The sequence below is a fragment of the Salmo salar genome, chromosome 14 (assembly GCF_965601325.2).
Source record: "Salmo salar chromosome 14, fSalSal1, whole genome shotgun sequence".
In the NCBI taxonomy this organism is placed as follows: domain Eukaryota; kingdom Metazoa; phylum Chordata; class Actinopteri; order Salmoniformes; family Salmonidae; genus Salmo; species Salmo salar.
Genome location: NC_138304.1, coordinates 25501945 through 25574033, shown reverse-complemented (window position 1 = coordinate 25574033; position 72089 = coordinate 25501945). Strand labels below are relative to the sequence as shown.

Genomic DNA, 72089 nt, shown 5'->3' with positions numbered 1-72089 from the left:
CAGACCACTGTTGGACCCTGTCAGCTCTAATCTCCCTCATGTCCAGCCCACCACCACCCAGTCTAGCCCAGCCCCACAGACCTCGGGAGACCACAGGAGACACCAGTACGTTGGGCCAGTAACCGAAAGGTTGCTGGATCGAATCCCCAAGCTGACAAGGTAAAGATCTGTCGTTCTGCCCCTGAGAAAGGCAGTTAACCCACTGTTCCCCGGGCTCCAAAGACGTGGATGTCGATTAAGGCAGCCCCCCCGTACCTCTCTGATTCAGAGGGGTTGGGTTAAATGCGGAAGACACATTTCAGTTGAATGCATTCAGTTGTACAACTGACTAGGTATCCCCCTTTCCTTCCCTTACCATACTGCAGTGGTTCCCAACCTGTCATCCAAAATGAATAACAGGTGGAGGTATTAATGGTATTATAAGCAATTTAACATTACTTTTCATAACGCTAAATGTTTAGATTAATAATAGGCCTTTAATTTGTTACATTCACTGCTAAAATTGACTAAATCTTACCACCAAGATATTTTATGTTAAAAGAAAATCTCAGACTCTGTGAATGGTGGTCCTCAAGAGCTTTTGTCTGTGTATGGGATCCGTTGCCATACTGTACTGTATCAATGTATTTCCTCTCCATGTCTGCCTGTATGCTATGTTGTCTGCCTATACTAGTGCACAGGTTTACTGATTGTAAACATTTGCCATCAAACTCAAACAGTATCTTCCAAAATTGTTGGTCACAGACAGCACAATGTATCCAATCAAATGTGGAAGTAGTCTCACACAAGTAGCCTAGCTATTTCTCCAGCTTGGCTCAGAGGCTGTTAGGCGCCATCACTAAAACACAACTGTTGAAACAATTAGCAAATAGGATTGAACCAGCAGCAACACCATTCACATGTTAGCTCTAGGTCCAGATCCACTCTCCATTAGCAGAGACCACCTTCAAAGTGTTGTGGGCCAGATTAGCTGGATTATGTTGCCACTGAAAGGATCCATGCTGCTTTGGAGGAAGTCCCACAAGGAAGAGACATGCTGAAAGAGACATGCTTTACCATGCTTTAACTGTAATGTAGCACAGATTACAGTACACAAAATCACAAATGTACAAACTCAAATGCACACATAGCCTCGCCACTCACCCACTCCCTCACTTATACATTCACACTGAAAATAGACTTTGCTGGACTGGTTCTGCTTAGGAACTGTCAGTCCCTCATCTTGCCCATTCCCTGCACTTTGTTATCCATTTAACATGGTTTTAAAAAGCATGCACTATAAAACCAGAGGGATAGATTTTGGCCCTGACTGGCATAGCGAAACAAGTCTTTATTGAAATCGAGCTTCAGTTCTATTGCCATTCTCTTCAATAGGCCATCCTTTACCAAGTGCTGCAGCACCTCCCCATCCCAGTCCAATGTGTTACTTAGCAGATGGAGAAGCTCCTTATACAGAGAAAATCCAGGCAGGGCAGAAGAGATTGAATACAGGCTTTTGTCATTCCCCTCCTGAATTTCTTTCAGATGTTTCCCAACAAACAGGAAAAAATAAAGAGGGAAATTTCACAACAAAAGCAAATGGACCAAGACTTTTTCCCAGCAAATAAAACAATGCGGGAGTGGGGGGCTTGGCTTTCTACCTTACCTATAGAAATACAGTGTGTCTGTGCGTCCGTTTTTGAGGGGGAGAGTGTGTGAATTGGACAGGATGGGAAAAGGACATTTTGAGGTATTCCTTCAAAAAAAAGTGAGAGGATGACAAATTAAGTTCAATTTGAGAGGGAAAACTGTAAAAATGCCATCAAAAGTAAAAGGCAAAAATAATCAGCTTCAGTTACAATCTATTCAGATCTTGATACTTCTGTCAGCATTGACATACATTTCCACTGGTGTTGGCAGTTAGGCACTTGCTATTTCCATATGTATAGCCTTGCCTGTACTAATTATGCTAATCATCCCCAGTGTTGGCTGCTGTGAAAAATAGTCACATTAGGCACTCCACTGGCTGCTAATGCAGCTTAATGTGTGGTTGAAACATACATTCATCCAATGGTGAAAGGCAAAATTTTTCCACATTGCTGGTCTCATTCAGCCTAGAAATGAATTTATTGAGCCCAAGCACCATTTATTTCCCCCCAAATACCAAGAAAATGTTTTTCTCCCTTCTTCTTTTTCCAGAGGGGGCAAATAGTGTAAGAAGAAAATAGGCAAACTCTACCCAAAATGGTGACTGGTGTAACTTTATTTAAAGTGGACCAAGGAGAACAATCTCTAATTGGCATGATATAAAAACTGTCAAAGTGCAAGAAACACAGAGAGTGTAAAGGAGATGTGTGAGCCAGTGCTTCCTATAACAGAGATAGTCCTTCAGCACTCCCCAAAAATGGACCCAGTATCTACAGTGACTTTCAAGCAACACCAAATACAGGATGCTAAACAGGTATACGGTTACGTATAGTGCTGAAATGTAATGCACTACTGTAAATGTAAAAAAGTCAAGTACCATAAAATCTCGTCTCTATTATATACCTTAGAATACTAAACACCACATAACATGGGAAAACATACACCGCTGTATGAGTCACTGATTTAATACTGTAAATATCCAAAAAGGATATTAGCACTGTGTATTAATATCAGTACACAGTGGAGGGTTAATGGCGACTTCAGTAATGGAGGGATCTGGTGAAGTTAAGTATTCAGCTCATGTGTTTGCTCCGTGAGGAGAGGACCGAGGCTGGAGGACTGCAGACTGGTGGGAGGTGGTGGGGGGATGAATGGAGGGAGGGAGAGGGTGGGGGGGTTGAAATAAACATTTTCAACTGACCCAGGTTGACTCTGGCCTTGTTTGTTCTTTCTACTGGTGAGGTCTGAGGCTCAGCAGTTGGAGTTTATTTATCTAGCTGGGGAACTGTGGCGTTCCATTCACCTCCAATAATGCCTCATAGAGCTTTCTTTCTCTTTTAGCAGGCCCTGAACTGGAAGACTGTATTTTCTGATGAATTATAGCATTTACCTTGCATTTTTGTTTAGATAACTGTTCCAAACATTGAAACGTCCACATGTTCCCCTCCGAAAGGCCTGGCTTGTGCTGCTAGGGCTCTGGAAGGTACCTACTGCTCGCCATGTGGAGTAGCTCATTCATGCTGTGTATATGTTCTTTTCCTCCATTCTACACAGTCTCTTTCTAAAACATATGGCGGGCTGGCACTTTGCAATATTTGCACAGCTTGTCTGTGTGTACATGTCTGTCAAGATCACCAAAACTGTGTCAAGAAGGATGGGTTTAGTTAATGTGGGATAGCCTACAAGTACATACTTGTAAACCTTTATTTCCCACTCTAAATGCACTATTCAAAACGTTGTGGTGCTCTTTGGTGGTATTAATTCTACCCACTACCAAATATCAAACCTTTTGGGAAATCTACATGACTGTTGCAATAGTAATAACGCTAGCTAAGCTTATATTACTTCCAGAAAAAACAACTCCCTACCCAGCAAATATACATTTTCTTCTACGTCCTGCTTGAACTGGTGAAAGAAACGTGTCCTGAGAAAGAGGCCACACTGTTGTTTTTAGGGAATGGGAAAACGTTAAAGTGTATACCCCTAAAACCTTCGCCCCTAATGCTCCCCCACCCCCATCCTCATCTGCCTGCACTTCACCTCTTTATTACCCCCCTTTCTTCCTCGAGACAATACACTCTAGGTCACATTCTCCCCCTGGTCCCACCCATGACTGCCAGGCCATTTTCCTGTGTTATTTCTTGCTCTGCATTGCTTCTGCAGTAGAAAACTTCATAAAAGAAATGTCCAAAAGAAAACAACATGACTGACAAAAAAAATGTAGTGTGTTTAGTGTGTTTTATCACTCTGCACTCTGTCTGTATTAGCCAACCAGTCTAATGAGTCTACCCACCTAGAGACGGAACAGTTGAACTAGTATCGGTCATAACTACATACAGTATGAACACCTTTCACAACAGGTACCTTGTTTTTAACTACTACACCTTCTCCCATATGTTTCTGACTGGCACCAACTACTGGTTTAACTACCACCAGAATCCCATCAACATTCAGAACAGACAAGCTAGTCCCAGCTAACGCTGTAGTGACACACTGTACAGGAGGGTTTGCATCAGGTTGAGAAAACAAATACTCTCCAAAACATTATTTTCCACAGTCCTATGGCCCAAGTGTTAGCACATTATCCTTGGCTAGGGTAGGGAAAACTAGGCTAGGTTGGGATGGGGTAGGCTAGGAAGAGTAGGGTATAGGGTAGGCTAGGGTAAGGTAGGGTAAGGTTAGGTTAGGGTAGGCGAGAGGAAACAATTAAAAAGAGCCTGGTGGTCTGACATCACACACAGCAGGTCATTTACCCTAGCTAGGTGGCAAACATGACATTTGGGTGGGGGTGGGAGACAGATATGGCCTGAGGATATATGATGGGAAGCATATGCTCCCAGGCACTCCCAGCTGGCCAAGTGTGAGCCCAGGAGGCCTCATATCAGCACCCTCATCCTTCATGTGGTCAGAATACACCTCTGCATGTGTTGACAAGAAGACCACATAGACTTACGTTCTCTATTGAGAAAATACTAAGCCTGCAACACCTGTTATTTTGAAAGTTTGAGTCCCAACCGTAAGCTGTTGATTTATAAAGTAGCTTTAAACATGCCTGTCTTCAAAATAAAAACATACTGCTCTGCCTGCTACTAATAGAAAATGATGCTGTCTGGACACTCATCTCATCTTTTCTTAGAGAGCAATACACTTCTCTGTCCTATTAGGAAATATATCTCTTCTATTTTGCGAAAGAGTTTATGTTTGCATGTGTATGTGTTCGAGTGTGAGTGAGAGAGAGGGAGAGAGAGCGATGCGTGCATGTGTTTCTCTCTCTGTGTGTGTGTTTGTGTGTGTGCGTGTGTGAGAACCAACCTCTCCTTGTTACCAAACCACTTACTCTCCATTGAGCTCTGAGCAGCTTTGTCAATGGGCTATTGGGGAAACAACGCAGGCAGAAACTTTAGAAACATGGGCACTGCCTCTTAAAGGAACAGCATTCCTTTTCAGCATTTGGGTATTTCACTCTCAGAATGACTCCATGATTAGGCACAACAAACCCTATCTAACAACCTCCTTTCAGAAGACCAACGGTTAGCTTCTTTAATGTGTATGAAATACACAGCAGTACATGAACAAAATACTATGATTATGACAAATTGCACTGCGATAATTTCATATCTTGTTTGTGAGTCAGACTCCACTCAACTACAATCTGACAAGTGAATGAGTCAAATCTGAAAATCTTTGGCTTCACCAATTTTACCAAAACTCAAACACAGTGTGTCAGACCACAAGCATTTAATTGACAACATCTAAGCCCTTCCCAGCCAAAGTTTTGGGAAGGAATAAAGGGAGTGTTTATACACTCTTAGAAAAAAGGGTGCTATCTAGAACCCAAAAGGGTTCTTCTGCTGTCTCCATAGGAGAACCCTTTGAAGAACCCCTTTTGGTTCCAGGTTGAACCCGTTAGGTTCTAGGTAGAAACCTTTTGGGTTCCATGTAGAACCCTATCCACAAAGAGTTCTACATGGAACCTAAAAGAGTTCTACCTGGAACCAAAAAGGGTTCTCCTGTGGGGACAGCCACAGAACCCTTTTTTTCTAAGAGTGTACTACAACTGTTGTGACTCTTTTTAGAGTGTGCAAAACAGGTGGGTAAACTTCAGCTGTATTCACTTATTTTTTGTAGGAAAGGGGGTGCCTTTATTGTTGAATGGAATCCAAGAATAGTTAAGGACCACACAGAGAGCTAGGGGGGAGGGTCAGCGCCTCAAAGATGGCTAACGATTCACACAGCCCATCTGCTCTTGGGATCAGGAGTGCGGCAAAAGCCTAGAGGGCTTAAAAGGAATTTGGCAGTGTGAAAACCAAATAAAGCTGCCCGAATATGCACAGATAACCCAGCCTGCACACAGAAAGGACCTCAAATAAAACATGGAACATGGAACCACCATGGCAAACAATACAAGGCTGATGAGAAGAACAAGAGAAGGCTTGCATGTGCAAGGAACAACAACACGAGCTCCTTGTATGCAATAAAGTTGGAATTTCTTGAACTACTCTCCATTCCCATTGCAAAGCAACTTTGCCATCAGCAAACAACACACAAAGGTGCGGAGGTTAGAATACATTCAAATAACTTTCAATACAAAAATGACTAAGTTATGGTCAAATTCAAGAAAAAACTACAAATTCTTTGTATCCACCACCCAATCATGAATAACAACTAAAGAGCAGCGCCTCCCAAAAAACTAGAGCAAAAATACTGATGCAAGAAGTCAGTCAGACAGCACCCATACAGTTTATTGTGCCCCCCTCCAGTAGCCTGGATGGCAAAACGTCTACAACAAGTTTATTTGGGCAGAAGAATAGCCCTCTCTCTCCCCTTCCCAGACAACACCTCAAACCATACCCCGAAACTGGACGCCTGACTCACCTTCCACCCAGAGTTGCTCAATGTCCGTCTCAATGGCAGCAACCCGCAAACCCACAGACAAGGCACCGAACACAAGCAGTCCAATGAAAAGGACTTTTCCACAATGTCGCTGGATGTGACAGCCCAAAGAAAAGAGAAGAGCCTGGAACCGCGCCCGAATCCACAACGGGGCTTTCTGACCCACAGCCTTCCCCTAAAGAGACAGGAGGAACATGGAGAGAGAAAACATTTTTATTACATTGTTATTACACATTAGTAACAACATATTGCTATACATGGACTGCATGGATATGGCATAGACAAGTACAACTATTCACTAATGGAAGACGACACTGTATCTAACTGCTCCCGAGTGGCGCAGCGGTCTAAGGCACTGCATCTCAGTGCTTGAGGCGTCACTACAGACACCCTGGTTCGAATCCCGGTTGTATCACAACCGGACATGATAGGGAGTCCCATAGGGCGGAGCACAATTGGCCTGGCATTGTCCGGGTTTGGCCAGTGGAGGCCGTCATTGTAAATAAGAATTTGTTCTCAACTGACTTGCCTTGTTAAATAGGTTACATAAAAAAATCTATAAAAGTAAGATAAACTATCAATACAGTGGTCTTTCAAGTATTACTAAGAATGACCTACTAGGGCAGAGAATGCTAAAATAGATAACCTGAGTATGATTGTGATAGCGTGGCATACTTAAGGGCATGTTCAACATTTCAGTATCTACTGTATTAGATAGACACGTGAGTGATGTCTTCATGTCAGTTGTCCTGTAAGCAAATCATATCTATGTGAATTGGATCACCTGAACTGACGTCAGATATAGATACCAGGTGAATATCAGAATATAACCAGTCAGAAGATACCCTAATTGATGGTAGGTAATTGAGGGCCCAACACCAAAGAGGGTAAAGCAATGACCAGTCTTCGGATTGGGCCCTCACAGTTGGCACAAGCCAGGTGAGTCTACCACTCATCACCAGGGGCATGGGGGTGTGCTATGGAGTCAAAACACAAGACTTCACAGTTATGGTTACATGGGTTCAGATTTAACAACAAAAAAACGGCATACTTGTCAAATGGGATATCAAGTAATCTACGCTGTTCTGGTGTAGCCTATTACACACATATATAATACACTAATAACAATTAGGATTGAATAAGTATCTATGGTCTACTAGGGGCTATATATTTGACAACACTTTTGTGCATTTTGACCAGGACTAACATTTTTCCTATATTTAATGTTTAAATGCTCAGCCAGCTGCCCTAACAACCTCCTGGTAAAAACGATGAAACCTAATGCTGTTGGGCACTAACGCAACTCCTAGTTTTAAGTGGAAGTTGAAAGATTACAAGATTGCACACATTTGAGTCAGGAGTTATGTAGCATACCATACTTTCTTTAATAAGCTACATAGCTTCTAAAAGGCTATGCAGGGATTTGACAATATGCAGTTCCTATATCAAGCCCTACTCCTATCATTTAAAATTCAAACACTGTCTGAAGACCGTCTACTATACCCATTCAAACTTTACAAAACAATGTCACCGGTCTAGTACAGACACACTGGACAGATGTTTTGGTTTCACTTAGGAGTTTTGACACATATCCAACCGTTCATGCGGTCCAGTGATGCTTTGTCAGATAAAACTTAATCAGTGAATTCCTGTAAGACCCACCGCATTTTCAAACAAACTAGCCTTAAACAAACAAGCCTAGAACGGGGACCCTGAGTCTAACTTCTTACTAATGGAGTTGAACAGATCCCACACACGTAGAAATAACTATTATGAGTTGTATTGCTTCTCAAATTAATGGAGATAGTTATTTTCATTCATAGTGGGATCGGGATCGAAGGTTAAAATCTGTGCGTGCCAGTGATTCGTAAATGTTACAATGTAAAATCGAAATATTATGTCAAAACGGCAGCATATCACATTGTAACACATTTGGACACAAAACTCCCTAAAATATTCCTCGTTTCGAGTGGTAGTAACACTCGTTTCTCCAGAAGTACCAAAACATAGCACTTATTCACAGAGAAGATGAATGAAACAGCAAAGTATATTCCATTGAAAGCATTTTGTCACCTTAGAAATCTGTTTTAATGCGAAAGCAGCGTGGCAGTAACTGGGTCTCCGGAGAAGATCTGAGTTTACTTGCGGCGGAGAACGCGTATAACTTGGGGGTAAATCTCCAAAAACACCGGCCCCTGGGACTCTGGGATCCGAGGCCATAGTCCAAACAAGAAAAACAAAGCACAGAGCGAAGCAAGAGAGAAACAGTGCGAGTTCAGCAAAAGCGACAATAATCCAAGATAGAATACTAGCGCATCCAGCGGGTAAAAATTAGGAGAATATATACTAGTCTTTCCTTGAGCCAAAGTCTTGCAACTCCATCCCAACATTATGTGCCCAAATCCGTATAGATCCTTGAGTCTTCATCCGTCCTGATAGCTTGTAAAACAACGTTTCGAAGTAAAGTCTCGAGCAGATATTTAAGTCTGCCTCTGATCCCGTAGCAGTGACATTTGGAGAAGCTAGCCCCTCTGCAAATCGTGAAAAGGGTGGTTTGGTGGAAAAGTGATCTGGTTCTCATTGGCCAAGGAAGAGGCAAATTACTTAGCAAACATCTCCTATTATTAGCTGCTAAGCAACAGCTCACCAAAGTGGAGAGAGAGGGAGACCACCCAGGCAGCCCTTCAAATCGAGGGGAGGGGGGAGAACGAAGGGGCGTCAGAGAGAGGAACTCTTTCAATAAACTCAGCACACTGTTGCCGGCTCTGCTCTGCACATTCCCAATTGCCTCAGCTCGGTTATAAGAAGCAATCACACATGCCATATATTGATACAACATACACAGTTTTATATTTAATCCAGTCTGACATAAACAAAATTATAAATTAATACAGAGTGGTTTCTCACACAAATAAAAGGGGGAAAAAGACTGAATAGTCTAAATTGTGTACTAAACTAGCTTTATTCACTGGCAAGAGCTTCATAAACAAACTCAGTATTATTAACTGTGCTACAATCAAGGTTACTTTTAAAGTAGCTAATCATTCACACTTTCAAAGTTCATTCATTTGCTTGACTTTGCTCATTGATTGGACTAATTTATACCAATCTCACTATTTCATTAAACAATGTAATCCCTTTGTTACTGTATTATCTGTGTAGTTGTCTTGTCTATTTATACTTAATTGCTAAGGACTTACTGACACATTTTTAATTCCACTGTGCTGTGCAGTTTGCCAAACAGCTGTGATGAGTGTGTGTGGTGTGGGTCTTTAACATTGACAGCTGTAGGCCTACTAGCCCTGGTGTAAGGCATTAAACCAGGTAGTTATTTGTTTCCTCTCTGTCACAGCCTATTGTCAAGTACTTTATTCTAACATTGTTTACCTGAGTCTCAAGGCAATATCGTTTATTATAGAGTGAACAATAGACATGTATACACCAGCTTGGTGCAGGCCTACACAAAAACAATAAACAGTATAGATTTGTGCATCAAATACATATTTGTACTCTACTGTATTGGTTTAATAAAATTCAGTAGGAAGTGAAGAAATCCATCCCCTTGTCTTCATAACCACTTTATTACAAAAAAAGTGAAATAACAACAAATGAATATGGTATCAAGCTTGGACAACAAACTGCTAAATGAAAGAAACTTGCTACTTGCATTCTGGATGTGTAACAGCAATAGTTGCCACTTTATGAAACCATTAAGGAGACTTTCCTACAGCTCTATAATACTTTCACTTGGAACATTGTTCAAAAACTGAGAAGGCAATGACTTCACATTTAAATAGATTAGCACACACCTACATGACTGAGATATACAACTTATGCAAACAATTCAGTTTGTGGATAACATGAAGCTAGAACACTTTCAACCCAGCCCTTCAAGATGACAATTGGCCTGCGAATTTTATTTACATTCACTTTTCAAATGTTTGATATTTGAGAAGCATATATGTGCAATAGCAACAATATAATTTACCTACGTGCCTAGTCTAGAATACTGTGTGAGCGTGGATAGAGATGAGTGGGAAAGGACACACTCAGCCCAATATTCACTTCATATCATGGTGGCAGGCAGGGGTGGTACTAATGATCAGCTAGTTTCTCAATTTGTTGAATTAGATGAGGGAAAAGGCAGCTGGAAATTGGAGCTAATGTGGAATGTGAGGAATTGCCCTGTGTGGCCCCTTGAAGCCTAACAAACTGAGGGAGGTCTGGTCCAAGGTCTAGAGGCCTTGGATAAATAAACCCCAGAGATGACCATGCGCTGTCCAGATATCTGCCATCACAAGGCCTCCCAACATAAACCGCTCTCTCTCTGGCCCTGGCCATGCCTGCATAGCCCTGGTTCTGAATGTGCAATTGCAAAGTACAGAACCACTCTCACACATCACATGACAGCTGAGCTGTGCTGCAGTCGACCATGTGTTTATTTATCGTAAACCTAGGCGTGCTTGCATTTCTTTTTCATATGGCCCAATGGAGACAGGCACACATTTTACTAGGTTAGAGTTCACATGAACTAACAGGGTTAAATCATTTGCAGTTGAAGTTAGCACATACAAAGTGGGAAACAATTTTGAGAAATAGTGTATGCAGAGAAGTTCAAGTTTTAAACCCTAAGAAGAGCTGATTTTCTGGACACAGATTAAGCCTAGTCCTGGAATAAAAAGCATGCTCAATGGAAATTCTCCCTGAAAATAGGTTTTTATTCCAGGATTAGGATTAAAGACATGCTCCGGAACTTTGGCGACTACATTTCTTTTAAACCTACCACTTTGGGCTGGATATGTTAATGTGTAGTTCATACATGCATAATCTATGAGCAGAATTACTATTTTACCTTAATTAGACATGATCCCTAGTTTGAAAATGCTAGTTTTTCTGGAAGCTGTGCTGTGCCATTTTCCCTACATTTCCCCCCAAGTGGACCAGCCCCCTAGCAATACGAGTCCTAGACAATGAGTTTCAGCCCCTCGCCATTTGAGTGACAGCTAGCAAGATGCACCAACAACAGTGAGAGAGAGAGAGAGAGAGAGAGCAATGACGGGGTGCACATATGTGACGTACTATGCAATTTCCGGGGACCACTTTTGGCTCATGAGCACTACTTATAGAACTGCTGGCTAAAAACTATACCGGAGAATCTCTTTAATCTGTGTATGGGAAACTGTCCCTCAACAAAGATTCTCCATTGAGTTATCTTTTTAGTCCAGGACTAGGCTTAATCTGTGTCTGTGAAACCACCCCATAAGAGTATAAATTGACATGTTGTGCCTTTTTGGTACATCATTTGAAAGTCAACAAAATAAGTAACTTTAAAGCTCTATAGATACATTATTTGACATTTTCTTAACAATAGTGTAACTAATTGTAACTTCTGTTGGCAGATGGGCTATGTGTAAATGTATTGCTGTTACTGTATGTGTGAATACAGGACTTTGGTAGCCAAAGTAATTACAATGTTGCCGTGGTATAAGGATAACTTATTTTCCTTTACACATCAGATATATTACACAAATTGTCCACTTTAAAACAATATTTGTCTAAACAGAACCAATAATCTATTACAATCACTATTAACTAAATGGATTTCTAGCTTGATTAAATCAAAAACAAAAAACATATGACAATCATGTATTTGAATCAACAAGTGATAAGAGTATAACAGTAATAACAGTAGTATATACAGTAGTATATTTATACACAGTAATAAGCACACAACACAAGTATACATGTGTTTAATCCATGGAGGGACCTATTTACACTTAAATCATCTTATTTTAAGTAATGCTCACTTCTACCATTTACTCTTAAGTCATGGTTTTACTGTTGGCCTACTGTTTGGAGCAACAAAAAGACAAACTAAACCAATATTCCGTGAGTGCAGGTTTAATGAATGTTTACAAAGGGCTTTCATAAATATTCGTAAGCCAAAAAGTGCATTGTAACAGAATGACGTGTAGAGATCAGCATTGTAAGGGTTCTGTCAGTCTATAAAAGAAGAGACCTGCCACACAGCCAGAGATAAGATTCATTATGATAATGTATTTCTTTCCCCCTTTGTCATTGTAGTGAATGGTTTCCTTAAAGAAAAAGAAAAAACACTTTTCTGTCCATCTTTGTTTGTGTTTCTCTAACAAAGGTATTGTCAGACTTTAGCATGTGGCAACTAAGGCAGAATCAGACGTTTGCTTGTTTATGGGGCTCTCATCAATGTATCACTTATGAATCTGAGAACCATTATGTGACTATATTGTGAGGTGGGTTGAACTGAGAGAAAGCAGGGAGAACAGACTATAGATCAAATGCTTTGACATGTGTTGTCAGTGCACTGTGACATATCTTTGTACCATGATCCATTGACACATAAATCAAATAAAGTTTTATTGGCCGCGTACATATTTTGCAGATGTTATCGCAGACAAAATGCTTGTGTTTCTAGCTCCAAGAGTGCAGTAATACCTAACAATACACACAAATTCCCAACATTTTAAGAAAATAATTAAGAAATATCAGGACAAGCAATGTCAAGAGTCCGGAATATAAATATATATGTATATGAGGGTGTCTATAGACATTATGGACAGTATAGGAATAGAAAAGGTGTGTACAGCAGTAGTTATATAGCGTGAGCCTTGGTATTGGTATTTGATTAGGATCCCCATTAGCTGTTACAAAAGCAGCTACTCTTTCTGGGGTCCACACAAAACATGAAACATAATACAGAATGACATTATACAGAACATCAATAGACAAGAACAGCTCAAGGACAGAACTACATACATTTAGTACAATAGAATACAGTATACACTGAGTGTATAAAATATTAAGAACAGCTGATATTTTCCATGACAGACTGACCAGGTGAATCCAGGTGAAAGCTATGATCCCTTATTGTCACTTGTTAAATCCACTTCAATCAGTGTGGCCGAAGGTGAGGAGACAGGTTAAAGAAGGATTTTTAAGCTTTGAGACATGGATTGTGTATGTGTGCCATTCAGAGGATGAATGGACAAGACAAAAGATTTGAGTGCCTTTGAACGGGGTATGGTAGTAGGTGCCAGGTGCACCGGTTTGTGACAAGAACTGCAACGCTACAGGGTTTTTCATGCTCAAAAGTTTCCTGTGTATATCAAGAATGGTCCACCACCCAAAGGACATCCAGCCAACTTGACATTACTGTTGGAAGCATTGGAGTCAACATGGGCAAGTATCCCATTGGAACGCTTTCGACACCTTGTAGAGTCCATGCCCATGCCCCGATGAATTGAGGCTGTTCTGAGGACAACTCAATATTAGGAAAGTGTTCTTAATGTTTTGTACACTCAGTGTATGAAGTGGGAAAACAGTATGTTAACATTAAAGTGACCAGTGTTCAGTGACTCTATGTACATAGGGCAGCAGTCTCTAAGGTACAGGGTTGAGTACCGGGTGGTAGCTGGCTAGTAACACTGACCAAAGTTCAGGGCTGGTACATTTAAGCAAAGAACATATATCATATATCACCAGACAGTAACAGTTAAGTAACTCAGAAAACATTTGAATCCATAAAAGAAAACAACATATCACACTGGGGAATGCATTTGATCTGGTAGCACTAAATAAAAATAGTAATTTACAAAAACAGAGAATGATCCAGACTAGCTGTCTGTCTGACTCAATTGAAGACATTAGCTGGTGACAAAAGCTGTGCACTGTGGTGTTGATAATGATCAAACCTACTGCTTTGTTTAGTAGCTAGTTGAAAGCCACGGTGGTGTACTACTGAGACATCTGAATAAGTGTGCCTCACATGTTCCTATAGTTTATTATCCCCTACATGAATCTCTTACTTCCTCCACACACAGCCTTTGTAAAAGTAGCATATGCAAGTGTTCTTTCTGTTGAGTTGCTTAAAGATACTGTGTGTGTGTGTGTGTGTGTGTGTGTGTGTGTGTGTGTGTGTGTGTCTGTGCCTTGGCAGTGGGCGTGGGGCTGGAGGGAGGCATGGGGGACGCAGCAGTGTCTTAAATGATAGTGCAGCAAAAAGGGAGGAAATTGGTTTGTGCCTCAAGAACACAGAAGACAAACGGAGGAAGTGTTCTCTTAATGTGTAGGGGTCAGCAACAAACACGCAGGTTTTTGCCACTTGGGTGGCCTAACCAGTCTCTCACCCTCCAACACGCTCAGCCCTCCAGCCCCAAAACCACCCACCTACCTTGCACCCACCCTCAAAGTCCCAAACTCCACCCCACCACACACTCCTCCCTTTGAGCAGAGCGGGTGACGGCCTCTTTTGCTCCAAGCCCTGAAACTTCTCTCCCCTAGCTGCCGTTTGGTTTTATTGTATTTTATTAGGATCCTCATTAGCCGATGCCAATGGCGACAACTACTCATATCAAAAAATACATCACAGACAACAGACTTTACAATTTACATACAGCACATTTAAAAACATTAACATGTAGTGTGCGTGTGTGAGTATGCAGCTTTCAGTTACACATGGCAATACATACACACAAAAAGTAGGTCACATGGGGGAGAGGCATTGTGCCGTAAGGTGTTGCCTCACATTGTTTTTTTAACCAGGTTTGCTGTTAATTTGCGCTTTATGAGATGGAAGGCAGTTCCATGCAATCAGTGGTCAGTGTGACCACCACCCAGTAAGCCAGGGCAGGGTACTGCTCCACCAGAGCTGGCGGTAGTTGCGTCCCCAATGCACTACTAAATAGGGAATAGGGTTCCATTTGGGATACAGTCTCTTGGACCAGCTCCTGGGCAGTATTTATATCACTGTCTATATCATGTATTCATGATTTATGCCACCATGGGCTTCGCAAGTACCACTGCACTTACACTACTTACAGTAACTGCCAAAGGCACATTGAACCACTGCCTGCTTGTTAACATTAGCATCTTCATTTGGATGAGAGAGCCTGCCAATGTTCACACTATGCAGCTGAGCTGACACAGAGGTACGGAGAGGTGTGGACAGAGGGAATCAACAAACAATTACAGCGGTAGATCTAGTAAACATATATCATGGACATTTGATTTCATCACTTCAAAAAAGTCCCCCAATTCTGTTGAACGAACACTCTGATCAATTTCACCCTTCATAGTCTGTCCATGGTGGTAGGGCCTGTTATATCATAGTAACAAATAGCCCTATGGAGACTAACTCAGCCTGGGCCTGCAGACTAACCCAGATCTACCCAGAGACAGCTGATATATGATATGTTGGATGACATCTGATCCCGAACCCTGGAAAACACAAGCATCTGTCACATTTGGCCCAGAGGGGTGGGGACGGACGCTGAACACAGCGCTGGATAGCCCCTAACCAAACCAGCACAGCCACAGGGACTCAGAGTAGGCTGCTGTATAAATATACAAACCTGGCTTTCCAAAACAACCCATGCCAGATCTCATAAACTTGACTTGATGCTCAGGTCAGAGGCTGCTCAAAGGGTTAAAGTTTAAAGCAGGAAGAAAAACAATCAAAAAATGTTTTGTGATAATTATAATATTGTTTGTATGGCACTTTTGATCTTTATTTTATGAATAACCATTTATTTATGTCTATAAATGGCCACAAAACAGGGGTCTTTAAGATTGTGTTTGGGAGTTTTGATTAGGACAGAAATAAAGTTTACAGTAACTTTTATTTCGGGACTTGAATCCATTTTCTGGATGACAAAATGAAAAAGCAACAGTGAGTTAAAAGTTAAGTAATTATTCTAGCGTCACCAATGACAAAATCAAAAGAGGAAAGATGAGAAAAGACAAGAGACATAACTACTCTCCCAATGACACTAAATGACTTCTATTGGTCACAGACACACTATAAAGCAGGCCACTAAATCACACGATGAAGACAGAGCATCTTCCTGGAGATCTGTCATTCGTCAATAAGGAACTTCAGACCTGTAATTTAAGAAATGAGCTGGCAAAGGAATGCAATAAATCATTGACAGCAAAGAGTAAGAAGGAAAATGAAAAACAAAGAGAGCAACTCTTATGTTTCTATCAGTTTGTGAAAGTGGGAGGGATTGTGTGTTACTTGATGAGATCTCACTGGGTGGTCCGGCCCACAATTTTTGTGTACAAATAAACTTAACCCCCATTGTGCTTCTCTGGTCCTCTGCTGCACCACACAGCACGAACACACAGACTCCTAGGCTGAATAGTTGTGTGGAGGAATGCATGTATAGATGAGAACACACTGACTGAACAAACACCTAACAAAACTTTATAGAATCACCCAGAAACAACAGACAAGATTCACACAAAGAACACCACTGAAACTGAGCCTAGGGATAAATAAAGTTGCTTTATTTAGACAATGGACCATCACTGCCTGGTGGTCAGTTAGTTTGCCTCACTGCTGTGGTTTCTGTTGGATCTGTCAGCAATGTGTAGGACTGGTCGTTCAGTCAGTCTCCCCCTGGTCTAGATCTCCATCAGCTGGTCAGTTCCAACAATCACCTCATTAGTCCTTTCCGCTACAGAGTGAGAAGAAAGCACTCACAATTAGACATTTGAGATAGAAGATTATGACCCCTTGTCCTTCTGTAGAACCTGGTATTCAGCAGGTGTAGCAATAGACTAGCTAATTGGTTTCAGGTTGTTCCATGTCATTTACTCAAGCCAGGACACCCACCATCTCAGATTGTTCTGAAATTGTTTCTGTAGTAAGAAATATAAGCCAGGTTAAGAGAGGGTTCGGCTGTGGGGGGGGTTTACTTGGCTCATCGTGCTCTAGCGACTCCTTGTGGCGGGCCGGGCGCCTGCAGGCTGACTTCGGTCATTAGTTGAACAGTGTTTCCACACATTGGTGCAGCTTGCTTCCGGATTAAGCGGGCGGGTGTTAAGGAGCGCGGTTTGGCGGGTTATGTTTGCGGAGAACACATTACTCGACCTTCGCCTCTCCCGAGCCCGTTGGGGAGTTGCAGCGAGGAGACAAGAAGTTGGGAGACAAGAAGTTGGGAGAAAATGGCAGTATCAAACAAATTATAATAATAGAAATATAAGAATAGCCTTCCTGCAACATTATTTTGTTGAAATATCATTTAACTGATGGCACCCAAATTGGCAATTTTAATTTATAGGATTTATATAATATTCAATAAATATTGTACCCAACATCTGATTTGGACCAAACGTTTTTATTTTAACAGCGAGTAAGTCATGAGGAATCCAAAGAAAGTCAAAAGCCACCCACTGACTCCCACACCCCACGCTAATCAAATCCCAACAGTTCTATAGGTCTGAAAAGTAGTATGGAGCCGAGGCTCAGAGTAATGTTTCTTCATCCTATTTAATTTGTTCTCAGTGAATTTGGTGAGATTTTTTCCCCCTGGTAATAAATACCAATACTGTCTTTGTTAATAGGTTCATTACCCATCCTATATCCTGGCATTACCGGGGTCTGACCATTAGATAATGCTGTTCCTGCTATACATTGAAAAAACATTGAATACATGGGGGGGGGGGGGGGGGTAAAGGGGATAGTTTACCCAAATTACATATTGGTTTCCTTACCGTGTATGCAGTCGGCCACTGTTTCAAATGATAACTTTTTAGCATTTGTAAAACAATTCCCAATGCAAGTCAATGGTATCTACAGTGCATTCGGAAAGTATTCAGACCCCTTTACTCCTTCCACATTTTGTTACGTTACAACCTTATTCTAAAATGTATTAAATTGTTTCCCCCCTTATCAATCTACACACAATACCCCATAATGACAAAGCAAAAACAGGTTTTTAGACATTTTTGCAAATGTATTACAAAAAAAAAAACGGAAATCTAATTTACATAAGTATTCAGACCCTTTATGCAGTACTTTGTTGAAGCATCTTTGGCAGGGATTACAGCGTCAAGTCTTCTTGGGTATGACGCTACAAGCTTGGCACACCTGTATTTGGTGAGTTTTTCCCAATCTTCTCTGCAGATCCTCTCAAGCACTGTCAGGTTGGATGGGGAGTGTCGCGGCACAGATATTTTCAGGTCTCTCCAGAGATGTTCGATCGGGTTCGGGCTGGGCCACTCAAGGACATTCAGCGACTTGTCCCAAAGCCACTTCTGCGTTGTCTTGGCTGTGTGCTTAGGGTCTTTGTCCTGATGGAAAGTGAACCCACGTCTCAGTCTGAGGTCCTGAGTGCTCTGGAGCAGGTTTTTATAAAATATTTCTCTGTACTTTGTTCTGTTTATTTCCCTTGATCCTGACTAGTCTCTCAGTCCCTGCCACTGAAAAACGTCCCAACAGCATAATGCTGCCACCACCATGCTTCACCGTAGGGATGGTGACAGATTTCTGCCAGATGTGACACTTGGCATTCAGGTAAAATATTTCAATCTTGGTTTCATCAGACCAGAGAATCCTATATCTCATGGTCTGAGAGTCTTTATGTGTCTTTTTGCAAACTCCAAGCAGGCTGTCATGTGCCTTTTACTGAGGAATGGCTTCCGACTGGCCACTCTACCATAAAGGCCTGATTGGTGGAGTGCTGCAGAGATGGTTGTCCTTCTGAAAGATTCTCCCATCTCCACAGAGGAACCATGGAGCTTTGTCAGAGTGACCATCTGGTTCTTGGTCACCTCCCTGACCAATTCCCTTCTCCCCTGATTGCTCAGTTTGACCGGGTGGCCAGCTCTAGTAAGAGTCTTGGTCCAAATTTATTTTATTTAAGAATGATGGAGGCCACTGTGTTCTTGGGGACCGTCAATGCTGCAGCCATTTTTTGGTACCCTTCCCCAGATCTGTGCCTCGATACAATCCTGTCCCGGAGCTCTATGGACAATTCCTTAGAGCTCACAGCTTGGGTTTTGCTCTGACATGCACTGTCAACTGTGGGACCTTATATAGATATGTGTGTGCATTTCCAAATCATGTCCAATCAATTGAATTTACCACAGGTGGACTCCAATCAAGTTGTAGAAACATCTCAAGGATGATCAATGGAAACAGGATGCACCTGAGCTCAATCTCGAGTCTCATAGCAAAGGCTCTGAATACTTATTTGTAGAAGGTATCGGTTTTAGATTTTTTACGCATTTGCAAAAAAAAAAAACGTTTTGCTTTGTGATTATGGGGTACTGTGTGTAGATTGATGAGGAAAAATATATAGAATCTATTTTAGAATAAGGCTGTAACGTAACTCTAATTCTAATATGCACTGTATATTAGAATTTTTACACTTCATATCCAAGTCATCCTAAAGTATCTAAAAATGGATTGTGTAACTCAATGTTATACAGTGCCTTCAGAAAGTATTCATAACCCTTGACTTAATCCAATTTTTTATACATTACAGCTTGAATTCAAAATGGATTAAATGGATTTTATTTCTCACCCATCTACACATAATACTCCATAATGACAAAGTGAAAGTGTTTTTAGAAATGTTTACAAATGTATTGAAAATGAAATACAGAAATATATACAGTACCAGTCAAAACTTTGGGCACACCTACTCATTCAAGGGTTTTTCAAAATGTTGACTATTTTTTACATTGTATAATAGTAGTGAAGACATCAACACTATAAAATAACACATATGGGATCATGTAGTAACCAAAAAAGTGTTAAACAAATCAAAATATATTTTATACTTGAGATTCTTCAAAGTAACCACCCTTTGCCCTGACAGCTTTGCACACTCTTGGCATTCTCTAAACCAGCTTTATATACTGGTCAGAGCCTGGTAATGTCAAAATCAAATGAACTGAAATCACATTTTATTGGTCACACACATTTAAGCAGATGTTATTGCTGGTGCAGCGAAATGCTTGTTTTCCTAACTCCAACAATGCAGTAGTATCTAACAATTCACAACAACAACACACACAAACCTAAAAGTAAAAGAATGAAATTAAGAAATATATAAATATTAGGACAAGCAATGTCTGAGTGGCATTGATTCAATTACAGTAGAGTACAGTATATACATATGAAATGAGTAAAACACTATGTAAACATTATTAAAGTGATTAGTATTCCATTTAAAGTGACCAGTCATTCCATGTCTATGTACATAGTGCAGCAGCCTCTAAGGTGCAGTGTTGAGTAATCGGTTGTAGCTGGCTAGTGATGGCCATTTAACAGTTGGATGGCCTTGAGATAGAAGCTGTTTTTCAGTCTCTCGGTCCCAGCTTTGATACACCTGTACTGACCTCGCCTTCTGGATGATAGCGGGGTGAACAGGCCGTGGATCGGGTGGTTGATGTCCTTGATGATCTTTTTGGCCTTCCTGTGACATCAGGTGCTGTAGGTGTCCTGGAGGTGTCCTGGAGGGCAGGCAGTGTGCTCCCGGTGATGCGTTGGGCACACCGCACCACACTCTGGGAGAGCCAAGCCAAATTCTTTCAGCTTCCTAAGGTTGAAGAGGCGCTGTCACACCTTCCTCAATACACTGTGTGGGTGGACCATTTCAGATTGTCAGTGATGTGTACGCCGAGGAACGAGAGCCCACAGTACTTGGGAGCGGACCGTGTCAGTGGCACTGTGTTATCCTCAAAGCGGGCGAAGAACGTGTTTAGCTTGTCCGGGTGCAAGACGTTCATGTCCGCGACGTGGCTGGGTTTCCCTTTGTAATACATGATTGTCTGTAGACGCTGCCACATACGTCTCGTGTCTGAGTCGGTGAATTGCGACTCCACTTTGGTCTCTGTACTGATGTTTTGCCTGTTTGATCGTCTTACAGAGGGAATAATTACACTGTTTGTATTCAACCATATCTATCAGTCACCTTGCCATGGTTAAATGCTGTGCATTGCGCTTTCAGTTTTGCACGAATGCTGCCATCTAATAGTCACAGTGGGAACAACATCCCCTATACACTTCCTGATGAACTCAGTCACCGTGTCTGTGTATACATCAATGTTATTCTCAGAGGCTACCTGGAACATATCCCAATTCGCGTGATCAAAAGAATCTTGAAGCATGGATTCTGATTGGTCAGACAAGCGTTGAATAGACCTTAGCACAGGCACTTCCTGTTTCAGTTTCTGCCTATTGGATGGGAGGAGCAGAATGGAGTCATGATCTGATTTGCCGAAGGGAGGGCAGGGAGGGCCTTGTAGCCATCCAAGAAGGGAGAGTAACAATGGTCAAGAGCTTTTGTAGCACGAGTACTACAGGCAATGTGTTGATAAAACTTCGGGAGCATTTTCCTCAAATTTGCTTTGCTAAAATCCCCAGCTACAATTCTCTTTGGAGGTAATAAGGTTGACATTTGATTGTGAGATATTTTATGTCGGGTAAACAAAAGGACTTAAGTTCCTCTACGTTATTACAATCACACCATGTGTAGTTAATCATGAAACATACACCACCGCATTTCTTCTTCCTGGATAGTTTTTTATTCCTGTCTGTGCAATGTAGTGAGAACACAGCTGGCTGTATGGATGAGAACAGTATATCCGGAGAGATTCAGTGAAAAAGACTATGTTACAGTCCCTGATGTCTCTCTGAAAGGAGATCCTCACAATGAGCTCGTCTGGGTGGTGTACACGCCTCCTGAGTACGACTAGAATTCCACTCCGAATACCTCTTCTCTGCCGGCGGTGTCTTGGAGCAGCCTCTGGGATAAGTTCAATTGCACTGGGGGGTACGAACAAAATACACAATTCGGGAAAGTTGTATTTCTGGTCATAAATGCTGGTGAGTTACTGCCGCTCTGATATCCAAAAGTTATTTCCGGCTGTATGTAATAACACAAAAAATGTTCTGGGCTAACAATGTAAGAAATAACACACAAATAAACAAAATACTGCTTAGGTTGCTCCTAAGTTGCTTAGGAGCTAGAAGCAGAGCTGCCATATCTGTCGGCGCCATCTTCGAGGAAATAGGATGGGACATGAACCTAACAATTACTAATTCAATAATTCAAATAAAACATTTTCTGAACAGGAAAAGAAAATCATCACCAAATTAACTGAGAATACAATACATAGGATGAAGAAACAATAAGCTCCATACTACTTATCAGATATTAAGAACTGATACTGTATACTTGTTGTTGGGGTGGGATTGGCGTGGGGTGTGGTCCCGTGGATGGCTTTTTACCATTTCTTTGGATTAGTCATCTCTAACTCATTGTTACCTACAAGTTCGGTCCAAATCAGATGTTAGGTACTATATTTATTGAATATTATAGGAATCTTATACATTAAAAATGGGTCATTTGGGTGCAATAAATTAGCTTAATTTCTCAGGAAACAAATTATATTTCAACAAAATAATGTTGCAGGAATGTTAATGTTATCCGTTTCTAACAGAAGCGATTTCAAAACAATCTGAGATGATGGGTGTCAAAATCCAATTTCTTGTGCTTTTTGAGGTGGAATGACCTTTTTGTAAAACAAGTGTTTGATAGACTGAAGTCATGTTCTGGTCTTTGAAGTGCTTTTTCAAGCAGAAATTAAATGTCATAAGGTAGTTAACATGCTCAACTCAGACAAAAAGTATATATCTTCATGATGTGACAAATCCACACTTAAATATAGCTGATAGACTAGGATTTTAGGACAAAAACAAGGTGAAAACAGATCATTCCTTGCTTCACATAACGGCGAAGCCTAACAGCCTTTTGAAACACAAACATGAGGCGAGCCTGCTATCCATCCAGACAAAGACAACTAATCCAAACTAAACTGTGGGGAAAGTGATTCATGATCCATATAAAGACATATTTTAGTGTGAAGGAATTCGAAAGGCTCTGTTTTTGCATTCAGAGTTTGAAGGAAAGAGAAATAGAGCATGGAACACCAGGAGAGCAGTGTATTTCCAAGAGACAGTGAGGGAGAGGGCTAGGTGGAGGAGAGAAGGGCGTGTCTGTATCCCAGAAGCCTGGAGAACAGTCTGGTTTCTTTATGAAGCAGCAGCAACACCTGCAGTCCCACCACCATCAGACTGCCTGCCTGTCTGCGCAGTCAGCAGACTTAAGTCTGTCTGTGGCTGCCTGACAGGGTGGTCTCTCTCTACAGAAGACAGACACTTCCATCTAACTGCTTCGTGAGTGGAGGCGTAATGCTTTTACCAGCCGTGCTCTTCATTTATCCTCTGATGAGAGAGGCGAACCACCTGATACGGATGGTGCTCAGAGGCATACTGAGCCCCTTGAGGAGCAATTGCTTCAGGTGATTTATATTTTAAGCAACTGCTCTTTGCTTCATATGGATAGCATTTCTGTATACGAGAACCACTGTTCTCAGGTTGCATGTAATATGTACAGTACCAGTCAAACGTTTGGACACACCTACTCATTCAAAGGTTTGTCTTTATTTTTACTATTTTCTACATTGTAGAACAATAGTGAAGACATCAAAACTATGAAATAACACATGGAATTATGTAGTAAGCAAAAAAGTGTTAAACAAATAAAAAAATATTTTTTAGATTCTTCAAAGTAGCCACCCTTTGCCTTGATGACAGCTTTGCACACTCTTGGCATTCTCTCAACCAGCTTTACCTGAAATGCTTTTCCAACAGTTTTGAAGGAGTTCCCACATATGCTGAGCACTTGTTGGCTGCTTCTCCTTCACTCCGCGGTCCAACGCATCCCAAACCATCTCAATTGGGTTGAGGTCAGGTGATTGCGGAGGCCAGGTCATCTGATGCAGCACTCCATCACTCTCCTTCTTGTTCAAATAGCCCTTACACAGCCTGGAGGTGTGTTGGGTCATTGTCCTGTTGAAAAACAAATGAGAGTGGGACTAAGAGCAAACCAGATGGGATGGCGTATTGCTGCAGAATGCTGTGGTAACAATGCTGGTTAAGTGTGCCTTGAATTATAAATAATTCACTGACAGTGTCAACAGCAAAGCACCCACACACCATCACACCTCCTCCTCCATGAGTCATGGTGGGAACCACACATGCGGAGATCATCCGTTCACCTACTCCGCGTCTCACTAAGACACGGCGGTTGGAACCAAAAATCTCAAATTTGGACTCATCAGACCAAAGTACAGATTTCCACAGTCTAATATCGTGCATCTTGGCCCAAGCAAATCTCTTCTTCTTATTGGTGTCCTTTAGTAGTGGTTTCTTTGCAGCAATTTGACCATGAAGGCCTGATTCACGCAGTCTACTCTGAACAGTTGATGTTGAAATGTGTCTGTTACTTGAACTCTGATGCATTTATTTGAGCTGCAATTTCTGAGGCTGATAACTCTAATGAACTTATCCTCTGCAGCAGAGGTAACTCTGGTTCTTCCTTTCCTGTGGCGGTCCTCATGAGAGCCAGTTTCAAGATGGTTTTTGCGACTGCACTTTAAGAAACTTTCAAAGCTCTTGAATTTTTCCGTATTGACCTTCATGTCTTAAAGTAATGATAGATTGTCGTTTCTCTTTGCTTATTTAAGCTGTTCTTGCCATAATATGGACTTGGTCTTTTACCCGATAGGTCTATCTTCTGTATACCAAGGTATCATCACAACACAACTGATTGGCTCAAACGCATTAAGAAGGAAAGAAATTCCACAAATTAACTTTTAACAAGGCACACCTATTGATTGAAATGCATTCCAGGTGACTACTTTGAAGAATCTCAAATATAAAATATATTTTGATATGTTTAACCATTTTTTGGTTACTACATGATTCCATATGTGTTATTTCATAGTTTTGATGTCTTCACAATTATAAAAAAATGTAGAAAACAGTAAAAAATTAAGAAAAACCCTCGAAATGAGTAGGTGTGTCCAACATTTTCACAGGTACTGTAGGTGTCATAACCAGCCGTAAAATAATGCAATAGATGTCACAACAGGTCTAAATGTGGCATGACAGTGTTATGACCATATTATAAACAGGTTATAAGGTATGTCAGCTGTTATGACATATGACGCTGGGTGTCAAGTAAAGTAAAGTGTACCAGAAAAAGTAGACAGCCAGGTTCATTTTTTGCATTAGCTCTATTTTGCTGGCCTCTGGTACATTCTAAATGCCATGATTCTATCCAAAATACACAGTGAAATTATTGAATACTTTATCGACTTTAACACTCAGATTGGAAAAATGTGTTATATTGTGTAGAAAGTCATGACTTTACAATTTATACTGAACAAAAACATAAACGTAAAATATTGGTCACGTGTTTAATTAGCTGAAATAACAGATCCCAGACATTTTCCATACGCAGAAAAAGCTTATTTCTCTCAAATTTTGTGCACAAATTTGTTTACATCCCTTTTAGTGAGCATTTCTCCTTTGCCAAGAAAATCCATCCACCTGACAGGTGTGGCATATCAAGAAGCTGATTAAACAGCATGATCATTACACAGGTTCACCTTGTGCTGGGGACAATAAAAGGTTCAGTTTTGTCACACAACACAATGCCACAGATGTCTCATGTTTGAAGGGAGTGTGCAATTAGCATGCTGACTGCAGAAATGCCCACTAAAGCTGTTGAATTTTTATTTCTCTACCAACGTCGTTCTAGAGAATTTGTCAGTATGTCCAACCGGCCTCACAACCGCAGACCACGTGTAACCACGCCAGCCCAGGACCTCCACATCTGGCTTCTTCACCTGCGGGATCGTCTGAGACCAGCCACGCGGACAGCTGATGTAACTGAGGAGTATTTCTGTCTGTAATAAAGCCCTTTTGTGGGGGAAAACTCACTCTGATTGGCTGGGCCTGGCTCCCAAGTGGGTGGGCCTATGCCCTACCAGGCCCACCTATGGGTGCACCCCTGCCCGGTCATGTGAAATCCATAGATTAGGGCCTAGTTTATTTATTTCAATTGACTGATTTATGTATTTTATTAAAACAGAAATGTTTTATTTATTTTATTAAAGCAGAAAAATTAAGTAAATAGCCCACATTTTCCCAGGTTTCTGTTTTTCACAGTTATTTCAGGTTTCCACTCTCAAAATTACACAAAAACAACATTAGATGTTCTAAGTGCACAACAATGTTTAAACCACATCAAGACATCACTTTTGAGGTCTGGGAAAAAGCTGAGAATGTACTTTTTTTTACCCTTTAATTCAATTGAGCACGAAGCAAGAGGCTGTGTTTAGCAGTGTTATTGTAGCACACATGAGTTTGCAAACCAAATACCCACTGGATTGATAATAATAATCATGATATCATTCTGCCAGTTAAGCATAGAATACTTTCTATCTATCTACCAGAGACTGTTTTCACACAGACAAACAAGGGGCATTCTCGTTGCCTCTTCAGAAAGTTGTAGGAAACACAAATCACTGATGCTTTCTGTTCATTTCTTATGGTAAACCTTAGAAAATTAATACATTTTCAATACATTTAGTTGATTTAGTTGGACATGATTTGGAAATGCACACACCTGTCTATATAAGGTCCCAACCATGAGGTCGAAGGAATTGTCCGTAGAACTCCGAGACAGGATTGTGACGAGGCACAGATCTGGGGATGGGTACCAAAATATTTCTGCAGCATTGAAGGTCCCCAGGAACACAGTGGCCTCCATCATTCTTAAATGGAAGACGTATGGAACCACCAAGACACTATCTAAAACTGGCCGCCCAGCCAAATTGAGCAATCCGGGGAGAAGGGCCTTGGTCAGGAAGGTGACCAAGAACGCGATGGTCACTCTGACAGAGCTCCAGAGTTCCTCTGTGGAGATGGGAGAACCTTCCAGAATGACAACCATCTTTGCAGCACTCCACCAATCAGGCCTTTATGGTAGAGTGGCCAGATGAAAGCCACTCCTCAGTAAAAGGCACATGACAGCCTGCTTGGAGTTTGCCAAAAGGCACCTAAAGACTCAGACCATGAGAAACAAGATTATCTGGTCTGATGAAACCAAGACTGAACTCTTTGGCCTGAATGCAAAACGTCACGTCTAGAGGAAACCTGGGACCATCCCTACGATTAAGCATGGTGGTGGCAGCATCATTCTGTGGGGATGTTTTTCAGCGGCAAGGACTGAGAGATCCTTGATGAAAACCTGCTCCAGAGCGCTGAGGACCTCAGACTGGGGCGAAGGTTCACCTTCCAACAGGACAAGAACCCTAAGCACACAGCCAAGACAATGCAGGAGTGGCTTCGGGACAAGTCGCTGAATGTACTTGAGTGGCCCAGCCTGAGCCCGGACTTGAACCTGATTGAAAATCTCTGGAGAGACCTCAAAACAGCTGTGCAGCAACGTTCCCCATCCAAACTGACAGAGCTTTAAAGGATTTGCAGAGAAGAAATGGGAGAAACTACCCAAATACAGGTGTGCCAGGCTTGTAGCATCATACCCAAGAAGACTCAAGGCTGTAATCACTGCCAAAGGGGCTTCAACAAAGTACTGAATAAAGAGTCTGAACATTATTGGAAATGTGATAGTTCAGTTTTTTAAAATTTTATAACTGTCATTATGGGGTATTGTGTGTAAACTGATGAGGGAAAAAAACTATTTACAACATTTTTGAACACGGCTGTCATGTAACAAAATGTGAAAAAAGTCAAGGGGTCTGCATACTTTTTGAGTGCACTGTATGCATGTATACTGATATATAAAACAGCAAAAAAAGAAACGCCGATTTTTCAGGACCCCTTATTCAAAGATAATTCTTAAAAACCCAAATAACTTCACAAATCTTCATTGTAATGGGTTTAAACACCATTTCCCATGCTTGTTCAATGAACCATAAACAATTAATGAAAAACACCAAAAGAAAGATGCCCAGGGTCCCTGCTCATCTGCGTGAACGCGCCTTAGGCATGCTGCAAGGAGGCACGAGGACTGCAGATGTGGCCAGGGCAATAAATTGCTATGTCCGTACTGTGAGAAGCCTAAAACAGCGCTACAGGGAGACAGGACGGCTGGCAGACCACGTGTAACAACACCTGCACAAGATCGGTACATCCGAACATCACACCTGCGGGACAGGTACAGGATGGCAACAACAACTGCCCGAGTTACACCAGCAACGGACAATCCCTCCATCAGTGCTCAGCCTGTCCGCAATAGGCTGAGAGAGGCTGGACTGAGGGCTTGTAGGCCTTTTGTAAGGCAGGTCCTCACCAGACATCACCTGTAACAACGTCGCCTATGGGCACAAACCCACCGTCGCTGGACCAGACAGGACTGGCAAAAAGTACTCTTCACTGACGAGTTGCGGTTGTGTCTCACCAGGGGTGATGGTCGGATTTGCGTTTATCGTTGAAGGAATGAGCGTTACACCGAGGCCTGTACTCTGGAGCGGGATCGATTTGGAGGTGGAGGGTCCGTCATGGTCTGGGGCAGTGTGTCACAGCATCATCAGACTGAGCTTGCTGTCATTGCAGGCAATCTCAACGCTGTGCGTTACAGGGAAGACATCCTCCTCCCTCATGTGGTACCTGCAGGCTCATCCTGACATGACCCTCCAGCAGGACAATGCCACCAGCCATACTGCTCATTCTTCGCGTGATTTCCTGCAAGACAGGAATGTCAGTGTTCTGCCATGAGCCCGGATCTCAATCCCATTGAGCACGTCTGGGACCTGTTAGATCAGAGGGTGAGGGCTAGGGCCATTCCCCCCAGAAATGTCCGGGACCTTGCAGGTGCCTTGGTGGAAGAGTGGGGTAACATCTCACAGCAAGAACTGGCAAATCTGGTGCAGTCCATGAGGAGGAGATGCACTGCAGTACTTAATGCAGCTGGTCGCCACACCAGATACTGACTGTTACTTTTGATTTTGACCCCCCCTTTGTTCAGGGACACATTATTCCATTTCTGTTAGTCATATGTCTGTGGAACTTGTTCAGTTTATGTCTCCGCCTTCTGTGTGATGTAATCTTTATAGTTATGCTGGCATATAGTCAGAGTTGCTGAAAAAATAACTACAATAGCTAATGTTAGCACTTTAAATCACTATTGACTGCCTGTCTGCGTCTTGCTTGTTGATATGCTGTGTACATATAACTTGCCTAAATAGCTGCATGAAGGCTAACTCCCCTCCTGAAAAAAGAACATGAAATCGCTAGACTGCCTGTTGTGTCGTGCTGATGTCTGCTTTGATTACTGCTACAACAGACAAAGAACTAAGTTTGTTCGAAAGAAGCAGCAACGGAGTCACAGAGAGAATGAGCACTGAGCAGTAGCTGAAAGGACTCTGATGGGGAAGCGCTCAGCGGATCCCAAACATGCGCAGAAAACTTCCAGGTTTCAGAAAATCCGGAATCGCAGCCAGTCCGTAGAAAAAAAGATGTTACTTTTTAATTCATTAAGATTAAGAACATTCAAACTGAACGGGAAATTGGAGCTTTGATATGATGAAATCAAAGGGCTTTTGAGTGTAGACTTAGACAGCGGTTGTTGTCATCCTCCAGGCTATTTCGAGACATTTATTGCAGTTATTATAAGTAATGCTTTTATAATGATAGGTTACATTAACCTCTGCTCTGTTACAGACTCGGTTAGCCTTTTTTCAGGGATATCTTTGAATTGTGCTCTCTTTCTGTGCTTTAAACTTAAAAGGATTTGTGTGGGGGGTTTGTGCTGGGCTGTGTTGAGCTGGGCTGTGGGGCTGAATGTGTGGGAAGTACAAGGGTCTAGCTTGTAATTTGGGATTTCTGGGAGCCGCTCCATAAGCCAGTGCTTTCCAGGTTACGGCAGGCTAATCAGGTCCAGTCGCACTCCGATAACTGGGCCGGGCTGAGAACTTGGAACATGGATGGGGAGGGATGGAAGGGGGTTGGTTGGGAGGGGGGTAATGTTGCAGTATTTGGTGCAGGGGGCCGTGGTGTAGCAACACCCTGTTGTTCAGTCAATTAGGCTGAGCAGGCCCTGGACATTTTAGGGGCGCCTCTGGCAGTGTCATTGATGGAGAGGTTAGAGAACAGGCCAGGACCACCCGGAATTCAACAGCCCCCAGACCCCTCCTCAGCCACACCACCCCCCAATCCCAAAAACACACACTGACTAAATCACAGGAACACCCCCCCCCCCCCCAGCTCCATCTAGGGAGTATAGACAAGGGGATTAGGAATATACAAAAAGTAAAAGCTCAATTATACACAGAGGGTTCAGTTTTAATGCGATCTAAGAAAGCGTAGAATAAAACGCATCAGTCACATAAACACTGACCCACACAAGTTCACACATGCTACTTTGGCTAGTAACATGTGTTATTTCCTGCTTCTTAGGGTTGCAAAACTCAGGTACCTTTCCCCAAATTCCCAGATTTCCTACGTATTCTCTACGTCCTTATTCCTGGAATCTTACAAACAGTATTTCTGGAAAACCTAGGAATTTTGGGTTACTGGAATTTTGCAACCCTACTGTTGCTGGATAAAGTGGAGGTGAGTGGGACTTGAGTGTGTGATGGCAAGGCGAGGTGAGGTGAGGCAGTAATATGCAGTAGTATGCTCACCCTCTGGCTCTATGCGCTGGGCACTCCCTACCAGGCAATATTTGATGTCTGCACCACGGCCGATCACAGCATTACTGCAGATCACACTGCCCTGGATGTTACACCTGTAGAACAAACACAGAGCACTATCAACCAGACGTCCCCTTGAGAACTAGTACACTATCACTCTGTGCAGATTGTGGGTACCTGCGAAGACATCGCAGAAGAGTTGATTTCTGGCCATTGGACACTTGCTCTCTGACCTAATGCAAAATTAAAATCCTGTGTACTATATTTGAACATCTACTCGACCAGGCTTCATTTTCAAGGAGGACATTTTCTGGATGCAATATTTGAGAAGATGCTTTCAACTGCACAGGCTTTCATTCACGCACGCGCACACACACACTCTTTCATGGGATCACTTTGGCACCATAAAACTTTATAACTTTATGTGCACAGTTTGATGTTTACTTAACATGCCTGGGCCAGGCCAGCTTTTTTTTCTTGGAGCATGAAGAACATATTTACAATGAAATTTCTCTTTCATGTCTTCAGCTAATTGCACAGCAGAGGGAGGGCCTTGTCCTTTCCTGCCTCTAACCCCTCCCTTAAAGGAAACATGACCCCTCAGAGTTTTCAGCTGTCTTGTTTTATTTTCCTCAAGAAACTAGATTAGCCTACATATTAAAGAAAAACACCAGCCTCTACCTTGTGTGTGTGCAAATGAAACACTATCATCAACATTTAGAATATTAGGTATTCGATATCGTCAGGTTTATTTTTTATATTGTTGAGGGCAGGGGGTGACAAAACATTATAGACAGGTGTTCATCAAGGCTGAGACCAAGCAAACGCCCCATGTCAAAATAAACCCTCATTCTGGATCCTATGTTATAATTATTATGGGTACTGAGCTCAGTCTAAATAGTGGGTTTCAGACATTAGGCTTATGTGATGTCTAGGTAGGCAGTATACTCATTCATTTGAGTGGGGTAGCAATTCTCTATGGTAAGTAGACCGTGAACTTTCAAATTCCTCATTAACTGTTAATATCATGTTTTAAACATCTAATTGTTCCTTCTTTACCTTGATTGTGTCTATTCTACATTTAAACTGAGATGTTAAATGTTTAACTAAAGTTTGGTATGATTTTATTTAATCAATAATAGAGAAAATCCTGAATTTATCAATGAATCTCAATTCAGGATATAATCTCATCTTCCCCCGTGTAACTGTCATAGTGAAACTCCAGACCCTGGGTGGCAGGCAAAGGCATGCTAACAATCAGAATATCAACAGATGGAAAGTCTGTGAGGTGGTGGTGCTGTGTTGGGTTAGTTTAGGATAGCTGGGGAACCGACAACCCTGCCCGGGGATGGTTGATGCTCTGCACCACTTGGGTTGGCAGTCCGGACTAAGGCCACCATAAAGTCTCCTCTGGAGGATAGAAACAGAGTGAGCTCTGTGGGGCGGGCTGGGGAGCAACATGCATGTCTCTCCCTCCGAGAGAGACTGACGAGCTTGGCCCTGCAGCCACTAACACAGGCAGGTTTGTATTGGCTGCTGCTGCACTGGGGCTGTTCAGGTGGTGGTGGTAGGGTTGGAGGGAGGGAGAGGAAGGGGGGGTAGCAGGGAGGGAGGGAACCGGCTGGGGGGTTGATGGCAATGGGAGATTACAAGGATTGGAGTTTTAAACAGAGAGACCACCAAAGAAGCCCAACTGAAACACCACTAATTACTGACACTGTGCTCCTCCTCGCTGTGACCCCCCACCCCCACACCTCAACCACCCACATCCTCCGCCTGCCTCCCTGCGACCTCGACCGCAGCCCCCCCAAATAGCCTCTGCTTTGTAAACAAGCACTCCTACATGCAAACAAAGGGGACAAAAAATGCAAGTGCCTTCTTTAACATGCCAGGGATTTGCTAATCCCCTTTTACATTTTTTTTTATGTTGCAAAATAATTGCCATTTCTTTATTTTCCTATTTTCTCTCTTTCTCTCTCTTTCTTTCTTTCTTTCTTTCTTTCTTTCTTTCTTTCTTTCTTTCTTTCTTTCTTTCTTTCTTTCTTTCTTTCTTTCTTTCTTTCTTTCTTTCTTTCTTTCTTTCTTTCTTTCTTTCTTTCTTTCTCTTTATGCGTGCACTAACTCGGACATGAGGGTACCCCCGCTGGCTCAGGCCTCCCTGTCTTTAAGAGGGACTGTGCTAAAGCCCAACTCTGCCAGATAAAGCTCTTCCCCAGGATTTGAGGATGTCTGAATTTAAAATAACAGGCTCCTTTTCTACTTCTCAGTGGCCTCTCTCCTGCGATTCATGTCATGCTTGCAGTTTTCAAATCACCAGCCAGGACATCCTTTCAACCAGCCAGCACGAGTGAAAATACTTTAATTAAAAATGTCTCCCAATGCTAGACTGAAAAAAACCCAAAAACTATTCATAGTAGGTTTACATAGTCAGCAATCCACCCACAATAAATAGTTGAATATGACACTTTAAAAAAGGTAGACAACTGAGGTAAAAGTTTTTAAAAAAAGAAAAAAGAAATTCCACTTGTTGTTGTTGTTGCTGAGAATCTAGCTACAGCATAGTTTAACCATGTATATTCATCACCTATGTGTTTATGTATGCCATTGTAAGCGTGCTATGGTTCACTGCACACCAATGGACATTGTCAACATAGTGTTCTCTGTTTCCCCCAGATATCACATAAAACAAGCCTCAGGCAGTCAGTCCCCTCCTCGCACTGCAGCCCACCCAAACACAAACACGGTTGTTTTACTATCCTTGTGGGAACCAAACAACTGATTCCCATTCCAAATCCTATTTACCCTAACCCTAATATTTAACCTAACCCCAAACCCTAACTCCTAATTCTAATCCTAAACCTAAAAAAGCATTTTGCTTGTGGGGACCAGTGAAATGTTCCCACTTGTGCAAATGTTCCTTGTTTTACTATCCTTGTGAGGACTTCTGGTCCCCACAAAGATAGTAAAACCAAAACACACATATACTCCGGAGTCATCCATACACACTGGCCTCTAAAACCTGATGATTCCCCTTTGTGGTTTAAAACTATACTGGGCATAATTGGAGAAGGGAGTTTACTACCCGGTCTTTTCCAAATGGAAATAACAGTGTTGCTTACACTGCTTTCTCTCTACCATAAAGTGTCATCTGTGACTACCTGGTAAAATGTCCTGGGATCACAGCTTCTAAAGTCTAAGGACACAGTGGAAGAAATGGTCCAAATCTGTATACAGTAGACTCTACTAACCCCTCCTCGATGGTAACTCCGTGCATGATGATGGAGTTGGTTACTTTGACCTTCTCTCTGACGGTGGTGGACGCGCCGATCGTTGATCTTTTGATGGATGCCTTGTCTGAGATTTGACAGGATGCTCCTATTATGCTGTCAGCACCAATCTGGCAGACAATAACCAGACGTGGTAGAACGTTGTCAGGAAAAAGAGATCATAGGCCGAAAAGACCACACCAGAATGTACACTTCCATCTGTTCCCTTCCTACAGTTTACTATATCAGTAAGTCAAATTTCCAGTGTAAAAATCAAACTCTTATTTATTTATATATATACACACATATATATACATACAGTGCCTTGCGAAAGTATTCGGCCCCCTTGAACTTTTCGACCTTTTGCCACATTTCAGGCTTCAAACAAAGATATAAAACTGTAATTTTTTGTGAAGAATCAACAACAAGTGGGACACAATTATGAAGTGGAACGAAATTTATTGGATATTTCAAACTTTTTTAACAAATAAAAAACAGAAAAATTGGCCGTGCAAAATTATTCAGCCCCTTTACTTTCAGTGCAGCAAACTCTCTCCAGAAGTTCAGTGAGGATCTCTGAATGATCCAATGTTGACCTAAATGACTAATGATGATAAATAGAATCCACCTGTGTGTAATCAAGTCTCCGTATAAATGCACCTGCTCTGTGATAGTCTCAGAGGTCCGTTTAAAGCGCAGAGAGCATCATGAAGAACAAGGAACACACCAGGCAGGTCCGAGATACTGTTGTGGAGAAGTTTAAAGCCTGATTTGGATACAAAAAGATTTCCCAAGCTTTAAACATCCCAAGGAGCACTGTGCAAGCGATAATATTGAAATGGAAGGAGTATCAGACCACTGCAAATCTACGAAGACCCGGCCGTCCCTCTAAACTTTCAGCTCATACAAGGAGAAGACTGATCAGAGATGCAGCCAAGAGGCCCATGATCACTCTGGATGAACTGCAGAGATCTACAGCTGAGGTGGGAGACTCTGTCCATAGGACAACAATCAGTCGTATACTGCACAAATCTGGCCTTTATGGAAGAGTGGCAAGAAGAAAGCCATTTCTTAAAGATATCCATAAAAAGTGTAGTTTAAAGTTTGCCACTAGCCACCTGGGAGACACACCAAACATGTGGAAGAAGGTGCTCTGGTCAGATGAAACCAAAATCGAACTTTTTGGCAACAATGCAAAACGTTATGTTTGGCGTAAAAGCAACACAGCTCATCACCCTGAACACACCATCCCCACTGTCAAACATGGTGGTGGCAGCATCATGGTTTGGGCCTGCTTTTCTTCAGCAGGGGCAGGGAAGATGGTTAAAATTGATGGGAAGATGGATGGAGCCAAATACAGGACCATTCTGGAAGAAAACCTGATGGAGTCTGCAAAAGACCTGAGACTGGGACGGAGATTTGTCTTCCAACAAGACAATGATCCAAAACATAAAGCAAAATCTACAATGGAATGGTTCACAAATAAACATATCCAGGTGTTAGAATGGCCAAGTCAAAGTCCAGACCTGAATCCAATCGAGAATCTGTGGAAAGAACTGAAAACTGCTGTTCACAAACGCTCTCCATCCATCTCACTGAGCTCGAGCTGTTTTGCAAGGAGGAATGGGCAAAAATGTCAGTCTCTCGATGTGCAAAACTGATAGAGACATACCCCAAGCGACTTACAGCTGTAATCGCAGCAAAAGGTGGCGCTACAAAGTATTAACTTAAGGGGGCTGAATAATTTTGCACGCCCAATTTTTCAGTTTTTTATTTGTTAAAAAAGTTTGAAATATCCAATAAATTTCATTCCACTTCATGATTGTGTCCCACTTGTTGTTGATTCTTCACAAAAAATTACAGTTTTATATCTTTATGTTTGAAGCCTGAAATGTGGCAAAAGGTCGAAAAGTTCAAGGGGGCCGAATACTTTCGCAAGGCACTGTATATACACACGCACGCACGCACGCACGCAGAGCAAATAAAGAATTGTCCCTTTTCAGGACCCTGCCTTTCAAAGATAATTCGTAAAAATCCAAATAACTTCACAGATCTTCATTGTAAAGGGTTTAAACGCTGTTTCTCATGCTTGCTCAATGAACCATAAACAATTAATGAACATGCACCTGTGGAACGGTCGTTAAGTCACTAACAGACGGAAGGCAATTAAGGTCACAATTATGAAAACTTAGGACACTAAAGAGGCCTTTCTACTGACTCTGAAAAAAGCCAAAAGAAAGATGCCCAGGGTCCCTGCTCATCTGCGTGAATGTGCCTTAGGCATGCTGCAAGGAGGCATGCCAGGACTGCATGCCAGGACTGCAGATGTGGCCAGGGCAATAAATTGCAATGTCCGTACTGTGAGACGCCTAAGACAGTGCTACAGGGAGACAGGACGGACAGCTGATCGTCCTCACAGTGGCAGACCACGTGTAACAACACCTGCACAGGATCGGTACATCCGAACATCACACCTGCGGGACAGGTACAGGATGGCAACAACAACTGCCCGAGTTACACCAGGAACGCACAATCCCTCCATCAGTGCTCAGACTGTCCGCAATAGGCTGAGAGTGGCTGGACTGAGGGCTTGTAGGCCTGTTGTAAGGCAGGTCCTCACCAGACATCACCGGCAACAGCGTTGCCTATGGGCACAAACCCACCGTCGCTGGACCAGACAGGACTGGCAAAAAGTACTCTTCACTGACGAGTTGCGGTTGTGTCTCACCAGGGGTGATGGTCGGATTTGCGTTTATCGTCGAAGGAATGAGCGTTACACCGAGGCCTGTAATCTGGACCGGGATCGATTTGGAGGTGGAGGGTCCGTCATGGTCTGGGGCAGTGTGTCACAGCATCATCAGACAGAGCTTGCTGTCATTGCAGGCAATCTCAACACTGTGCGTTACAGGGAAGACATCCTCCTCCCTCATGTGGTACCCTTCCTGCAGGCTCATCCTGACATGACCCTCCAGCATGACAATGCCACCAGCCATACTGCTCGTTCTGTGCGTGATTTCCTGCAAAACAGGAATGTCAGTGTTCTGCCATGGCCAGCGAAGAGCCCGGATCTCAATCCCATTGAACACGTCTGGGACCTGTTGGATCGGAGGGTGAGGGCTAGGGCCATTCCCCCCAGAAATGTCTGGGAACTTGCAGGTGCCTTGGTGGAAGAGTGGGCTAACATCTCACAGCAAGAACTGGCAAATCTGGTGCATGAGGAGGAGATGCACTGCAGTTCTTAATGCAGCTGGTGGTCACACCAGATACTGACTGTTACTTTGATTTTGACCCCCCCCCTCCTCAGGGACACATTATTCCATTTCGGTTAGTCACATGTCTGTGGAACTTGTTCAGTTTACGTCTCAGTTGTTGAATCTTGTTATATTCACAGAAATATTTACACATTAAGTTTGCTGAAAATAAACGCAGTTGACAGTGACAGGACGTTTCTTTTTTTGCTAAGTTTATACTATATATATATATATATATTTGTGAATGATAGGAAAGACAGAACAACAGTAGGATTATACTTTAGAATTCAAAAGTTTGACAGTTTGGAGAGCAGTTTGATCATAAAGATTGTGGAGAGGCAACCTACAGTTGTAAGATCTTAATTTGATCATCCTGTTGCAGAACCTTCCAGAAATGCAGGAACTTTTAATGTATTTGAGGTTTAAAAAGGCTTCTGAAGTTTGTAATTTACACTTTGAAATTATAATTATAATCCACATAATAAATTCACATTTCCTTTTGCTGCAGGATTATATTCCTGCTGTAGCAAACTGTCTCAAATTAAGATCCTACATCTGTAAGAGGTGTAGTGGCCAAAAGTCCCCAACTGTTGAACAGGGCAAGAGGAGCTGAGGGCCTCTGCTAGTGGCCTCCCCTGCCTCTTATGCTCCTTAATCCCCTATGACACACACCTAGAGCATCTTCCCTCATAGACAACTAATAAGAATAGCATGTGACTCACCAAAACACACTCAATCTAATGGCATCCTCACTCACAACGCTCATTCTACTACAACCTGCTAATGACTCAGACACAGACTCATGGATGCAGTCTGAAAATAAACATTGTACCAGACGTCTAAGAGAACCACCCATCTAGCTACTAGGCTAGCTACTCACCAGACAGCGCACAGATATCGCTGCTGATGGATGGACTGCAGGCTCATCAAACAGCTTAGGGGCCTGGAACACAAGACATTATAGCATACATGTTCATTGAAGAGGATAAAACAATAATGCCAGTAATGTACAGGGAGCATGTTCCTCACCAGATAAAAGGTCATATTAATCACATCTAAAAGTTGTAAGTTAGGGTTACTAACAGAGCCGGCTATTAGTTTGATGTGGCAGGTAAAGAAAGCAGTGTACGAGATGAGCATGCTAGCCATGAAGCAGTCCGAAACAGATGAGTACACGTTTAGTACATCTAGTTTCACTCTCTCACTTACCAGGCGATTGGCTTCGATGTAGGCCGCTAGCGTGTTGACGCGGTAACACATGCCCTCGTCCATGATGTGCACGTAACAGCGCAGGCGTCCTCCGTGGTAGGCCTCACTCATGTCCCCACGATGGTCATTCCAACAGGACCTCTCCCGGGTTAGCTGCAGCAGCACCTCATCCCTGGACAAGATCTGAATCTCTACACACACAGACAGCAGATACACACAGTTGAGTTTGTATGTGTGTGTGTGTGTGTGCATGAAGTGAGTTACAACCTCGCTATGGAAACTCTCTTAAAATGTTCAAGTATAGTTTCATTACCCAAGTTTGGATTGCCATCCTTTTTCTTAAGGTTCTGATCAGCTTCATCGTTGACATTCGGAGAGGTCATGGATTTAGAGAACTGTTTGCGGACAAGATACGGGATTAACTCTCCCCGAATCGAAGAGACAGACCTTGGAGAGAAAAACAAAATACAATACTTACTCAGTTGTTGAAATATGTACATTCATTGAAAGTAAAAAATACATTTGACTCTCATTAAGTCCAACATTTGACTCCCAACTCTTTTGAAAAGTAATAGCATAGAATCAGAATGAGTAAAACATTTGACCGTGGCAATTCTACTCAGAATATTTCTATGTTGATTCAGATATTTCCTCATGGCCAATCAAAACGATAGAAGTAGGAAGTAGGGAGAGGGGGTGAGAAGGGGGGGAATGCCTTTGAGTGTACATGGCTAATGACCATGTACTGAACGCTTTCACAAGTTCTAGGCCCATCTCTGCTCATTGAGGGTTACCGCTAACCAGAAAAGAAAGAAACAACCACAATCATTTCACAGTGTACACGTTCATGGGTTTCCTAACAGGTTAAAAAAGATTAGGCTGAATCATGGTTTCAAACTACCATGTAAGCCCAGTAGGCAATTTAACTTCCTCCTCCTTCTCCGCTCTCCTGCACTGCACTCAATGTCCCTCTCCATCTCTCACTCTCTTTTTAGTTTCTTTTAAGGGAGATTAGAATTTCCATCTGAATGCAGAGAAAGCAACAACAGTTACTCTGTCCATTTTTCTCCTTGAGCGCTCCACAGCAGAGCAGCTTCAAGAGGGAGAGATAGAGAAAGAGATGGAGAGAGAGAGGTGGAGAGAGAGAGAGTGAGGGAGGAAAAGGAGAGAACATGAAAAAAAGTGGGACAAAAAAAACAAGTCCACCTACTTTGATGTGGGCGAGAAAGAAAGAAGCGGTTAGTGCTTTTGAGGTCTCCCGAGTCTGGGTGGCAGATAACATTAAATTATATTTATATCAGGATGACTGGTGAATTAAAATGTTAAAGCAATGGGAAGCAGCAGGAACAAGTGTCTGCAATGCAGAGTATTTATGTAAACCCAGACTAGAAAATTCCTATTTGGAGAGAAAGTGGGCCGGGCGAGTGAGTGAGTCAATGCACTCCCCAATTAATGCCACCTGCACTTATTTTCAACACCACTTAAAGGAGCTGTTGGGTCTCCTCACAATGCCAGTTTAACAAGCACAAAAGGGACGGGGGGACAAACTGAGGTACTGGACTGGGGGGTGGGTGGGTGGAGGAAGAGGTTGTGCTGCTGCTTTTGGTCTTGCTGGTGGTGGCGGGAGGGGAGGGGTAAGAACAGGAGGGTGGGGGCTAGCAATTACTAGACCCATTTCTCATTCAAGCCCTGTTCTGTCCCCATCCCAGTTCTGAAGTATCCCCTGCCTAGGATGTATGGGCAGGAGAATGTGAGTAGATGAATGTAACACCACTAAAAATATAGGTTACATCAATAGGATGTACATTTATCAAAGTGGGACGCACTTCAACTAAGTGGTCTAAGCATCTAACAGTGCCTTCAATTGCTTGGCCTTGATTTTAATGATCCAGTACATCTTTTAAATTGTGAACCATTTAATCTGGTGGTGGTGGCCACAGAGATCCATTAAATGACTTCAATATGTTGGAAGATACATGTCAGTCTATGGCGGTGGTCCTATTATATATGGTAACCCCAAAAAGTTGCCCCATTGTGGGCAATAAACAGACTTTCTGATTGGTCCAAAGTGATTGCAGTTTAAAAGAAAACCAGAAGTATGAGGAAGTGAGATGATCAACACAGTTGTGATTGAGGTGTACCTCTGACACTAACGCACAAGGGGGCTAAAAGCCTAATAAACTGCTCAAGTGGCACATTGTAAAACAAATTAACACCTGACAACAATACCTACCAGCCTCAAAGCCTTTCCATAGTCACAGCCTGTTCTCATATTAACTCAAATTCAACACGCATGAACCTTGGCAAGAAAGGTGCTGTTCAATATTTCACCTGCGTATAGCAATACATTGTATTCACATTTATGTGGATGGTTATCGGTACCTTAAAAAACTAATTTGATATACATTAAACATAAAACACGAGCACATTTGTGAGAAAATTACATGCACAAACGTTACATCCCAAAGGCACCCTATTCCCTACACAGTGCACTACTTTACAGGGAATAGGGTGCCATTTAGGAAGCAAGCAAAGTAAAATGGTCTCACTTGTTATCCGCCAGGAAGTCAACCACAGACTTCTTCAGGCAGTACAGGTGGGCATCCACAAGGCCAGTTCTGATGTGCATCCTTGGATGTCTGAATGAAAGAGAGAGAGACAGAGACGTAGGGGGTAAATCAAATCACATGTTAACTAAAAAGCCATCGAAGACGTTTTAGATTACATTACCTCTATCACTGTGTTGTAACATAGTAGTTGTTATAGAAACATTGTACTAACATGTCTTATTACATACTCTAGCAATTGGTTTGGAGTTGAGAGCGATTTTGCTATCACCCGAGAGGGCTAAGGATTATTCCCTATTTCACTTTTGTTAGAGTAATAACAGTGTTACTACACAGGTTTAAGGGGAAGCGTAACTGGCTACTGAGATCACAGGTGGTGCCAGTACCACAGTTAATGTCACTGTTCATGGCACAACACACTATAAAGTATCCTGTAGCAGACACTGAGGCACCAAGCCTCTTTCTTTACATGAGCAAAACCACTTTTTGTTTTTCTTCTCCAGATGTTTTTTTAATTAGATGACAAAGAGTAAAAATAACTACAGTCTTTCATTTAGCTTTTCATTGTACCTCCTTAATTACTCTGTTGAAAGCAGTATGTGACAGAACAGAACATCTGTTATGATAAAAAGAAAAGAGGTGATATAAAAGTCCTGCATCTGTGTATTGTCCCCTGCCAGCCTCTGTCCACAGGCCCTGCCCCAGAAACTGCCCCAGAAACGGTTGCCACTGTCATGGCAACCGTGTCCAGTCTGAACTGCAGTGAGTGCTGCGTTAACTGGTCAGATGCCAACACCAGCGGACCCCCCAATTGTTTTACAGCTTGCAATTGACATGACAATGCTCTGGGTATAGATCCTCTGTGTTCAGGCAGGGCAGGCTGCTATAGAGCCCAGCGCTAAAACGGCAACTTATTTCCTTTATAGTGCAGTACAAGTAGTGCACTACATAGGCAATAGGGTGCCATTTGAGACACAGCCCAGAGGCGGCTGCCTGCCTGCCCTGGAAGCCAGTCTAATTCATCTGAGAGCAGCAGCAGCCAGGCTGTCTGAGTGATGTGGGAAGTCTCTGAGTTGCAGCTGAAGGCAAACCAAAGGTTGTTGCACCAGGCAGGAAGAAAGAGATGGGAAAAACTCACAGGATCAGAGATTGTGGTGGTATCGTGTAGAAACGCTTTAATTGAGAATAATTGCTGTTTGGGTTTTATTTTTGAAGTCCTCGGGTAAAATGATCTTGATAATATAACGTTCTATACTTGCCGAATGGTGGTTAGTTACAGAATTAAATCTAAGGCTACAGTTGAAATTGCCTACAGAAGCCAACATCAATTCTCTAAGACAGTGATGTCAGTTAGCAAAGCTAGCACTGTATTCACAGTAGATATGGCCATGGTGAAAGCAGGCCTCATCCTGTGAGATGGCCTCTGTAAGCACTGCTCACATAAAGTGGCCAGGAGACCTGACTCCATAAACAGTTCCTTGGACAGAACCAAGGCAATGGATCATAAAAGGCCATAACCATACACTCACTAGTCTATATTCTATATGACCTCTGGATCAGAGCACCAGGTGAAACAAATGAACCCTCCACCTAACACCCACCATGATCAGAGTGGTGAAGCACCACCATAACAAACCGACTACCCAGCCTGCCTGGTGGTGTCACATTCAACTGGGCCCCCCATACCCCCCGTCTCCCCTTAATGTGACATTTATGAAGCGAAACCATAAGAAAACCATCTCATCTCCGGGGCTTTATGTGAGAGCCTCCCCTCTCCTCCTTTTCTTGGGTGAAGAATGCGATTTAAAACATTGAGAATAAGTCAGGAGGTCTGTTTGGCGATGCAGATTTCAGAACCAGATGCTGGGCCGTATAAATCACGTTGTGAGGGGGAGGAGGGTAAACAGGCAAGAGGTAAATTATGACAACTTTGAGCCATTCCATTAACCAGCTCACAGAGGGGCCATGTGTTGAATCCACCAACAAGAGGCTGAAAACAGAGACAGGAATATTCTAGCACATCACACCACCCACATGTGGTCCCAATGTGGTCCTCCGGTCCACACACAGACCACAGCAAACAGGTTGTGTGTGTGTGTGTGTGTGTGTGTGTGTGTGTGTGTGTGTGTGTGTGTGTGTGTGTGTGTGTGTGTGAACTGTACGCCAAATGCAGATGGAAGTAAACAAAGATTTATAGGAACACCCAGCATCTGACATCCTTGTTTGGCACCTGTGGGGCCGGGCAGGCAGGCAGGCAGGCAGGCAGGCAGGCAGGCAGGCAGGCAGGCAGGCAGGCAGGCAGGCAGGCAGGCAGGCAGGCAGGCAGGCAGGCAGGCAGGCAGGCAGGCAGGCCAAGCAGGAGAGACACCCAGGGATCAGTGTACGGTGGCTGGGGGTCAGGTGTGGTGTGGCGAGGATGGGAGCGGTTGGGGGGAGGGTCGACAAGTGCCCTTTATGGAGCAGGACACCATGGTTAAACACAAGCAGGAGCGGCTACAGGCCTAGTCTGTCCGTCTACATGCTGATGGAAGGATCCCCATTTGGGTGATAATTTTAGTAGAAATACAATACACATCGTTTGGCCATAAGCCACTGCATTTCCCAAACAAGTCTAATGTGTTATTCCTGGTAGTCTAGGGGGCCTGGCTGATGAGTGAAACAGAACATTGTTGCAAAACTCCTCAGGCTACGGTGATTCACTCCCAAGCGTTATGACTGACTACTAAAAACCTCAGCATGAAGTAGGATCTACCTCCTAAATGAGCACATTCCACATGGCAGCGGTGCTGTGAGGTAATAGTCCTTGTGCTTCTCTCTGAGGGGACAGTGCTAACTGCTGTTCTGGACCTAGTCTGTGTCAACACCACTGCAAGGCCCAGACAAATTTGCTCAAGCATCCAGCTACATTTCGCTTTACTATAAAGACCTTGGCTCTTTGTCCTCTCTCGTGTCTGAGCACAGAAGGTAAATACAAACGGCCCCAAAATGTCCAGACTTGGGTAGTTAGCTGGGAATATGTGCAGTTAAATGTATAGATTCCCTGCCATCGGACAATACATTGACGCTATTTAAAGAGAGGAATGTTTGAGGAGTGTGCTTCATGGCACACAGGGGACAAGACACATACTGTATTACTAGTTTTGCAGTGGTACTACATTCTTCAAATATATTTAGTGTTGCGGGAACCAGGTACTGTAGACCTCAAGTGAATGAACAAATCCATGGTTTCATCTGGAAAGAGAATTAAACTATGGTAGCAGTAGCGTAGCTTAATCATGACGGGCCCAGGTGCCCCCAAAAGGGCCCCTATCACCACCCATATTTCCCTTAAAAATGTAAATAATTTTGTTGGTAAGGCTGTGTGTTAATATTACTAAGCATTGTAACAGCAGAGCAGAACCTAATCTATGGGCACATTTGACGCTGTTACCAGAGAAGCCGCAATATAGCCAACACATTCAGCACCATGGACGGCAGTCAGAAATTAACCCGTATAAGTCGATCAGCACCAAGGAAAGCACAAAGCGGTCAAAAAACACCCTATTTTATCTGCAAATAATAGGCAATAGCCTATATTATAAAACCTAAACATATAGATCACTCTCTTGACAGAAACACAGAAAAACAGCTAATGACCCAGTACATGCTCGCTGAGGTTATGCACGGTGGCAAAATTGACATACCGCTATTTCAAATGATCTGCCTCCCGCAGAGGCCTATAGCAAAAACACCAGCAAATCAATCAAGAGGAGCATTCAAACAGATTTCTTAAATGGCAGCGTGTCATTTAACAACATTCGACGGGCCTTGCGCTCTGCGAAGTCGTTGACTATGGCATTCAAATCCATGGCTCTGGCCCTGGTGTTTTCAATGGACAGAATGGCCAACTCACTCAGTCTCTCCTGTCTCATGCTGCTCCTCAGGTATGATTTCATTATTTTCAGTTTGGAAAAGGAGTGCTCGGCACTGGCTACCGTTTTACAGGCAGAGTCATAAAAAGGAGCATCGCTGTAACTACTTCCCCAAATGTAGCAGTGACTGAATTGTAATCCACAATGAGCATCTTGGCCAGGTCTCTCACTGTAGTGTGCTTTGCTATTTCCTTCTTAAAACAGGAAATGAAAGAGAGTAATTGGCCATGGAAGCTTGCTGATACGTCTTTGCTGTAATGTTCAGCCAGCCAGCTGGCGGTCTTGTAGAGCACATCATCATCATCATCATCATCATTATCATTATCATCTGCGTTGGCCAGGGTAGTGGGATGGATGGAGTCAAACAGACTAGATGTTGCCCGCAGACTTAAATCTGGTTGACAGCTGGTGGATAACGATGTCAAGGTTTGCATTAAAGACGTTGACTGTAAAACTACTCTCCCCATCACACAGTCGCTCGTCCTCGCATAGCTCATCAAAATGACGCCTCGCCTTCCTTCTCCGAGTGTCTTCAAATGCGTTCTGATCTCCCCATTTGTCGGCAAGGTTCTTTGCAGTGACTTTGGCCTTCTCAAAATCCTGTCGGAATCCGGACAGGACCTCTATCATGTCCTTGAGTAGGCTGACTGCCCTGTGCAGGTCTGCGTCCTTGGCCTGTAGCATTTTGGAGACCAAGTTCACATTTTCTAAAATCTTAGTCTGCAGAACGACTAAATGCTGATTCACCCCTCTCGTCCTTCTTGTCACTTAAAGCACAATCTTGGTGAGGGCCTTCATTACGTCCACATATCTTTTTCTGATGCAAAATAAAATATACCACTCAACATTGACCATGTATAACAGTATCATAAAACTGTTTAATCTCTGGCACATTTTTGACAGAGTCGTTGAGAGCCAGGTTAAGCGGCTCTTTTTCAGATATTCTGGCCGGCACACCCGAATAGACCCCGCCCATGTTAGCAGCTCCATCATACCCCTGCCCACAACATTTTGAAATATCCAGCCCATTATCCTCTATGCTGCCCAGGATTTTATGTTGAAGCTCAGCTGCTGATGTGTCAGCAGTGTCCAGAAATCCCCAAAACGACTCTGTGATGGTCAGATCTGTGACGACATTATTTGCATCCCTTATCACTTTCACATAGAGATAAACTTGGCTTAACTGGTCTACTTTGGATACGTCCGGTGTTGTGTCCATAATAATAGAAAGAAGAAGAAAAAAAAGGGCTTCCTGCATCTCTCCCTGAATGTCACACTTCACTTGCTCGGCTAAGATATAAATCAGCTCATTTTGGATTTGAGGACTGAGATAGTTAACGGATCCTGCAGGGCATTCTAAAAGTTCTTTCAGAACTGGGTCGTAAAATGACAGCAGTTCAATTATACTGAGAAAATTCCCACTGTTGACCTGCCCCAGCTTTTCACGGTGCCCTCTGAATGCCAAATTACATGATGCATGTGTGAGTTACATTAACTATGCGCTCCAACACCTGTCGCCAGAAATTTGCTGCGTTACGCACGCCTCTCTCCATTTCTGCGTCAATAGTGCCATTGAGCATCCATTGCTCATATACCAAACAGGCACCCCGGTGAATCTGGGATGTCTCATGGCATGCTATTTTGGATGTTAGATGGCGCCAATCTCTCACCCCATTCACACACGCATCAGAGAAGTGGCACTCCGATCTCCGAACAGCAATCAAGGCTCACAATATGCGCAACCTAGCTTGGCTGAATAACATAGCCATGTACGTGGTAATTTGATTCCAGCCTTAGTTGTAGTGGTGTAACACGACACGGAAAAACACCGCCTTTTGTCATCTCTTGGGAATAGGCCAGTAGGCTTACACGAGCCTAATGCAATAACGTGCCGTTTAACTTTTGCATCCACATTTGTTGCATAATGCCCCCTGTCAGTTGAATAGGTAAAAAGGTTGTCTGTCCCACTTCCACCTGTTTCCTCAGCCGCCACGATTCTAGCCTCGCCCTGCTCCTCTTCCTCCCCGCCCGGCCCGGGGATAGCTTGTCCGGCCTGGCTTGTGCTCAGGGTCGTATCCGCCGATACCTGACAACCTACATCCTCTGTCAAAGTTGCTTCTCTGGCACGATGGAACAGCTTGGCCTTGGTTCACTTGACCCGCTAAAAGATGCTGCTGGTGATGAGAAACCTACATCCTCTTCTGGTCCTGCTACATTGCTTGTGCTAGCAATGGCTGCACATGAACTGCACTTAAAAAAGGAATCTAATTAAACAAATTTTGATACTGTACTTCGTTTGCTTTATCATTTTTGGCCTTCCTCTTTTGGACTCCACTTTTGTGTTGATACATTGCTGATTTTTAAATCCGTAATTTTCTATTCTCGACTTTCTCTCTTTAATAATTTTTTTCTGTCCGTTCTCTTGATAGCTAGCTCAACTGTTGCTTAAAACGATGACAGAAACAACAGCGTTTTAGAGAGTATTTGCACAATGAATCCCAGAATGCATTTCATTATCTTAAGATGGTATTGAAACTAATCGAATAATATGATTTATTTAGCAAATTAATTTGATTTATTGTCATCAATACACTAAAATATTATGCTGACTTATGTAGTGGCAAAAAAAACATTTTGACGGTGAAACCATCAGTGGGATCATTTATCATAGCCTAGGTTAAAGAAAGATCTTCTCGTCAAATCCTATATGTGATGGACCCGCGTCAACAATTAATACTTGGGTATGGTGGCGCGGTATTCAAATTACATAGGGGGCCCGCGGCTCCGCAGATCCGGGGTCCATGTACGTCGCGGGCCCTGGTGCAACCGCACCGGCTGAAGCTACGCCACTGTATGGTAGTACATACTGTATGAATACTATGGCTTCACCTCTGCTGAGATTACAGTGGAAAGTGGAGCAACATTGTATGCGAGAGGAACCTGCAGGAGCCTTCACACTGTCAAATCAATTCAGGGCCAACTCATATGACATGTGTAGAAGGTTTTCAGCTTCCATTTCAGCTCACATGTGGAAATCGGTAGTGATAGGTGTCACCACTCAGACAACTAGCATGGGGAAAATGTGGTGGTAATCTAGGACAGGGGTCAAGAACATGCAGTTTGAGGACTGCAAAAAAAATAATAAATACCGGTAAGATAACTGAAGAGATCATTATATTTAAGGGCTGGATACTAACTTAAGATTCTAACACAAGATCAGCGTTTGTAACTTGCCCATTCGCATAACTCATGCATTGATATCAAAGGTCCCAGGTTAGCAGTACCACAGGACAGGACAGCAGCATGTGTGACAGCAGCCCAGCGTTCCCATTCCATACGTCACCCGGCCCATGTCTGTATAAATACAACGGCAGACAAGTAAAGACTCTGGAGACAGCTTAGACAAACAGCCAGGGAACGACTGGAGACTTTCAGACGTTTAACACCGTGTTCAAACTTCCTACACTCAGGAAAAAGAGGGTTAATGGGGGAAACGGAGTCAAAGAGACTTTTGACATCTTAGGCTGAAATAAGCGACAAAGCGTCGATACTTAGGTTAGCTTAAGAGTTAGGCTAGCCGACAGCTTTGAGATATCATAAAACTCACTAAACCTCAGTCTCTCAATAAGTGGCCTAGTGCTCATTGACAACTTCTCTTTTAAAGCTCAACTAGGGTCGGTTGCTAATGTTAAAAAAATGCAAATAAAATTGTAGATTTTTGAAGTTGTGCATGTTTGTGCCTGTTTATGTGTGGATACAATTTACGTCTTGGGTAGACCTTGATGTTTCCTATATACACACACACACACACACACACACACACACACAAGTTTTTTAGTCTAAGTAAGCTCAGAATGAATGTAGTGTCACAAGTCCACAACTGCATGTAACGTCCTGGTCTGTGTCTATACGTGTGTGTGTGTATTTACTAGAGCTGGGCGATATGGACAAAAATCCATATTTCGATAAAATGGCCTGAATAGGTGTGATAATGATAAATAGAACAATACGTTTATAACAACATGCACAACCGTTTTTATTTCATTATCCTTTAAACTACTAATTTGATGGTTGTAGCCATCAATTGTCCCAATAAAGGTCCAATGTGCCATTTTTATCTCAATATCAAATAATTGTTGGGTAACAATTAAGTACCTGTCTAGGAGTGGTCTGAGTGGGGAAGGGAAAACTAAAAACTAACTTATTAGCAGAGAGGTTTGGAACTCTTTCTTACTGTTCTATTAACTAATTTACCGCTTGGTGATGCAGACCAAAAAACTCCATCCCACCAAAACAGGCTGAAATTTCAGGCGGTCTTTTCAAACAGCTCTTACACTAGAAAGGGCATTAAAATCATGTTCACAATTTCACAGTAGTATTCCAACCTCATAGTGTGGAAATACAGTGCATTTGGAAAGTATTCAGACCCCTTGACTTTTTTCCACATTGTTATGTTATAGCCTCATTCTAAAATGGGTACTCTTTTTTTAACTCATTAAATCGACACACAATACCAGATAATGACAAAGCGAAAACAGGTTTTTATAAGTTAACAAATGTATTACAAATTTAAAACAGAAATACCTTATTTACAATAGTATTCAGACCATTTGCTATGAGACTCGAAACTGAGCTCAGGTGCATCCTGTTTCCATTAATCATCCTTGAGATGTTTCTACAACATGATTGGAGTCCACCTGTGGTAAATTCAATTGATTGGACATCATTTGGAAAGGCACACACCTAATTATATAAAGGTCATACAGTTGACAAGCCGTGAGGTGGAAGGAATTGTCCGTAGAACTCCGAGACAGGATTGTGACGAGGCACAGATCTGGGGATGGGTACCAAAATATTTCTGCAGCATTGAAGGTCCCCAAGAACACAGTGGCCTCCATCATTCTTAAATGGAAGACGTATGGAACCACCAAGACACTATCTAAAACTGGCCGCCCGGCCAAACTGAGCAATCCGGGGAGAAGGGCCTTGGTCAGGAAGGTGACCAAGAACCCGATGGTCACTCTGACAGAGCTCCAGAGTTCCTCTGTGGACTTTATGGTAAGGTGGCCAGACGGAAGCCACTCCTCAGTAAAAGGCACATGACAGCACGCTTTGAGTTTGCCAAAAGGCACCCAAAGGCTCTCAGACCATGATAAACAAGATTCTCTGGTCTGATGAAACCAACATTGAACTCTTTGTCCTGAATGCCAAGCATCACATCTGGAGGAAACCTGGAGCATGGTGGTGGCAGCATCATGCTGTGGGGATGTTTTTCAGCGACAGGGACTGGGAGACTAGTCAGGATTGATGGAAAGATGAACGGAGCAAAGTACGAGAGATCCTTGATGAAAACCTGCTCCAGAGTGCTCAGGACCTCAGACTGGGGCGAAGGTTCACTTTCCAACAGGAAAACGACCCTAAGCTTCGGGACAAGTCTCTAAATGTCCTTGAGTGGCCCACCCAGCGCCCAGACTTGAACCCAACCGAACATCTCTAGAAAGACCTGAAAATAGCTGTGCAGCGACGCTCTCCATCCAACCTGACAGAGCTTGAGAGGATCTGCAGAGAAGAATGGGAAAAACTTCCCAAATACAGGTGTACCAAGTTTGTAGTGTCATACCCAAGAAGACTCGAGGCTGTAATCACAAAGTACTGAGTAAAGGGTCTGAATACTTATGTAAATGTGATATTTTCATTTTTTTTTGTGTACATTTGCAAACATTTCTAAAAAACTGTTTTTGCTTTGTCATTATGGGGTATTTTGTGTAGATTAATGAGGGGGGAAAAACGATTTAATCAATTTTATAATAAGGCTGTAACATAACAAAATGTGGTAATATACAAGGGGTCTGAATACTGCCGAAGGCACTATATATATAAAACACAGGAAATCACCTTTTTGGCTGCACTGCACAATCACCCATATTAGCAAACTTATTCCACTTCAAACTTGACATTTCTCTAGTATAGGCTACTTATCATAATCAACGATATCAGAAAAATGCTAACAATAAGTGATTGATATGGTCGGTGTCGATATTTTTTGGTTTATCGTCCCAGCTCTAGTATGTACGTACGTACGTGTGTGTGTGTGTGTGTGTGTGTGTGTGTGTGTGTGTGTGTATCTCCACATTAGCGTGTGTGTGTGTGGCTGATTTCCTTTTGCAGGGAAGCGTGCTTGCAGCTGCTGCGGCCCCTCTCTTATTGGGCAGGATTTACAGTGGCTCTGGCTCCCTGAAGTATTTACGAGCTCCCAACAGACCAGCTCCCACAGCCCAGCCAAGAGCCCAGGACCTGAGTCCACAGCCCAATACCAGCACCCCAAGACCAAAGCCCAGACCATAACCCAGAGCCAGACCTACACCCCAGAACCAAAGCCTAAGACCAGAGCCCATATTTACAGTGTCTCAGAGTAGGAGTGCTGATCTAGGATCAGGGGCCACATCTATAGTATCAGAGTAGAAGTGCCCATCTAGGATCAGGGGCCGTATCTATAGTGTCAGAGTAGGAGTGCTGATCTAGGATCAGGGGCCGCATCTATAGTATAGTATCAGAGTAGAAGTGCTGATCTAGGATCAGGGGCCGCATCTATAGTATCAGAGTAGAAGTGCCCATCTAGGATCAGGGGCCGTATCTATAGTATATTGTCAGAGTAGGAGTTCTGATCTAGGATCAAGTCCCCCCCCGTCCACGTAAACTTATTACGATCTAGAAGGTAAAAGCGATCCTATATCACTACTCTGAGATGCTGTGTGAATCCTGGCCCAGGGCTGCAGTCCAGGCCCTGGTAGGGTGCTGACAGCTTCCACAGCCTCTTCCTATTGCAGCCCAGACATCATACACACATGCCACACTGGGGACGCAACATAATGCTACAAAGGGGTTCATGATTCGCACCAGTATTTGATGATTATTGAGATAAGCAATTTATTAAAAAAAAAAATGCCTATGGTGTTCTATCAGCTCTAAACAGCCTAATCCCAAGATGTATTTCATGGTGGGCAGCACATCTACAAGTATTTTACATCAATGTGTCATTTTATCCATCTGGCCAGGTATACATGTAGGATTTAGGCTACACCTTTGGCAATTGAACAAACATTAATTCTGCTTGAAATCTTTTAAGACTTAGGGTGGTGAGGGAATAAGACCTTAACTAGAAGGCTTAGGAACAGCCAAATGCAAGCAAGCACACACACACACACCTCAACGCTAAAGCCTCTTGAAAAACACATCTAAATGGATGTTGGAAAAAGAGAGAGAACAAGTGAAAGAAAAGAAAAAGGGCCACAGCATGCGCTCAGCTGGAACAGGGGGTCTGCCGTGGAAAAACAGCAGAACGCAGCCAAAGCAGGAGCAAATCCCTGTATAGCTGGAGTAATTGGCAAGTCTCATGACAGTCAAGGCTGGGGAGTGCTGTGTTTTTATTAGCAATCCCACACAAATGAAGGGTCAGAGCTGAGCAAGTTTGCATTGTTCCTTCCAACAATCCTCCACTCCCACGCCTTACCTTGTGTGCTCGCTCGCACGCACGCATGCACACACACACACACACACACGCGTGTACACACACACTCGCGCGCACACACGCGCGCACACACACACACACACACACACACACACACACACACACACACAAAAAAACCTGGTGGCTTGATAAGGATTGGGAGAAAAATAGCAAGCTAGCAGTCAGAACAGGAGTAGCTATAAAATATGTATCCCTGAATTGCTAAACCGGAGAGGTGTTAGTTGTTGTGCTTCCCAGTTCCAGGTCGCATTATTTAAAAATGATCTGAAAGGTCATTCATCGTGTGAAAAGTACTTCAACACAGCAATTACAAGATTTGAATGAAAATCCTACAAGGCATCCAATACCATCCCATTAGAGTAAATACATCGCCTGGTAGATAATGAGCAGTATCAGAGCCATACGCGATATAGCCTATGGAGTCTACATTATGCCTCTGAGCAATGCATTTGAGTAATAACCAATGTTAACCATTGGTTGTGCTGCTCAAGTAATACTCACTTTCTCATGATGGACTTCCTGATGACCAGACCTTCGTCCAGGTCGGCCTCGTTGGCCATAAAGAGGAGCCTCTTCCCTGTTCCGTCCACCCCAACAAAGTCCCTCTGCTCCCCTGGGAGAAGGAAGACACCAGATGAACAATCACACAGCAATGGCTAAGATCTCACCACACGGCTAACAAGCTTGCTATCTGCCCGGCTTGTACACTAACATCTAGGCCTATGGATGTTCACTGGGTTTAATAAGACAGATTTAAAAATATATATTTTTTAAAGAGTTTGATTGTAGAATATTACAAGCAAATGAACAGTTAACCGAGGAATAGCCTTATTTGGAAATGCAACTTCAAAAGTCTCAATGTGATCCATAAAACTACTGCCAGATTATATGACGAGGTAGTGCGGTGTATCACTTTTTTGTGCAGACCTGGTGTAATACTGGCAGTTGTGTAATTTTGTGAATCTTGTGTACCCGTTTTTTTCTTGCCCTTCTGTCCGGGGACAGTCTCCGTGAACTCGTGGGCTTTGCTCATCAGCATTGAGAGGGTGGCATTGTGAGCCCGGAACAGGTCAACCACCTCGTGGAGAGCAGCGTCCGTTATCAGGTCACAGCTCACCACCAAGATGTCCGTCTGGAGGGAGACATGGAGGAGGACCACAGAGATTCATAAGCATCGTGCCTTGACTTTTTTTTTTTACGCACAAAACAATTTAGGCAACAGGGATCTTGATCCAGGAGGAGATTAAATGTCTCTGCTGTAACCAAGAAGCTTGGATGGCTAGCAAGTTAGCAAATCAAATGCATAGCCGGAGCGCTGAGCCGGATATCATTTATTTATAATATATTTGTACAAAATTACGGTATTGAAAATCATACCGCCGGTATTTTGAAATATTCCGTTTATACAGTATACCGGGGTATCGCCCAAGCCTAAACAACACTAATGTTAAGACAGTTAGTGGCTTGAGAAGAGGAGGATGGGTTTTCACTCAAGATAGTCAGGCCCCACTAAACGGTTGTATTGGATCACAGATACAACAGAGAACTCAGAACACATAGCAGTTCATGACTTGGATAGGAGAATATCACAGCTGGCACTAGTCAAAAGGGCATACAAGTTACAATTAATTTATCTCTAAAAGGAAAGAAAGACAGTGATGACCTAGGACAATATCCGCTTCAACTTTTTCTACAGCATGCCCAGGACCCTTTCAAATCAGAGTCCGTGACATTATTCTGCCTAATAGGAGGAACACCCTTCAAATGAAATTGAAAATACATTTAGCTGTCCCTAGCCAATGCTCAACAAGTTATCACGCACTCCAGCCTTCAAATACACTTTATTCCGTCCAGCTTTACGTTATGCTCAAAACACCCGAGCTTCTTCGCAGCTGTGACATTCATCTCAAACGACGTGCATATATGCATGAACATATGAGCGATGCTCGATGCTCAAAAAAGTCCTTAGTGCATGAAAAGTTTGGCCATGTTTTTCTTAACGACAGTCACAATAAAAATGGGTTCATAAGAGGGGTGGGCAAAGTGGAGAGAGAGCGGTGGAGGGAGAGAGAGGTGGAGAGAGAGGAGAGTGGAGAGAGATGGAGGGAGGAAGGGAGAGTGGAGAGAGAGAGAGCGAGAGAGAGAAGGAGCGTTAAAGGAGCGTGAACCACCTTGATAAACATTGTGCTCTCCTAACTCCCAGGCAGCCTAGCGTAGTGTAGCAAGGGGCACAGGGGAATCCAGCGATTAATCCTGCGCTGCATTTGCCATTGTTTCTGTTTGAGATGTCTGGTTCCCATCTGCTCTGGCCATCTTGGGCCTGTGGATAAATAAACAGGGAAGGCAAGTGAGGAGTGAGGCCTGTTAAAGCATGCCTGGCTCTATAAAGGCTGCATGCCTCATTGGGGAGGCCTGGGGAGAGGCCCTGCTGTGACGTTCTGCACACGGGGCACGCAGCTCAGCAGTCAGGCTCTGTGAGGTTCTGCTCTGCTCCACAGTCCACAGCACACATGGTCAACAGATAACAACCAAGCCAGAGCCAGGGGCCCCAATTCCACTGTCTGTCTCTGTGCTACTGGAGAGAGACTACCGGAGCATCTTCTCCTATTGTTAATCCCAACACTATGGTTTTCAGACCGGTTTTAGTTGTTAGAACAGACATGTGTGGGGGTGAGGGTTTGCTTTCAACATATATTGTCAAGAAAGACTTTGAAGCTCTGTAAGACTTTTCACAGTAAATCGTGACGAAGTAACATTTGCTGGAAATATATCCCGTTGAGTGTCTCTTTGAGGCACAAGTTACATGACCACGACATAAATAGAAATAGGCTACACTTATTATATTCAGGTCAGGTCACATAACTACATACGCATCTAATACATCTGGCTGTACAATGTTGTATACTGTCGCAGCTGGGATAAACCCCATTAGGTGAAGTCACAATGTCAGAGTAAACTGATTTGCTAGACAGCTCCTAACGGTTAAACACACAGCACTCATTTCTATTTCTGAGTCCCAAGTTAACCAACCACCAAAAATGGCAAAAAGCCCTTTGTTACTGCCGGTCAATAGGGAGCGGTCTGTCTGTCGCCCCACACGCTGTCCCGTCGGGCGGTAGGTTGGTGGGTCGGAGGCGGACTGAGGGTTGTCAGACAGTCAGTAGGCAACTCTGTGGCTGTCCCAAATGGCACCCTATTCCCTATATAGTGCACTACTTTTGACCTGAGCCCTGTGGGCCCTAGTCAACAGTAGTGCGCAAGACAGTGAGTAGGGTGCCATTTGGGACGTAAAATGTGACACTGGAATGGTGTCAGCTGGAGGATTATCTGACAGGGTTTGTGGCCTTTCAGCAGGCCTGATCTCTGGTGGTTAGGTCAGGGCCACCCACACTGCCTGCCTCCCCTGCCTGGTTCTGCCTGGTTGCCCCAAGGCCCTGTTCCCCCTCCCAGGCTCCCTCCCCTCTCAGCCAGGTGAGACCACCCTGCACGCAGCACTGTAGAGAGGAGAGAGGGTGTGCTCTCTCTATCTATCTGACAGGAGTGCCTGCCCGCTCGATTCCTGCTGTCTCTACACAGTCCATAGACGGACACACATGGCACGCACAAACACACACATTGAGCATATACACGGAGCACGCACACACAACACGCACGCACGCTCATTGAGCGGACTAATCAATCAGCCAGACACCTCTGGTTTCATAAGGCTAAGTCTCTGCTGAGCACTCTCAACTTGGCATTTACAGTTGAGACGTTCCAGTGACAACTGATCTCGATTTAACAGTTTGGGTTATGTGTGCATGAATAATAATGCGGAGGGATGCCTTTTTCAATATGCATTTTGTCCCATATTTAAGGCTAATAATATCCCACAATAGTTACAATTGCATTACAATACAATTACTTTCTAATCATTCTTACTCATACCTCATCACCAACAGTTGCCCAAAAATGAAATATCAGAAAAATATTGACTGGTTCAAACTTGTTTTAGCCTTATTCAAGAGTAGTCTCTTTTATTGTATGCACTTATGACAGAGGGGGGAGCTCTACCAAAAGCTCTGTGTGTGTGTGTGTGTGGTGTGTGCATGCGCATGGGAGGGAATAGCAAGAACTCCTGACCTCCCGCTCTCATTCAACCATGTCTCCTGTGTCCCCACTCACATGAGAAGCCTGCTCTGTGTCATACATACTGCCCAAATCACAGACGTCAATGTGGCTTAATGCTTAAATCACTACACTGAACACAAAGTCCTTGTACACTAATCTTTTTCTCAATATGTGACTTTAGGCAAATGGAATTTACATTATTTAGTCAGATACACCCATCATTCCCCAGGTGCAGTGTGTTCGTGTTGATGGGATGGTCTGGGAGGGGAGAGACAACAGAGTGATTCCTATGCGGGGATTTGGAGCCCCATTGCCGGGTTTCCTCTCTCATCACCTCAGGGTCGGTTTGTGTGCTGGGGGACTGTGCAATTCAATGCCTTTAATCTACGTGACTGTGCTGGATTAGGTATAAAAAGCATGTGGAGGCACTGGGAGGGAAGGAGGGAGAGAGCATGCTGGAGCCAGTCCCCTTCTCTCCCTGGAGGCCAGCTGAGCCCGCTTGGTTCTGTTTGCCCCCAGACAGTCAATGGATATGTCTGTGTTTTTGTAATGTGGCTTTACTGTAAGTTTAATGCAAACAGAGTCTGAATAGGGGCTCATAAGTCTGAACTTGTCTTAATACTTTATACAGTTACAATACAACATCTCTGGTTTACTTACTCCTTACTAGAATAAATCAATGTGTATAAAACCATAACGAAAATCATTGAATATGATCTAATTTGGACAACAACAAAAAAATACAAAATATAGAAAGATAGGCCATCCAGTCAACAGTCAATATCCCTCCCCTCTGTACCCCAGCGATCCCAGACCCATCAACATGTCTCCTTGTCCTGGCTCCAGAATGCTACAGACCAGGGTGGGTTTCAGTGATCCTCTCCGTGCGTTGGACAGCACCGAGCTGCTTCTGACATCATCTGTTTGAAGAGCAGCAAGGGGAGGGGGAGAGAGGGGAACGGCTGTAGGGAAGGAGTGGGGGAGGCAGGTTTGCAGCAGGTGAAATGAGGCCCTTCGCTTAGCCGGGGCCAGGAACGCACGGGTCAGTGGTCACCCAGCGGCACACAGGATCTCCTGCTTTAATAGCCTCGCTGACCTCAGTCTTTCCATACCGTGTCCAGGTGAAACATGGGGCGCCTGTCTTCTATAGGCTCGTTCTGGGGCTAGTAGTACCCTCACTCCCTCACTGGCTGAACCACCTTCACCAGCTACAGCCCTACCCACACTGACACACTCTGAGAACATTTGTCCAGGCATTTTCTCCCATTTTCTCATTCTTTCAAATGATCAGCCATTATCAGCTGACTGTGCCCCCCAAATACCAAAGCAATTAATCATTGATTCCACCTTATCAACAAGGTGCTCTACTATGAGACCATGTTGTCTTGGACATACAGTACACTCATGTGGTCTGCACTGATAGGCCTGTACAGTATATTGATAGATATCACAATCAAAATGACATTAAACACATTCAAATCTCCAGTTTACAATAAGGATGATACATTAAACAGTATTTAGTGCTGAAAGTCAAATCTCAACCTGAAATCAGTTTATTCAACTCCACATTATTTTTTGGGCAAATCTCCCATTGACTTCATTGGATGATTTACGTCAACTTCCTAGTAATACACCCATAAGTCAAGGTTAGGATTTAACCCCCAGGAGCTCCCACGTTAGATCTAGCCAACGCATGGGCAGAGAGAGCAGCCAATCTTATCCTCCTTATGGGCCCTTGTCAAAAGGATCGCACTATGTAGGGAATAGGGTGCATTTGAGATGCACTTTATGAGATCAACTGTCTGAGTCTGTGACCCACCTTGATTTTCTGTTGAATGTGTCTGAGGGCGTCTGCGGTGCCCATGTCAGCATCCTCCTGGATACACACTATGTCTAACTTCATCTTCACATCCAGCTTCGTCTTGGGGTCTGTGCTGATCATCTTCTGCACCTCTTTGGTTGTGATCACAATTACCTCTATTGAGGACCAACAAAGATGTTTAGGAATACTAAACCCAGTCACTCATATGGGACAAATGGCAGAATGTATTACTTACTTGCTGAATAAAAGCATTAAAAAAATCATTCAAAACACTAAAAATGTAATACTTGCTTCTTTACACATCGAAAAAATTGTACGGGTTGTCTTGACTGCAGAAATTTTCCTTCTAAAGTAGTTTGCTTACTGTTGCTGTATTTAGCCTTGTAAAAGCTAATTGCAGGGCTTTGCTAGTTGGCTGCTAACAGTAAATACTGCCACACATAAAGTTACTATAGGGACTGGGAGGGCTCTGACTAGACTACGTCTTTCAGGTGGGATAGTATGCATTTTCGTGCTACATATCCAAATCAACTACAGTGCCTTCAGAAAGTATTCACACCCCTTGACTTTTTCCACATTTTGTTGTGTTACAGCCTGAATTTAAAATGTATTAAAATAAAAACATTTGTCACTGACTTACACACAATACCCCATCTCTAAGAAAAAAAAATCTATTAAAAAAGAAAAGCTGAAATGTCTTGAGTCAATAAGTATTCAACCCATTTGTAATGGCAAGCATAAATAAGTTCAGGAGCAAAAATGTGCTTAACAATTCACAAACAGTTAGAGTTTAATGGTTGTGATAGAAGACTGATGGATCAACAACATTGTAGTTATTCCAGAATAGTAACCTAATTGACAGAGTGAAAAGAAGGAAGCCTGTACAGAATAGAAATGTCCCCAAATATGCATTGTGATTGAAACAAGGCACTAAAGTAATACAGCAAAAAGTGTTATGTTTCAGGCTAATCCAATACAACACATTACGGAGTAACCCGCTCCATATTTCCAAGTATAGTGGTGGCTGCTTCATGTTATGGTTATGCTTGTAATTGTTAAGGACTGGGGAGTTTTTCAGGAAAAAAAAGAAGAAGAAAAGGAATAGAGCTAAGCACAGGCAAAATCCTAGAGGAAAACCTGGATCAATCTGCTTTCCGCCAGACACTGGAAGACAAATTCACCTTTCAGCATGACAATAACCTAAAACACAAGGCCAAATCTACACTTGAGGTGATTACCAAGACAGTGAATGTTCCTGAGTGGCCGAGTTACAGATTTTTCTTAAATCTAAATGACATGAAAATGACATGAAAAGTAATTTGACAGAGCTTGAAGAATTTCTTAAAGAACAGAGGGTAAATGTTGCACCTTCCAGGTGTGGTATGCTCTTAGAGACTTAACGAGAAAGACTCTGTAGTCGCTGCTGAAATGGTGCTTCTACAAAGTATTGACTCAGGGGTGTGAATACTTACAGTTAAGGCCGGAAGTTTACATACACCTTAGCCAAATACATTTAAACTCAGTGTTTCACAATTCCTGACATGTAATGCTAGTAAACATTCCATGTCTTAGGTCAGTTAGGATCACCACTTTATTTTAAGAATGAAATGTCAGAGCAATATTAGAGAGAATGATTTATTTCAGCTTTTATTTCTTTCATCACATTCCCAGTGGGTCAGAAGTTTACATACACTCAATTAGTAGTTGGTAGCATTGCCTTTAAATTGTTTAACTTGGGTCAAGTTGAGTGAATTTTAGCCCATTCCTCCTGACAGAGCTGGTGTAACTGAATCAGGTTTGTAGGCCTCCTTGCTCACACATGCTTTTTCAGTTCTGCCCACAAATTTGAGATGGGATTGAGGTCAGGGCGTTGTGATGGCCACTCCAAAACCTGTTGTTCTTAAGCCATTTTGCCACAACTTTGGAAGTATGCTTAGGGTTATTGTCCATTTGGAAGACCCATTTGCGACCAAGATTTAACTTCTTGACTGATGTCTTGAGATGTTGTTTTCAATATATCCACATCATTTTCCATCCTCATGATGCCATCTATTTTGTGAAGTGCACCAGTCCCTCCCGCAGCAAAGCACCCCCACAACATGATGCTGCCACCCCCGTGCTTCACGGTTGGGATGGTGTTCTTCGGCTTGCAAGCGTCCCTGTTTTTCAACCAAACATAACGATGGTCATTATGGCCAAACAGTTCTATTTTTGTTTCATCAGACCAGAGGACATTTCTCCAAAAAGTAAGATCTTTGTCCCCATGTGCAGTTGCAAACCGTAGTCTGGCTTTTTTTAATGGCAGTTTTGGAGCACTGGCTTCTTCCTTGCTGAGTGGCCTTTCAGGTTATGTCGATATAAGACTCGTTTTCCTGTGGATATAGATTCTTTTGTACCTGTTTCCTCCAGCATCTTCACAAGGTTCTTTGCTGTTGTTCTGGGATTGATTTGCACTTTTGGCACCAAAGTAGGTTCATCTCTAGGAGACAGAACGCGTCTCTTTCCTGAGCGGTATGACGGCTGTGTGGTCCCATGGTGTTTATACTTGCGTACTGTTGTTTGTACAGATGAACGTGGTACCTTCAGGCATTTGGAAATTGCTCCCAATGATGAACCAGACTTGTGGAGGTCTACAATTTTCTTTCTGAGGTCTTGGCTGATTTCTTTGGATTTTCCCATGACGTCAAGCAAAGAGGCACTGAGTTTGAAAGTAGACCTTGAAATACATCCACAGGACACACCTCCAATTGACTCAAATTATGTAAATTAGTCTATCAGAAGCTTCAAAAGCCATGACATAATTTTCTGGAATTTTCCAAGCTGTTTAAAGGCACAGTCAACTTAGTGTATGTAAACTTCTGACCCACTGGAATTGTGATACAGTGAATTGTAAGTGAAATAATCTGTCTGTAAACAATTGTTGGAAAAATGACTTGTGTCATGTACAAAGTAGATGTCATAACCGACTTGCCAAAACTATAGTTTGTTAACAAGAAATTTGTGGAGTGGTTGAAAAACGAATTTTAATGACTCCAACCTAAGTGTATGTAAACTTCTGACTTCAACTGTATGTAAATTAGATATTTCTGTATTTCATTTTCAATACATGAAAATGTTTTTTACAGTCATCATTGGGTATTGTGTGTAGATTGGTGAGAAAACAAAGGTTGTAACACAACAAAATGTGGAATAAGTCAATGGGTATGAATACTTTTTGAAGGCACTGTAAATCCAAATCACCAACCCTTTTTTAATGTGTCCCATCTCCAACCGTAAATATAATATAAACTCCTGTATAACCTGCAACACTACCCATGTAGTTTATTTGCTAATGTTTCCCTGCAAAAACAAATGTTACATTGGCACTGTGATGTCGCCTGTCCTGTTTCCAGACATGTTATGGAAGCGGGCCATATAACTGATGACTTGCAGTGTATTGGTATAGAAAATATTTGGGATAAACGTAGAGGTGACCATATTGAAAGAAATAGGTGTATTAGCAGCCCAAAGCCCAATGTTTTTCCAATGCGTTACTATAAAAAGTTTTTCATTTTTTAATGCATTATTGTCATGTGCACCTGTCAGTCATTACCCTTAACGAGCCCACAGTAAAGAAGCACACCTTCAGAGGAGATGCTAATGACACTGACGAAGGTTTAGGCCGAAACATTTGTATATCTACCTACCCCTGAATGAAATAAACACTAAAAATAAACTTTGAGTGTGGACCAGCTACACAATTTTAGAATAGTATGTTAACCTTCACTACAGTATCTCCATTTGAAAACTCCATATCACCTATTTCTATGCACTAATTAGTGAAACTGGACTTATTAACAATAAGCAGTTAGCTTTTTTTATGATAAAATTCCACTAATGTGTATGATAAAACATTGCTTTAGGGGAAATTCCATGGTTAAGGAAGAGTCAGATTTTTTACTTAAAATGTATTCCAAACAAAGTTTAACAAACCATACAATTCTATGCACAAGGCCTACTTTTGACAATTTACACTGAACATTTTACTAAACACATTTACTGAAAGAATTATGCAGATGTAAAATCTCCCTCAGTTTTTATGTGAACACATTTCCCAAAAACTCTTAAATATCTGCTCCAAATTAAGATGTCTGCAGAAAGAATGGTGTCAGCTATGGCATGACACATTGAGTTTGAAAACTATTTTGGTTATTGAATTATATCAAGTAAGAGAATTGTGGTAAAGGAATTTCATCGTAGTTCCCTGATCTATACTACACAGAAATACATAATTATGGATATGAATGTCATTATCTTCATGGTGATGTATCCTAAATAGGTACACAAAAGGTAGAAATATGCAATATTATCCTTTGCATATTTGGGTATTATTTGCACAGGAGAGCTCAGTACAGTAGAGTACAACCCAGTGTGCTCTACTGTGTACTGTACTCTACTTGATATCAATAAAAACACTAACTGATAGGTCTACCTTTACTTGTTACTTCTATGAAATGTCATTATCCTCCCTCCTCATGAGGAAGACAAATTAGAAAATATCTGAAAGATGTGGGGTTTTGGTAATGGAATTTCAAAGCACAATGTTTCTTAAACATACAGAAGGCAGAAAAAAAATGATCCTAAACTAAACATAAAAGTGTTCATATCAGTTGGCAGGGGTCTTTACTTCAACATTATTGTTTTCATGTATTTCAAATACCTTCTAAGACTTTTTATGGTAGATGTTTTCTATCTATTTTCCATCTTTTGACAAGAAATCAAAGCCTTTGCTTATTCCAAATTTTTAGGATGGAAAATGGTTGAAAACGTACATATAATTTCATTTCTCAAAAATATAGACTCTTAGCTTTCATCTGACACCCAATTTGACATGCTCCTGTGAACTTCACGTTGGTGCTCATTGCTCCTTTTACATGGAAATGACCATAGGCTACTGCAACACTAAGGATAATGAGGAACTCAACAAGAAATCATTTTAAAAAATCCCCCAAAATCCACTCACTCCTAACCAGACACACCACACCTTCCAGAAGACTGACACTCCAGTGGAGGGCCCTCATGTGCACTTGAAGCAAAGAGGTGGCCAAGAACAGCTTTCCCAGACCACAGTGGTGGCTATTACAACTAGGCCGAGAGGAGTCCTATATCAAGCCCTGGGCCACATGATTAGAGGAGAAAATAGTGCTCTCTATAACAATCTTAGTCATTTATCCCCCAATAATTACCTCTGACTTATCATTACCCAAATGCAGCCTGACTGTCTGAGCTACATAGAGGCCTGGCAGCAAACTGACTCCACTGCCGGGACCTATAAACACTGTAAATAGGTCTACCCATGCATTCACTTTGTCTTAACTGCAAGTTTCTTAGCTAGACTCATGTATTCCAAAAAACATGTTAGCTAGGCTATAAGCCAACTCATTAAATTCTGAAACAAATACTAAGAAACGCACATAGGAGTAGGAGGCCAAGGTGTTGTAAAGGTGGTATACATCCTTTTAGAAATAATGGCTCTGCCACTGACAGCACTAGAGCAGTACTTTTTATTCACAGTCCCTAAGTGGCCTTTATTGCGCCATTGGTTCATGCATCAACAAATATGGGAGGGATCATCAACTAGATTTAGCAGCAGGCCGATTTGTATTGAGCGGGTGGTCGGGGGGCCGGAACATAATTACAAATAATTTGTAGACTGCAAATTGACAGCAAGAAGCCCAGTTATAATATTGGACTAAAACAATCATTTCAAACCTTGCTCACATTTGTATACGATCACGTGTCTCTATTATGCGTTGGAATACTTGGGAAGAGATTTCCAAAATTAAAATCGTTTTTTTTCTTGCTCAGAAAACTTAGGGGGCCAAATAAAACCACCTGCGGGCCAAATTTGGCCCGGGCCGCCAGTTGGGGAACCCTGAAATATGGCGTTAGTGGGGATGTTATTGGGTCACACTGCATTCCCATGCTGGGCTGCTCTGTCATGTGGGATGAGGTGAAGTGGCACTGGCGGTGTTACCCATACAGTCTTAAATAACATGGAGAAGTGGTATCTGTTGCATTCAGGTCACACAGAAATGTGAATATCTTTTACATTGTTGAAGTATTTAGCTCCTTTGTGTTACCTTGAAAGTGTAATTGCAGCCTGTAAGAGGTAGTTTGAAGCGCACACACACACACACACACACACACACACACACACACACACACACACACACACACACACACACACACACACACACACACACACACACACACACACACACCTCTTATTCTGAAAACAGGAAGCATCTACCAGAGGGAGTCCACTTGGTAGTTGTAGTATCCAACACCATGATTCTGGGATTTTATTTGAACATGAAAAAAAGTAATACACCAAAGTGGGTTTGATTGGATCGAGCCATAAATGTAGAGAATATTACCTTCAAACCCCACTCTCTCCAGCATGTTGAGGGGGTACCAGATGAGGGGCTTGTTCCCTACAGGTAGCAGAGGTTTGGGGGTGTTGTAGGTCAGGTCCATCATACGAGAACCACCACCAGCAGCCATCAATACCACCTGCAGCTCCATCTTCTGTTATACATACACACACCAGCGGTCCAATTTATATGACCACATCAACATGATTGTGCTTGCTCTCTTGCTGACGTCATACAGTAAGTAAGTTTCTACATTATCCCAAAAACGTAACCCACACAAACATGTTCAGTTAGCTAACGCTAGCTACCTTAATAGCCAACAATTCAATCGCTAACAAACGTATTAAGTACTTGCAAGCAGTTTTACCAATTTTCAGGTTGACTCCCAGTAGTAGATAAAGCAAATCACATGACCTACCTATTGGAGAACGTCAACGGGTTTATTCAAAAGCAATATACTTGTTCCCAATATGACAGCGCTGTGCTGTCACTAGTGTTCGCTAACAAGCTAACCAATAGCTCGCTATCCTGAAATGTTCAACAGTCTCAACCGAGATCAAACATTTCGTGAGCTTATTATAATATGTACAGACCTTCACCATTACGTGGTAATAACTTTTTGTGAAACAATAAAATAGTATTAGAGACAATTCGATAAACTGACTAGCACCATGCTAACTTGTATTATGACACTTCCTACCGTTGATGAAATCGGTCCGGGAGAAAACTATATCTAAAAACTGATATTTTGGTTCCTACAGTCATTGGTCAGAATGAAACAATTCAGGATTTACACATCCAACAAAAACAACAAAATCCATATCATCACCATCATCATCAAAAAATCGGCCAGGGAGAAAACTAGACCTAAAATCATATATTTTGTTCATACAGTCATTGGTCAGAATTAAACATTTCAGGATTTAAACATTAAACAAAACCAACACTATCAGTATCATCATCAATACATTTGTTGTTTATTTTTTGTGAGAATTAAATAACTTTTGGCTTTTTCATGTTTGCTGTTCTGCATTTTATCCTTATCACATATTTTTTATTTAGCCTATCACCATGTTAATTTGCTATTTGGTTGACATGCTCACTTGAAAAAGTTGATGTTTAAAAATGCTTTCATGAAGTTTATTATAATGATTTTATCATAAAAAAAAATGAGGAAAGGAAAGCTGAAAATGTACTTTGTGTGTCTTTACAGGGAGATTCCTAAGGACTCACACCAGCAATTTCCAGGTTGGGCTGAGGCCCCCACCAGTGTAGATTACCAGCCACCCAGCTCCTCCAGACAGAGCCCAAACTCCAATTCTCAGACTTCCGACGTAACAGCAAATTTAACTCTGGGAATGTGGCGTGGCTTTGTTTTCTCTGGACTGGAGATGAGCTTCATTGGTAGCTGCCTGTAGTGGAAACATTGAAATAACAAGACAAGCTGTCGCAGTTCACTCTGAAGAGAGGGAAGGGAAAGAGGAAAACTGTGTAAATGTTCACTGACACAACTATGAGAATGCATTTTAAACTCCTTCTGGTCACCTTGACATAGTGCTGCTTAGTCACAAGAATGTTTACTGTGGTGAAGAACAGCAGTTAGACCACCAGGATAATCATGTGTTAATGACGGCAGCGAAGTTTGCCAACTGGCAGGGAGTGTAGTAGTTTACCTCCTCAATACAAGGGTACATAACTGGTCCACTGACACTTTGCCAATGAAATCCCACTTAATGATCACAAATAAAAATCAGTTGTACAGTACTCACATTTTTATAACCAACTAAACACACACATTTTATTTGTATTATATGGAAGGCAGAAATCATTAGTTCATCCTTTAAAAATGAATTTGAAATCACCACATGGTAGCCTATCACAAAGAAAAGGGAAGGTTAAAGGGATAGTCACCCAAATTAAAAAATGACGTATTGGTTTCCTTTACCTGTAAAAAGTTTATGGAGAAGATGTGACAGCAATACATTATTTTGTTTTTGTTTACCTGGCCACTATTTAAAATTGTAACTTTTGAGAATTTGTGGCACAAATCCAATGCAAGTCAATGGTACCTACATTATATTAGCATTTTCATGCTTAATGTCCAAATCATCTGACCTAAAGGATCGAAAAACTGATTGTGTAACTCAATTAAGTTATTTATAGATGATTTGCACATGAAGCGTGAAAATGCTTATATTAGTACCATTGACTTCCATTGGATTTGTCCCACAAATGCTAGGAAGTTGGCATTTGAAACAGTGGCCAGGTAAGCAAAACCAAAGCATGTATTCCTGTCATACCTTGTCCATAGACTGTCTACAGGGTATGGTACCCAATATTTAACTTTGTAATTTGGGTGAACTTTCACTTTAACCTTGTTTCATCCAAAACTTTCAAGTATGATTGAAAAAATAGAGACGAGCCATGCATAACATCCAAGTACAACATTTGTATTTGCCTGAATTTGAATGAGAATCTGGCCCTGATGATCCTGTCACTCACAATGGTTGATTCATGTAGAATATGGCAGCATGTACTAATCTGAGATGGAATAAAAGCCATGGACCAAAGATCTTCATTATTCAAATCTGGATCACATGCTTCTACTACAAATGGTTTCTTTATATTCTCCTGGTCCTCACCATCAACCCCTTTACAAGGTGTTTTCTACATGCAGATGGCATTACTCTTGTCATAAAAAGGGGTTCTGGCTAAAACTAAGGCTATCATAAAAGTCAACCCATAGCACTGACACTGTGAGATTATCCCCTTTCCTTTTTTACAACATTCGCATGACATTCCACATTTCTGGCCCCAAAACATGAAGAGGCAACTGTGAGGTCCAATTGCAATCTCATAATAATATAAGTAGCAGAAAATGTGCTCTTAGTAGTGTGGTACAAAGTACAGACCAAGGCAGTGTCTTAAAAGGGTAAACAAACTTTTATAAGAGGTATTATGAGACCATACTATTTTTTGGCTTTGCTATACCTCCGAAACAAATGTTAGTGCTTTGAAAATATCAGATGTATTTTTTATATTATTAATATCCAGTAGTAACCCTGGCCAGACGGCAATGATTCCTATACATTTAGGCTAATGATGTAATATCTAATTTCCAATTGTTAGATCTACTATGTTAGAATGTGCAACTTAAGAGGGAGTATTAAAACTAAAGTTGTGTTTTTACCGTTCAAGTTCAAACTCTGCACAGACTCAACACATGTTATTGTATTTTCAGAAAGAAAGAAAAAACCTAACCTCTAATACGATTTGTCATTCCTCTTTCTGTGGGTAATTTGATAGATGCGAAACCATGGAAATGCAGGTGCAAAACTTCATAACTTCATAACCCATTGCAAATCCACTGAGCCCTAGATCATGACAATCAAAGCTTGACCATTTTGGCAATCAAAGGCATTGATGTAAATAACTATTTTAGGGCCATAATAAGAATAAAGAGATAGAGCAAAAGCCCTGCCTGATCCATAAGGCTGCCGTGATTTCCTCAGATTTCCTATTCCTGGCTTTAGCAGCTCTTGTAAATCATTCTCAATTCCCTTAAACAAGCCAGTTGGATTAGGTTGGTTTAGATCATAAACATTCACCGGACAGACCACCCAAGGAGTTTGTCTCGGGCAACCTCCGCCTCCCTCTGAGTTGCAGTGCGGTTGAAGCACAACATGTTCAGTGTGGTTTGTGTTTGCGCCACTTCCAGGGCCAGCATTGGGTCCCCAGCTGCCATGGAAACAAAAACAGGCCCATTCACGGTCATCCACCGATGACATAGATAAACATTCTCTCTGAGCCTGTCTGTACGTCCACACATTTCAAATGTTATTCTCCTACAGGCAGCAGCAAAAGGACATGTGTCGTTCACAGGATTCCCTGAAATGATAGCATAGCACAAAGCGTGAGATTCTTGTTTGGACAAGCTGAACAGTATGAAAACACTCGTTTTATCTTCTGCCCGAAAGATTAAGGATTATGGGAGAAGTAGTGACAAGTGATATGTAGGTTAACTATATAACTATTTTACTCTTGAGAAAAGGAGGGTGTATTTCGGGGGTGCGCCAAATAAAAACCTGATTCACATTAAAAAAAAAAATATATATATATATATATATATATATATATTTTTTTTTTTTTTTTTTTTTTCCAACGGGGCTATACATTTGGGTGAGTTTTTTTTCTTGCCTCAGTACCCTTGTTTCACTGCCAAAAATACAATTAAACCATCTAGTGTTCAGTGAAATAACAACACAATTTCAAATACAGGTAGCCTAGTCAAATAATTAACATCCCAATCACATTAACCATTACTCTCTCACGGGAAACCTTTGCTCTTGAACAGACATTTAGAAACTAAACATGCAAATTGAAAAATAAGCCACGGGAGTTTTTTGAGCTAGAATAAAGACGACTTTCGAGTAGTAAGACATGTATAAAAGCAACAGATGCCATTAATAACAAGGGGCTAGAAGCATCTTATATGGTGAACTACTGAGTGGCTAGGACAAGCAAGCCCATACTATTGGGGAGGACTTAATTCTTCCTGCTGCCGTGGACATGGCTGGGACAATGCTGAGAAAAAAAGAAAAAAAAACGATACAGACAATGGCTTTATCAAACAGCACTGTTTCACGACACATCAGTGACATGGCAGGAGATGGTTTGAAACAATTACTGCTTCGCATACAAGCCAGTGAATTCTATGCATTACAGCTGGATGAGTTAACAGACGTGGGGGGCCTGGCACAGCTCCTGGTATATGTCCGTTACTCCACTTGAGTACACTTCAGCATCCACCGGGAGGCTCTTGCTGCCAAGGGAATGCCTGACAGCTTGAAATACGTTTTGGACACTACAGTGAAAATGGTTAACTTTGTTAAAGCAAGGCCCCTGAACTCTCGTGTATTTTCTGCATTATGCAATGATATGGGCAGCGACCATGTAACGCTTTTACAACATACAGAAGTGCGCTGGTTATCAAGGGGGAAAGTATTGACACGTTTTTTTAAATTGAGAGACGAGCTTAAAGTTCTCTTTACTGACCAAAATTTTCACTTGTCTTACCATTTGCATGATGACGAGTTTCTCACACATCTGATTTATCTGGGTGATGTTTTTTCTCGCCTGAATGATCTGAATCTAGAATTACAGGGACTCTCCGCAGCTATATTCAATGTGCGGTCTTTCCATCATTGTATGATTTTTTGTGTGCAAATTAACTCAAGCTTACGGACAATGTCAAATGTGATATAGCGAAGCACCTGAGTGAGCTGGGTGAGAAATTACGCAGGTACTTTCCCGAAACAGACGACAGAAACAACTGGATTCGTTATCCCTTTCATGCCCTGCCTCCAGTCCACCTACCGATATCTGAACAAGAGAGCCTCATCGAAATTGCAACAAGCGGTTCTGTGAAAATTGAATTATAACAGAAGTCACGGCCAGATTTCTGGATTGGGCTGCGCTCAAAGTTACTTGCCTTGGCAAATCACTCTGTTAAGACACTGATTGTCACGGGCGTCGTAGTGATTGGACCAAAATGCAGCGGGGATGTGAATGCTCATTTTCTTCTTTATTAAATAAATGAACACTGAACAAAAAGAACGACGAAAACAGTCCTGTCAGGCACACAGCTAAACAAGAAACAACTACCCACAAAACCCATAGAAAAACACCCCTACTAAATAGGACCTTCAATTAGAGGCAACGAGGAACAGCTGCCTCCAATTGAAGGTCAAAACAATAAACTAAACATAGAAATAGAATAACTAGAAAATAGAACATAGAAATACAAAACATAGAACACTACCCAAAAACCCTGACAACACAAAACAAACACACCCCTGCAACGTCCTGACCAAACTACAATAACAAATAACCCCTTATACTGGTCAGGACGTGACAGTTCCCCCCCCCCCAAAGGTGCAGACCCCGGATGCACCTAAACATAAAAAAACACAAAAATAAACCCAAACTAAAGGGAGGGAAGGGAGGGTGGCCACCGTCACCGACGGTTCTTGTGCTACACCCCCCCCCCCTCCCCAGTCCTCCACTACGGAGGTGCCTCTGGCTCTGGCCTTAGTCCCCAACCTAACCTGTCCACCCCCGCTGAAGGCTCAGGGCTAATGCGCGTCGCTGGAGACATAGGGTTGATGCGCATCGCTGGAGACCTCAGACCTGCGGGCGACTCTGGGAGCACTGGACTAGAGGGCGACTCTGGCTGCGCCGGTTCCGGACTGTAGGGCAACTCTGGCTGCGCCGGTTTCGGACTGTAGGCCGTCTCTCTCTGTTCCGGACTGTAGGCCGTCTCTCTCGGTTCCGGACTGTAGGCCGTCTCTCTCGGTTCCGGACTGTAGGCCGTCTCTCTCGGTTCCGGACTGTAGGCCGTCGCCGGAAGCACTGGACGGGGAACTGTCGCCGGAAGCTCTGGACGGGGTACTGTCGTCGGAAGCTCTGGACGGGGTACTGTCGTCGGAAGCTCTGGACGGGGTACTGTCACCAGATGCTCTGGACGGGGAGTGTGCACTGAAAGCCTGATTCGTGGGGCTGGCTTTGGAGACGCCAAACTATCTACACGCACCACAGGGCTAGTGCAAGGAGCAGGAGCAGGACGTACTGGACTGGGCTGACACACTGGAGGCCTGGTGCTTGGGGCTGGTACTGGAGGTACCAGACTGGGGACACGCACCCCAAGGCTAGTGCGAGGAGCGGGAACAGGACGTACTGGACTGGGCTGATGCACTGGAGGCCTGGTGCATGGTGCTGGCTTTGGAGACGCCAGACTAGGGACAAGCACCTTGAGGCTAGTACGAGGAGCAGGAACTGGATACACCGGGCCATGAACCAGCACTGGAGGTCTGGAGCGCACAGCCTGCACCACCCGTCCTGGCTGGGTAGTCACAGTAGCCCTACACGGGCGGATTGCTGGCACAGGGCGAACAGGGCTGTGCAGAGGCCTGATGGCTGCCGTGCGTAGAGCAGGCGCAGGGTAGCCTGGGCCCAGGAGACGCACCGGTGGCCAGATACGCTTCGCAGGCATACTCCTACCAGGCTGCACGCCCACTCTAGCACGGCACTTGCGAGGGGCTGGGATCGCTCGCACCGGACTGTGCGTGCGCATGGGCGAGATTGTGCGC

The 72089-nt window shown here is 42.7% G+C and overlaps 2 protein-coding genes across 4 annotated transcripts in view; both read right to left on the bottom strand.

The window, feature by feature from the left end:
• LOC106569083 (protein patched homolog 1) overlaps positions 1-9147 on the bottom strand; it is a 32195-nt gene extending 23048 nt beyond the window's left edge. Inside the window, exons 1-2 of the mRNA XM_014140071.3 lie at positions 8593-9147; positions 6502-6694 (exon numbers count right to left, since the gene is read on the bottom strand). Coding sequence (XP_013995546.1) covers positions 6502-6694; positions 8593-8739 — 340 coding nt within the window. The 5' untranslated portion in view covers positions 8740-9147. The remainder of the gene's footprint in view (positions 1-6501; positions 6695-8592) is intronic.
• Positions 9148-16830: 7683 nt separating this feature from the next.
• Positions 16831-65656, bottom strand: LOC106569082 (translation initiation factor eIF2B subunit gamma). 3 transcript variants are annotated; one of them, XR_014380323.1, is made up of 13 exons: positions 65360-65635; positions 64945-65095; positions 58523-58680; positions 53566-53725; positions 53095-53206; positions 41137-41226; positions 38901-39034; positions 38588-38778; positions 38259-38321; positions 34110-34258; positions 30853-30956; positions 23988-24205; positions 16831-17015 (listed from the first exon to the last, which is right to left on the bottom strand). XR_014380323.1 is itself a non-coding variant. In XM_082960856.1 (12 exons), the coding sequence occupies exons 2-12, from the start codon at positions 65090-65092 to the stop codon at positions 16963-16965; spliced, it is 1362 nt and encodes a 453-aa protein (XP_082816982.1). In that variant the 5' UTR covers positions 65093-65095; positions 65642-65656; the 3' UTR covers positions 16831-16962. The 3 variants fall into 3 exon arrangements, 2 of the variants coding, with proteins under 2 accessions (XP_082816982.1, XP_013995542.2); XM_082960856.1 differs by lacking the exons at positions 23988-24205; positions 65360-65635 and adding an exon at positions 65642-65656; XM_014140067.3 differs by lacking the exon at positions 23988-24205.
• Positions 65657-72089: the final 6433 nt, after the last annotated feature.

Excerpts from the sequence above, each read along its gene's own strand:
- LOC106569082 (XM_082960856.1), bottom strand. The coding sequence starts at position 65,092 with ATGGAGCTGCAGGTGGTATTGATGGCTGCTGGTGGTGGTTCTCGTATG. Across the intron at positions 38,322-38,587 it reads ACATCGAAGCCAATCGCCTG|GCCCCTAAGCTGTTTGATGA; the intron begins GTAAGTGAGAGA and ends CTTGTGTTCCAG. Across the intron at positions 17,016-30,852 it reads CCAGCGCATAGAGCCAGAGG|CGGAAAGGACTAATGAGGTG; the intron begins GTGAGCATACTA and ends CTCACTCTGTAG.